Source organism: Astyanax mexicanus, chromosome 13 (genome assembly GCF_023375975.1).
Source record: "Astyanax mexicanus isolate ESR-SI-001 chromosome 13, AstMex3_surface, whole genome shotgun sequence".
Classification (NCBI taxonomy): domain Eukaryota; kingdom Metazoa; phylum Chordata; class Actinopteri; order Characiformes; family Acestrorhamphidae; genus Astyanax; species Astyanax mexicanus.
The window spans coordinates 38,305,360-38,365,036 of record NC_064420.1 but is presented as its reverse complement, the minus strand read 5'-3'; the positions used below and the strand labels follow the sequence as shown (position 1 = coordinate 38,365,036).

At 36.8% G+C, this 59,677-nt stretch overlaps 1 protein-coding gene, 1 long non-coding RNA gene and 1 other non-coding gene across 3 annotated transcripts; all 3 read left to right on the top strand.

Moving 5' to 3' along the window:
* Positions 1-31,170: 31,170 nt before the first annotated feature.
* LOC111188165 (RING finger protein 223) lies at positions 31,171-44,083 on the top strand. The gene is made up of 2 exons (XM_022677246.2): positions 31,171-31,487; positions 42,101-44,083. Exon 2 carries the CDS (start codon positions 42,152-42,154, stop codon positions 42,791-42,793), a length of 642 nt encoding a protein of 213 aa, XP_022532967.1. The 5' UTR covers positions 31,171-31,487; positions 42,101-42,151; the 3' UTR covers positions 42,794-44,083.
* A 1,147-nt stretch (positions 44,084-45,230) lies between these two features.
* Positions 45,231-48,713, top strand: LOC125780677 (uncharacterized). Its single transcript, XR_007423949.1, has 2 exons — positions 45,231-48,523; positions 48,558-48,713. It is a non-coding gene; the product is annotated as an uncharacterized LOC125780677 (long non-coding RNA).
* Positions 48,714-51,655: 2,942 nt separating this feature from the next.
* Positions 51,656-58,636, top strand: LOC103031494 (uncharacterized). Its single transcript, XR_454515.4, has 4 exons — positions 51,656-51,761; positions 55,168-55,264; positions 56,855-56,936; positions 57,656-58,636. It is a non-coding gene; the product is annotated as an uncharacterized LOC103031494 (transcript).
* Positions 58,637-59,677: the final 1,041 nt, after the last annotated feature.

Here is a 59,677-nt window from a genome sequence, read left to right as displayed (position 1 = left end):
TTGTTTTACTGAGCTATTAAACACTTACTTCACAGATAAGAAGCTTTTTATTTACTGAAATTCCCACAGGTGCCTAAAACATTTACACAATACTGTATTATTGCTGTCATGCAAAAATCTTTAATTTTAGTTTCTTACTTCTCAACATAGTTTGAATCTATCAAATGTTTTTTTTACTCCAATTACTTTAACTTTAACAAATCAGGAATAGTTAAGACAGTAAAATGCAGAAAATGCAAATAGGAAAACAACATTTTATAGCTTCTATTTTAAAGCAGACAGTATGAAAAACAAAGGTCATGTGCTTTTGTCAAGATTACTATTCTGGCATTTTCTTGCTCAAAAATGTTTAAGAACGTTTATCAATGTTTTAAGAAGGTTTCAGGAAGGTTTAGAATATTTCCAGCTAGATGAATACTAACGTTATGGATATGTTTAATATAACATTTCCAGGGCGCCAAGTGGTCCAGCAGGCTAAGCGCTGCCACTATGATCGGGAGATTGCTGGCACAAATCCTGGTCATGCAGCTTGCCATCAGCTGCCGGAGCCCTGAGAGAGCACAATTTGCCTTGCTTTCTCTGGCTGGGTAAATGGCGCTCTTTCCCCTCATCACTCCAAAGTGTGATGTCGATCAGCAAAAGGCTGCGTCTGTGAGCTGATGTATCAGAACCAAGTTGCTGCGCTTTGCTCCGAACACGCTGTGATGCTACTCAGCAAAGCTGCATCAGCAGCTGTTTGAAAAGCGTTGGTGGCTGACTTCACATGTGTTGGAGGAGGCATGTGCTAGTCTTCACCCTACTGGTTTTGTGGCATCACTAATGATAGGGGATATTATGCAGCTGAATGGGTGGAACAGTTGGCCTAGTTAAATTTGGGAGAACAATTGGAGAAAAATAGAATAAATCTTAAAAAATCTAAAAAAAAAAAAAAATTAAAAAAATTAAAAACTGACACAGTGTTACCAGAAAGTTTAAATCTTGAACATCCTGAAAACTCCTGATTGAATGTTCTTAGAACACTAATTGTATAATTCAGAAAATGTTCTACTGACCTAAATTTGTTAGCTGGGAAGATCGTCATTAAACCATGATATCCATTTTTTTTTTTGCATTAATGCTGCCATCACAGAAGTTTACTGGCATCTATTTCTTCGAAAAATAGATCTGAAATACTGATTCATCTGAGTTCAATACACATTTACACTATTGTGATGGTCCATCCTAGATCCCTCCAAGCCCAGAGATGTTAACGCTACTTCTGGGCTTCTGTTTTGTACAGAAAAGCCTAAGAGATTGTGGTAGAGTCTAGTTGGGTTTTAGGATTTAGCATTATTAGCATTGCTTTCATATTCTGTGGAAGTTCTGAAGCTGTTCCGTTTAGCCTGTTTGTACATATTAGTCTGTAGGAGTCGAAGATGTTACAGTTTCTAGCTTCATTTGACTAGTGTGGGTTTTGCTTTTGAAAAAGGACACAACAGTGTTTCATGCTTTTTTCATTTCCTTATACTGAAAGCTCATTCAAATGAATGTGCCAGTGTAAACACTGCTTTCTATTCTACAAAACCTTGTAATTACTGGTGATATTAATGTAATTCATCTGGAAACTTGTTAATGTTAATGTTTCATATATTTTTTTACGCAGATTAATCACGTCACCAAGTTTGGCTGCAGTCTGGTGGCATATTAGCTTTATTTGGTGGTATTTAACAACATAAAACTCAGAAGCTAGATTGCTTTTTGTCTATGCTGATATGTGCATTGAATCTCTCTCTCTTTTCATGTCTCTTTCTCTTACTCTCTCTCTCTCTCTCTCGCTTGCTCACACACACCCACACCTGCTGGCACGATTCCCATCCAAGTCGTTGAAGGTGGAATATGGAGCTAGAATTCATTTCCTTTTCATTTATTAAAGCTTTTAATAATTTTTGTACTTCTCCTTTAATTTTTTTTTCACTAAATATAAAATTTAATTTTGCCAATTTAGCATGGTTATTTTACCTATATTAATCATAATTAATCGCAGAATTCTATTCTGATTGATATCGTTAGTAATTACCAGTTTCTTCTATTTTCTATAGCAACAAAATGTTAATTCTCAGTTACTGCACGAGCCCCGAAACTCCATGATTGCTTATCTAATATCTTTAATGTGTTTGTAGGGTAGATATAGTGCATTTACTGTCTTGTGTGACTAAACAACAGAATTATGATTCATTAATAAACAATAAGCTCAGCTTCAGGCTAGCGTCTGTACGTTCTCAGAGTAAGTCATGGCACAATGCACTGATTTAATCACAATAAAAAAAAACCCCAGAAAACTAAAGCAAGCCTGGCGCAACATTCAGACACACCCCAAAATACAGATTATGAGCTGAACCATCTGGAGCGCAGCAGACTGCAGCAACAAAAACTGCAATAATCCTTTAATTAATGTGACAACGAGATAAGAATATTACGCTCCAAAATTAATATGTGCAAAAGTTGGTATGCACTTGTTTGTTATGCTGTTTGCTGCAGTTTCAGCCTCTGCTCTTATTGGGAAAGCTTTGCACTAGGTTCAGGAAATTTGTTGTGAGGATTTGATTGCATGGTAGGCACTAGGACAAGGGGTCACAAGTCTTATCCACGAAGAGCTGAGGTGGCTGCAGGTTTTCATTCCAACCTATCAGTAGCTCACCTTGTATAGATAACCAATGGTTTAAAGACTGAGACTAGATGATTAAACATGTGGAATCGTATGGAAAAAATAGTAGATAGTGAGAATTTGGGTAAATGTTTAATTAATTTAAGATATAATTAACGAGATATCAGTCTATAATCATCTAAATAGATTAAAGATGAACTGTTGATGCACTACTCACGTTATGTAGATGTTGATAAGCTACAATATGAAATGAACCAACGGCTCCATTTAAAGTCTTAACCTCAACCCAAAGCCTAATCCTAACCATCATCCTGGGCCTAGTTCTAACCATAATCCTAACCTCAACCTTGACCAAAAGCCTAATCCCAACCATCCCACTGACTCTGATCCTTTTCCTAATCCAAAACCTTATCCTAACCCCCAGTCTGGCCCCTTAAACTGAAAAACTACTGACTTCACCACTAATCTTCAGTAAAAGTTTCGTAATGATCTACTGAATTCTCATCTGATGCTATATCCTAGATATGTTGTTATGAATGTAATGAATTGTAGGTGTTAAATTGAAAAGCGGTTAAACTAGCTGAACCTAAAGCGCACCAAATGGTCCAGTGGTCTAATGTGCTGCCACTATGTTCAGGGGATTGCTGGTTCAAATCCCGGTCTTGCAGCTTGCCATCAGCTGCCCTGAGAGAGCACAATTAGATAGTGTTCTTTCTCCTACAGGCCCCCTAGGGTGATGTTGATCAGCACAACATCAGCACAGCACAAGGCATCTGTGAGCTGATGTATCGGAACCAAGTCACTGCGCTTTCCTCTGGCATCAGCAGCAGTTCGATAATAGGTGGTGACTGACTCCACATGTGTCGCAGGAGGCATGTGCTAGTCTTCACCCTCCGTGTTTCGTGATATTACTAGTGATGGGGGATATACAGCTGAGTAGCAACTGAATGGGTGAGACAATTGGTCTAGCTAAATTAGTAGAAATTGGAAATAAGTGAAATAAAATGAAAGAAACTATAGCTAAAATCTACACATTAAAAGATGTGTCTAGATACATTTTGCATTTATACTGCATGTTCTGAAGTGTGCATTCAGGCACGTCCAGAAGAAGGAGAGTGTTTCTCCAAGGAGGCCAACAGCCCACAAGGCTCTTCTCCAGCAGAGAGAGTCGGTTTACCATAACAACAGCGCCTGAGGAGCAAAGCTCAGACAAACATGAGTGTCCTCCTGGAAGCAGATCTGTTGCCTTGACTGTGGCCTGGCACATCCCGATGCCCAGTAAAACCTGCGCATGATTAGATTTCAGCTATTCACTTAAATTCACATGGGTTTATATGGGTTTTGGTACCTCTTTAAAAAAGTATCCTTTTTAAAGGGTTTAAAAATTGTTTATATAGCAGTTTAATAATGTTAATAATTGTTAACATTATAATATTAATAATACTGTTGATGCTGACTGATGGAAAGGACAAAATAAGATCAACGATCTTTGGCAAACAGAGACCACTGTTGCCCTTTCTATAAATGTGTTGTAACAAGTAACAATTTAATAATGTTTTTTGAAGTATTTACAACCTAATTAATAACTATTAATAAAGACCAATTAACTCCTTATAAACACTTTATAAAGAGGTGATGTTTTTTTGTTCTAAATTAACAATAATCAGTGGTGGGTTTGGTTACTCAAACCATGTATTTATTTGTGTTAAAATAGATATCCAACTTCAAATATTACTCCAATAAAAGAACTAAGAGTACGCCTCTCTTAAGTAAAAGTAATAAAAGTAAAAATACCATGATTTATGGTAATATGGCTATGATGCTATGATGATCATTTTTTGTTACAAGATTCTTCATTAATCAATTTATTTTAGGTGAAAAAACTCAAGTGTCACTCTTAGTTCATCATTCTTTTAGTAGAATATAATTAATTAGTCTGTTAAAATGATCATAAACACAACACACTAAAGGCAAACAGTATTAATAAGCTAAATCCAAGTCCCTATACATTTCCCTATAAACTTTCTACAAGTTTAAGATTTGTTTGCAGCTTAGTTATAAGTTTAAGTTAAATAAAAACTCACTTTACAGATTCACAAATGAGTTTTCTTTTACTATAGTGCAATTATAGATTGCATATACTCATTATCAAAAATAGTTGCACCATTAAAAGGAATTAACCCACAGGAATGGAACGTGGTGGGTAGTCCTTCCGGACTGTAATGGAGTGACTCCATTGAATGGCAGAATGGCAGTGAGCTATCTTCAGTGACAAGTCCTACTTTTGTTTTGGAGACCTACGACCTATGCGCAACTTGTCCAGAAAGACTGGTGTCAAGGGGTGAAGTACAGTTTTGTACAATGAAAGGCCACCACTGACGACCCTATTTTAGCAGTCTACAGGTGAGCCGTCAAACGTGCAACTCGCAGCTTGATTAAGAGCGTCAGAGTGTCTTTGCTATTGTAATGACGGGAAAAGTACACCTTATGTGGCACTAAATCTCTAAATGTGCAAAAGTCAAGTACTAGTTCTCCTAATTAATCATGGTTGTGTTTTGGGCGTACAATAAACCAATCAGCACGTCACTTTTCTTTCCGTTCAAGAGTCAGATGTGCTCTGACTTTGGCGGATTGCTATTTTAGGGGCATAGGTACCTAGACATGTCTAGTGAATTAGCGAACACTGCAAGAAGTGCTATGTCAATGACCAATATTTTGTGTTGGTGTAGAATAGTGTTATTCTATTTTGTATTCTGTTTATTATTGATGTAAAAGTTTGCATAGCTGCCTATTGCCAAGCACTATGGTGTGCTATATTAAAAATATATATTATCCACATACTGCTGCCATTTTAGGAGCTTCATTTGAGGACTCAGATACTGTGCCATGGCCAGTAGCATTCTACAAACAGACCTATCCCCAGTTGAAAATGTGTGGGATGCTATTAACTAAGTGCTATTAACACTGTGGGATTATTGCAGCATGCCATTAGGAACCTCTACAACTCTACATGCATTGTTTTACACGTTGTATTACACATGCAGTACTCACTAATTCTGTATATGTAACTCAATAAATATGACTAATATCAGACTTAATTTTATATTTTATTGCCCTTGGTAAGTTTAATTTTTCTTCTGAATAGCATTGCAATCTGACACTTCTCTGATCTTCTCTGTAATTACTTACATTACTTACTTAACCCTTGTGTGGTGTTCGGGTCTGTGGGACACGTTTTCATTTTTCATCAAATAATACAAAAAAAAATTGGCATTGGCTCATTTTTTGTGAAAAACATATATCAAAACACATTTTCGATAAACACACACTGTACACCACCCCCCCCCCCCACACACACACACACACACACACATTTATATTACATACAGTATGTTTGGCCAAGGGCTAATAAACATTGCTTCATTTGTAAATTTGAAACTAAACAAATTTTCTACTCATATCTTGAGTTTAATTCATTTTCTTTTACATTTTATTAAAAAACTAATAAAAAAGAGTAGCACTTTTTAAAAGAAATGTAACATAAGAAAGGTAAAGGGCAAATATTAACCATGTAAGCTGTTTATATTCCTTGCAATTTAGGTGAAGCATGCATGTGTAAAGCATTTTAATGTAGAAATGCTTAATTTTGCTGAATTAAATACAAGTAACAAAGTAAACGAGTAACAAAAATATGAACACCACACAAGGGTAAATATTTTGCATATATATATTTTTTTACTGCATTGTTTTATATTGGAGTAAAAAGTAAGTTATTTGAATTTGACGTGTCCCAGAGTTAAAGTAAAAAAGAAAATTGGAACACTTCAGTAAAGTACAGAAAATAAAATGTATTATAAAAGCACACTATAAAAATAAAAAAAGCAGTAGTACAGCAATGAAGTACCTTTACTATGCTACTGTCCACTACTGCTAACATTTAAAACACCCGTTTGCTAATCCCTTATTATTGGTTTGCTGTTGGAATTTAATATCTCTACAAACACTAAAAAAGAAATTAAACTAACAGCTTCTTCAGTGGACTCAGTGATCGCTGGTATGATTTTGCTATTGTGCTGCTATCTGTGGCATGAAATAATAATGAAATGAAGCGGCTCTGAGCATGAGATCATGCATCATATTTCCCACTGGTGATATCTCCACTCTCAGACATACAGATATTTCTTCTCTGATGGCTACATTAAGCCTTTTATATGACATCATCTCACAGCAGCCCGCTGACATTCACAGCAGCGGTGCGCTTTATTAGTGTCGCTGTTTGTCCGGTCGGTTCTGGAGACGTTATTAATGAGGCATTATGATTTTTGTCAGCAGATTTTCATGCGGTAGTTGAATTATGATGATGGCTGGCACATATTTGTTTAGAAATCGTCTTCAGCAAACGAGGCACAAGAGCCACGGCAGCTAACAGCGTCATTTAGAACGTACTAATGACAACAGTGACAACGATGAAGATGAAGATGGTGTTGTTGTTGTGTTCCGGTCTGGCTGAGATCTAAATAATTAACACAACACACAATGAAATGACATTACAAAGCCCTTAACCTTCATCATCACACCCCTGTGTCGTCCTGTCACAACGCATTACCTCCCCCCTCTGGAGCCTTTTAAAATGACATCTGAATAAACCTGCTCCTGTGGGTATCTCTGACTGGACAATTCTAACAAATTAACTGTTTTTCTCATATCTTTGGGGTCAATTTGTCATCATTTAATGTTTAAAGTCTCTGAAAAGATGATTCACGTCATTTTTGAGCTTCACATTTAATGCAGGGTTCGTACAGTACATTGCTACAAAAATAGCAATTTTCCAGTTTGGAAAAATAAAAATACCCAGAAAGTTTTGGTCACAGAAAAGTCACAGAAATTTGCTCTATAAAAATGTATTTTAAGCTAAAACACACATCAGCTCAGATTTAATTCAGTAATCTAAACCTACACAATGGAGCTCTCAGGATTTGACATACATTTTATTATTAAATTATTGCGTGTAAACATTTTCTGATTCATTTTTGACCTACTATATTATATCAATTTTAATTATAGTTTTAGTTGATTTTATTTTGGTGTTATTGTCCACGTTTGCACTGATGTTTTAAAAATTGTATGGCCATGAGAGGCATGAAAAATTCATACAAAATGATGTACATTTATTGGTTAAAACGTGTATGAACTTTTTTAATGGCTATAATCCTAAAATAAGCATACACTTATTCCTTAGATCCTGTATACTTAAAGAAAATATGACCAGTGTTTATTTTTGGTGTACTTTAGCTGTACAAAACTCATATCAATAAAAAAATATATATCAATATTTACCACATGTGTGTTGGATAATACTGAGGTCATTATGACATGAAATTATGTTTTATTTTTTTAGTAATGTTTAATTTTTGTAAGGCCTTACCACAGATTCTGAATAATAGATATTTAATTAATAACTACTACATCTGCTTAAAAATAAGTAGATACTGAGTAATTAGCAAATACTAAATAATTAGTAAATTATGAACAATAAATAGATTCTGAAGCATTAGTGCTTATATTAAAGAATAGGTAGAGACCTATTGAGTAATCAACAGGTGTTAAATAAACAGTATATTCTTTCTAATTAGTACTTAATGAATAATAGAAAATGAGTGATCAGTAGGTATTGATTATTTTGTAGATTCTTAATGAGTATAATTGGTAGAATCTAAATAATAAACAGATTTTGAGACATTAGTACATATTAAATAATATGTGGATGCTGAGTAATCTGTATGAACTGATTATAAGTAGATTCTGATTAGTGCATAAAGAAATGTAAGATACTAAGTAATCAGCAAATACAGAATAGTCTGTTAGTAGATTCTGAATAGTTAATATTTATCAAATAATAGGTATATACTGAGTGAGTAATCAGTAGGTGCTAATGATAATTGTACATATAGCATATATTGTTATTTGAAAGGTAATTTGGCCCCAACCTGATTAAACTGTTTTAAACATTAGAAATATCAATATTTAACACAGGTTTGTGCTGAAAAGTATTGAGGACACTGTGACATTTAATTTTATAACCCTCAAAAAAAGCAAAAAAAGCTTTCCTCTGCTAAAGTAACAACACCATACATGTAGTAATGCAGGAAACACTGATATCTAAAAAATGAAACATGAAATAAACTGAGCTAACATATTTAATTTTAGTCATTTTATTAGTTGTTTAAATTGCTGTGGTCTAACTGATCCCAAGAAAAAAGGCTGTAAATCAGAGGATTTACATGAAGCATCTGACAACTGCACAACATAATACAATTAAACTGAAAATCAGAATTAAATGCCAAAAGAACTAAGTCTAAAAGAGAGTTCTTCACTTAAATCTTTAATTGTACTACTAATCTCTAAATCACTTTAATCTTATACACACATTTAATGAAATGCTTGAGTCTAAAAATAAAAAGAAGAGAGTATTAAAGTACCATAAGTATGTTAATATAAGCAGTGAAATACACTGTTCAAAGGAGTTATATGTGACTTATTCACATAATAAGAGTAACAAGAAAAAAGAAAATTTCATCCATTTGGAGGAATGTTTTATTTTATTCAATATGGCAGAGTGTATGTGTGTGTTCTGTAAGAGGAGGATATACACCAGTAGATGGTGCTGTGTTGTCTGTGATGAGCTCTGCTCTGCTTGTTTTGAATGAGTCTGTACCCTGTTAAATGCCTGGAAATCTAAGCAAGTCTGTCACAGTCTGTTACATACATACTCTATGTTTATATAGTGGTGATGTCATACAGAAACATGTATCTTGCTGTTTTGTACATAAAAATGGCCGTTATTTATATATTGGGTCAGAATTGTATGATGAATGGACCAATAGAAATGCTTCACAATAATTTCTAATCTTTTTTTAATTGACTTTAAAAATGTTGTTTTTTTATTCCTATTCTTGTAATGTTGTTATTTTGAAAGCAAAATAACAACATTTTTTTTGCATGTCATGGCTTGACATAAAAGGCTATTAACATTGATGTGTGTGTGCGTACAGGTACTAGTATATATATATATATATATATATATATATATATATATATATATATATATATATATATATATACAGTGAGTCCAAGAAGTATTTGATCCCTTGCTGATTTTCTTCGTTGGCCCACTAATAAAGACATGATCATTCTATACTTTTAATGGTAGATGTATTCTTACATGGAGAGACAGAATATTAAAAAGAAAATCCAGAAAATAAATCTAAGGAATATATATTAATTGATTTGTATTTCATGGAGTGAAATAAGTATTTGATCCCTTAGTATTCATTAGCAGTTCTGGCTTTTACAGACCAGTTAGACACTCCCAATCAACTTGTTACCTGACCTGAAGCCACCTGTTCTCACTAATCACTTGTGTGAAAAACACCTGTCCACAGAATCAGACAGATCACACAGATTTCAAGTCTCCAACATGGGTAAAACCAAAGAGCTGTCACAGGACCTCAGAGTCAGAATTGTTGACCTTCACAATGGGCCACAAAAAGATTAGTAAGGTGTTGGATGTGAAAGTAACAACTATTGGTGCAATTATCAGAAAGTTTAAAGAGTATAACATGACAATCAACAGACCTCGGCCCGGTGCTCCAAAGAAGATTTCGCCTCGTGGGGTGGCAATGATGCTGAGAACGGTCAGAAATCGTCCTGCAACCACTCGGCAGGAGTTAGCAAATGACCTGAAGGCAGCTGGGACCACAGTTTGCAAGGAAACAATTGGCAACACTTTGCGCAACAATGGATTCACATCCTGCAGTGCCCGAAAGGTACCCCTGCTGAAGAGAGCACATGTGGAGGCGCGCCTCAAGTATGCCAATGATCATTTGAAAGATGAACCAAGTTATTGGGAGAAGGTTTTGTGGTCAGACGAGACCAAAATTGAACTTTTTGGCCTCAACTCCACCCGCCATGTGTGGAGGAAGAAAAATGCTGCCTATGACCCCAAGAACACTGTGCCCACCGTCAAGCATGGAGGTGGAAGCATAATGTTTTGGAGGTGTTTCTCTGCCAAGGGTACAGGGCTACTTCACCGCATCACTGGGAAGATGGATGGAGCCATGTACCGCACAATCCTGAGGGACAACCTCCTCCCCTCTGCCAGGGATCTGAAAATGGGCCGTGGTTGGGTCTTCCAACATGATAACGACCCTAAACATACAGCAAAGGCAACAAAGGATTGGCTCAAGAAAAATCACATTAAGGTCATGGAGTGGCCCAGCCAGTCGCCAGACCTCAATCCGATCGAAAATCTATGGAGGGAGCTGAAGGTCAGAGTTGCCAAGCGACAGCCCACCAACCTTCATGATTTAGAGAGGATCTGCAAAGAAGAGTGGGCCAAAATTCCCCCTGGTGTGTGTGCTAAACTTGTGGTTAACTACAACAAATGTCTCACCGCTGTGCTTGCAAACAAAGGCTTTGCCACTAAGTATTGAGTGTGTTTGGCAAGAGGGATCAAATACTTATTTTCCTCATTGAAATACAAATTAATTAAAATATATTCTTTAAAATTATATTCTGGATTTTTGTCTTGATATTCTGTCTCTCCATGTTAGAATATATCTACCATTAAAAGTGCAGAAGGATAGTGTCTTTATTAGTGGGCAAACAAAGAAAATCAGCAAGGGATCAAATACTTCTTGGACTCACTGTATATATATATATATATTCTTAAAGGTCTCATTCCTTAGTTTTTTCACTAATTTTAAAATGTCTAGTTGTGGTCACTTTTATGAAAGAATGCTATGTGAGCTGTTTTTTGTAAAAAAAAAAAAAAAAAAGAAAAGTGCTCCGGTGATCCAGTATAATGCTGCTTTAGTCCCATGGAGGAGTGAAGGGGGGACTATATGATTTCAGCTCTTGTTCATGAATATTCACACATAGTCAAACATATTGCCTCTGATTTGCTAACAGCACTGTGATGCAGCGAGACGAACAACAGTTACACAAAACAATTTTACACAAAAAAAAAGACTAACAGTCTTTGCAATGTCATCTGTTTTTTACAACATGTGTAATGGCCTGCTAAGTGCAGTTCAGCCACTGACCCTGTCTTAGAGTCTCTGTAAAAGGTGAAATCCATCGGAGATCCTATGTAAACCTATGTAAATACACAGAGGTGGGTAGTCCAGGTCCAGAAAGTAAAAATCTGGGGTAGCAAGGGAAGGTGGGAGAGTTTAATGTGCAGCAGGTATATACAACTCAGAGAGACCTATTGTATTTCACAAACAACAAGAAAAAGGTGATTTTAGCTGAAGGAGACCTTTAACAAATATATGAGAGGGTCCGATTGCTCTTAGATTATGAGCAAATTAAAGTGAAATTACAACTTTGTTTTTTGGGAAACCAGTTTATGAATTATGAAGTACTTAGCCTTACAAACAACTTGGGAAACACAACCTTTATTTCTACTGCAGTCTGAGATTTTCCTAGATAGCAAAGCTTTTTATACTGCTGCAGAAAAATTGCAAAACTTTGTTTAAATCTGGGCCACAAATGGCTATAGACCAAACATTTCACGTAGTAAGTTGCATATAGACCATCATCTGTTGTCAATATTAAGAGTGGAATATGCAAATAGACTTTGCATGTGTTAAATGGCCTGCAATTGTTAAACAATGTAATGTGTGTAAAGTGGGAGTGGTTATGATTGCTTTATTCCACATAGTATGTTTAGAAGGAAAAGTATCACAATTTGAAGGACACGATACACAAATGTGTAGCCTTTTTTACAAGTACCTATGTGAAATAGGCCAAACCACATCAAGTAGGTCTACTCTACGTATAATTTCCTGTTTGTCACAGCACTACACGACTGTTTCATTTTGGAATGCCAGTCGTATCTTATATTCAAATATTCACTGCATGTTCTTAAGCTTGTGTTGACTCAGCTCTAAGTTTACCAGCAGAGAAAACCTCCAAAAAATGTGTGAGGTGATAAGCCTGAACAAGGGTTAAATACAGTTCATAAATTGTACTTACATTTTTTAAATTGAAAACCCCTGCAATATGATCAAGAGGAAAATGGATGATCACAAGCCATCAAACCAGGCTGAACTGATTGAATTGTTTTGCACCGGGAGTAAAGGCATAAAGTTATCCAAAAGCAGTGTGTAAGACTGGTGGAGGAGAACATGCCAAGATGCATGAAAACTGTAATTAAAAACCAGGGTTATTCCACCAAAAATTGATTTCTAAACTATTAATATGAAAACTTTATGAATATGAACTTGTTTTTTTTTTTTTTGCATTATTTGAGGTCTGAAAGTTCTACATCTTTTTTGTTATTTCAGCCATTTCTCATTTTCTACAAAAAAATGCTCTAAATGACAATATACCTTTAAATAGCAAAATCAGAGAAACTGAAGTGTTCTCTTAATTTTTTCCAGAGCTGTACTTACTGTACTTATTGTAATACCTACTCAAATATATAATCTAAATTTTAGCTGTGAGACTGTAAGAAAGGCTTCTGAATAGCCAGTGTTGCATCCTTGAAACACCTTTTTAAATATTTATATGGCTCCATGCTTTGATAAATAACAAATACGTCAAATAAATCACTTTATCTAGTATATAAAAATTAATTACGTTCTCTTCCACATTCTGAAATAAAGGGCTGCTTTGATATTACATATTGATTGATATTTGATCCAAAATAGAACACAGTGAAGCAGCAATGTCATTCAAGTGGGGCAAACATAAGGCCAACTACTCTGCTTATTTAGATGGAAGCTGTTTGTCTCATAAATTAGTTAATCATAAATAATAAAACATCCTGGATGAAAAGCAGGCCCTTGTTTCCTTTTCACAAACAAGACTGGGACTCGTGTGATAATAAAAGTGTAAATGTCAGTTACCGTTGTTGTTGTTGCTGTCTTCATGCGGCTTGTTTATGATCCCTCTGGATTTATATCAAATCTTCAGTTTTATGGCAGTTTTACCGGAACAAAGATGAAGGATGAATCAATCACTTCCTTCTTATTTCCCAGAATGCAGGTGGCAGCTGGAAAGAGATAGTAGTAACCTCACGTGGACGGAGTTTCACTGTAAACACTAATTATGTGTTAGCCTGCTGCATCAGATATTTTGATGAACTTTAGAAGCGAACATGCCAATTGTTTTTTGTAAGGAAACAACATTAATATTTAAAGAATATGACCTGCTATTTTATCCAGCTCACTACGAACGCTGGATATGACAGACACTTCATTAGATATTGGGCCCTATCGTACACCCTGCGCAAGGCTTGCAGTGCAATGCTCATTGCTATCTTACACCCTGTCAAAAGTCTGTTTTCACGCCTTGCGCCCGCTACGTTAAATAAACATCAGTTTAGGAATAAATCTATGCTGATGGCCACGTTTGTCTGGAAGTAAGGTGTTTTCAGGTGAATTTTTGGGGAGTTTCTATCTTGGCAGTGAGAAATACAGGTGCGCCACTGACTGATTAAAATCCTGGCTCGGTTCACATCTCGGTATAAAGCTCACGGTTCGGTACCTTTTGGTGCAATCCATAATCATTAGCTAAGGTGTTACTGTTATATTGGCCTCAAATGCTAATCGAACTTGATCTGTAAAACACAATTTATACAGCCTTCACTGCATTTGATATACAGTTAATTTTTGATTTTAATTTTACTACTTACTAAAATATTAACTCCACTACAAACAAGTAACATTAGCTGGAAAACATAACAACTCAAAGCTAAACTAATCTTTTTCTAATCTTGCCATCTTGCCATTTCTGGCAGAAAACCCTGAAGTAAAACGTCTAACCTGTTTCTGTTAATACAGTGAATTTTGTGTTTTAAAGTTTTTAATAGCTAAAGGTTTGGTTTTGCTGGATATTTGACAAAGTACAGAAAATACGCTGTGTAGCTGCATATCAAAGTCAAAGTGGTTTTTATTGTCATTTCAGCTATATACAGAGTACACAGTGAAATGAAACAACGTTCCTCCAAGGACCATGGTGCACATAAACACAGTGTAGACAGAACAATAGTGCAACAGTACAAAAGTGCAGACAGACAAAACAACACAATACAGACAAAGAATAATAAATAACAAGACAGTGTGCAAATTTTGCAGTGTGCAAAAAAGACCAGGTGAGGTAGTAATTACTCTATTACACAGTGTGCAATAGAGTCCAGTGAGGTAGTAGGGTTTTTAGTGCCTTCCATTTTCTGAGGTAAGTGGGGTAAGAGTGTGTGTGCATGTACAGAAAAACCATCAGTTCAGTCTCTGCAGTTAAGGAGTCTGATGGCTTGGGGGTAGAAGCTGTTGCAGAATCTGGTCGTGCTGGACCGGATGCTGCGGTACCTTCTTCCCGAAGGCAGGAGGGAGAATAGTTCGTGTGAGGGATGAGTGGGGTCATTCACAATGCTGGTTGCTTTGCGGATGCTGCGGTTGGTGTAAATGTCCGTGATGGAGGGGAGAGAGACGCCGATGATCCTCTCAGCTGTCCTCACAATACGCTGGAGGGTCTTGCGGTCAGAGACGGTGCAGGTCCCAAACCAGGCAGTGATGCAGCTGCTCAAGATGCTCTCAATGGTCCCTCTATAGAAGAGTGTGAGGATGGGTGAAGGGAGACGGGCCTTTCTCAGCTTCCGGAGGAAGTAGAGACGCTGCTGGGCTTTCTTGGCTGTAGAGCTGGTGTTCAGGGTCCAGGTGAGGTTATCTGCTAAGTGGACACCAAGGAACTTGGTGCTCTTAACAATCTCCACAGAGGACCCGTCGATGTTGAGTGGAGAGTGGGTGTGTTGTGCTCTCCTGAAGTCAACAACCATTTCCTTTGTCTTGTCCACATTCAGGTGAAGGTTGTTGACTGTACACCAGTCTGTCAGCCGCTGCACCTCCTCTCTGTATGCTGACTCGTCGCCTTTGGTGATGAGACCCAGCACGGTTGTATCATCGGCGAACTTGATAAAGCTGTTAGAACTGTGTTTTGCAGCACAGTCATGAGTCAGCAGGGTGAACAGCAGAGGACTCAGGACACTGCCCTGGGGGGCCCCCGTGTTCAGTGTGATGGTGCTGGAGGTGCTGCCCCCGAACCGGACTGACTGGGGTCTCCCCGTCAGAAAGTCCAGGATCCAGTTGCAGAGGGGGGTGTTGAGGCCGAGCGAGCTTAGCTTCCTGGTGAGGTTCTGTGGGATGATGGTGTTGAATGCTGAACTGAAGTCTATAAACAGCATTCTGACGTAAGTGTCCTTCTTCTCCAGGTGGGTGAGGGAGAGATGAAGGGTGGTGGTGATGGCATCGTCCGTGGAGCGATTGGGACGATACGCAAACTGCAGGGGGTCCAGTGAAGAGGGCAGTTGTGTCTTGATGTTCCTCATGACTAGCCTCTCGAAGCACTTCATGATGATGGGTGTAAGTGCAACGGGACGGTAGTCATTGAGGCAGGACACTGTGGACTTCTTCGGCACGGGGACGATGGTGGTGGACTTGAGGCACGTTGGGACAGTGGCGCTGCACAGGGAGATGTTGAAGATGTCCGTGAGAACATCTGTCAGCTGGTCTGCGCACTCCCTGAACACTCTGCCGGGGATGTTGTCTGGTCCTGCAGCTTTTTGTGGGTTGACTCTGCGCAGAGTGTTCCTCACATCCACTGCAGTTAGGCACAACACCTGCTCGTCCGGCTTGGGCATGGTCTTTCTCGCCATCGTGTTGTTTTGTGCCTCAAACCGTGCATAAAAGTTGTTTAGGGCATCAGGGAGGGAGGCATCACGTTCACAGGACGGTGGCATTGTCCTGTAGTTGGTGATTGCCTGGATGCCCTGCCACATGCGCCGCGCGTCACCCGTGTCCTTGAAGTGGCTGTGGATTCTCTGGGCGTGTGCACGCTTTGCCACTCTGATAGCTCTTGACAGGTCGGCTCTCGCTTTCCTCAGGGCCACCTTGTCACCCACTCTGAAGGCGGAGTCGCGGGTCCTCAGCAGCGCACGTACCTCAGCAGTCATCCAGGGCTTCTGGTTTGGGCGTGTGGTGATGGTCTTGGAGACAGTGACATCATCAATACACTTGCTGATGTAGCCAGTGACTGATGCTGCATACTCCTCCAAATCAACAGAATCGCCTTCAGTAGCAGCCTCCCTAAACATAAGTATATTTTTTAAGTAATGAGGGTCTAAGCTACTGAAAACCAGTAATGTTAGTATAAATCTGTACTGCAATAGGAGTGAATAGTTTCATAAACTTGGCTTTATTTGTCTTACTTTATTTATAGGTCAGTTGCTTTAAAACATTTTAATGTTGGCATAGTATTTAAAAAAATATATTTTAATGGAAGTTGATGTAAAAAGATTTTATTCCAATTTTATTCAATTTTAGAGCATTTCTATTGGTCCACTCTTCAAGAACATTTGACTTAATGGTTTTAAATGAAAGATAATTGTGTCAGTAGAGTTATAGTGTTTTTGCAGGACAGGAACAATGCATGGTCACGTGTGAGCAATGCTCAATTACCATATTGCTTTATTGGCACTGAGATAAAAATAGTTGCTAATATTCTAGGATAAAGTCCATGCACTTACACGTGCCTCCTTTTCTGCACATCTGCAATAAAGATATGATTTCTTCCTTAATGTCCTGTTAGAGTTACTGTTAGTGCTTATTTTACTGTAGATTGAATTAGTTTTTCATTGTTGAACTGGAATTGTTCATTGTTCTGGAACTAGACAATCCTTGGAGTATATGCTATAAAAATAAAATCATCCACTAGGATTTTATGCCAGTTCCCAAGTTGCAAAGATCCCCTATCGTTCATATTAATTTCAAAACTGTTTCACATTTAAGAACAGTACACTCACCATCAAAAACTTTGTAGATAACACCCACAAGGAATCAACCAACGTTCCAGACTGTGATGGAGTGACTCAGAATGACAGTTGGTCATCTTGGGTGATGAGTCCCACTTTATATTAGTGAAGACAACTAACAAATCCATGTGCAAAGGACAACTTACTCTTGTCACACATTGGTTGCAATTTTTATTAACTTCGGTCTACCCAATTTACACGGCCAATCACCCACTCATTAAGACTCCCCCTATCACTAGTGATGCCCCAACACCAGGAGGGTGAAGAGTAGCACATGCCTCCTCCGATACATGTGAACTCAGCAATCGCCTCTTTTCGAACATTGCCGAGTGCTTGGAGGAAAGCGCAGCGACTCGGTTCTGATACATCAGCTCACAGACGCCTCGTTCTGTGTGACATCATCCTTTTGGAGTGATGTGGGGAGAGCACGCCATCTATCCACCCAGAGAGAGCAGAGAGATGGCAAGCTACATGAACAGGATTCGAACTAGACATCCCTTGATCCCCCGGTCTATAAGCACTTTGAGATCCAAAATATTACATAAATTCCATCCTACAACCAGTGACCCTAACTCTTCAGAATGCCCAATCCAGTGCGCTATTCCAACAGGACAATGCTCATCCTTATACCGCTGTTGTATCAAGAGCTTACCTTGAAGATAGACACAAATTACCATGTATAAAAAAACAATTATAAGCTATGGGTCAATAAACATTGATTCTCTGGAATATTGATACTCTGTCTAGTTTCTATGACAACACTCACATCACAGTTAGAGTTGATTCATTCAACCTTTCCTATCTTACGTTTGTTCCACCAACAAAAATATATGTCTTTACCATCTTTGCATCCGTTAATAGTTAAGTTACAGTTACTGGATTTTCTGGTATGTTCGCTTCTTAAGAATCCTTGTGACAGTCTACAGTTGGATAGGCAGTATCAGATATTCAGTTGGTTTATGATCCCGGATCAGAAACATTAGACTCAAGGCATTTTGAATTACAGCAGAATTTTTCATACCAGTTCTTGTAGAAAACTTGAACAGAATGGTTCCATTTTCTACTGTTCTTTCATAACAATGTCGAAACTCTCCCCTGTGTTGTTAAATTTGAGGGTGAGGCCAGACTTGCACACTGATTTGGTTTAATAGACTCTCCTTCTTTCTTCAGACCAAACATGTCTCAGACTGCCTTCATTGAGTTTACAGCACAGTCTACAGGATGTGCAGTTTATCCAGAGGATGCAATATTTTAACAATAAAAGTGCCATGCAAGTATTTTATTCAGGGTCTGTACGTTCGTGAAAAACCTGGAAAAGTCATGGAATTTAAAATAGCAATTTTTAGGTCTGAATAAAAATAAAAATACCCGGAAAGTTTTGGAAAAGTCATGGAAATTAGGTCTACAAAACTTTGTGTTTCAGTTTATCAATGAAGATAATTCAGCAATTTATCTTTACACAATGGAGCTCTCAGGATCTGACACACCTTTTATTATTAAAGAATTTTAATTGTAGCTTTAGGTGATTGTTGGTTTTATTGTCCATGTCTGCACTGATGTTTTAAAAATCAAAAGGTCATGAAAAAAAACATGGAAATGTATTGGTTAAAACGTGTATGAACCCAGTTTATTACCAAACAATTTACTTTTCCATCAAATTATAGTACTTAAACTTAGATCTGTGTGCTCTGTTTGCTACTGAGATGAACTAAGGCTACTTCTATGAACTGATGCTGCAACTGTGATAGTTAAAAGAAGCTAAAATAATGTTTTAAACAATATTTGGACTTGGCCCAGAGCAGATAATACATTTGGTTGTTTAGTTGAAACCGACAATTACTACCGACAAATACTACAGAATACTGCCGAAATATTTTGCAGGAGGTCTGTTCCAACCAGGCTGTCAATCACTGAATTCCTAAGCATAACTGTGCTTTATAATGATATACCAGAATAAATTAGATTTTGGTGGAAAATAAGAAATGTGGCAATAATAGCACAGGAACAAACTGTTAGACACTAGAGAAAAATGAGATGGAAATGCAGAAAAGTTTGTCCATGCTTATATACAGTCACTGATTCACACCTGGCCTAATATGTGATTGACATTTAATATAATGCAAACTTCATCATATCACAGGAAATAAGCCAAAACAGAACAATAGTTGCGCATCATTTATGTCGAATTATAGCTTTTGTCATAGTAATAGTAAAATAATAGTAAAAGGAAATTGCAATATTAGAAAGAAGATACAGAACAATCACACATCAAACTGCGCGAGTGTGCATTATTGCACTTCTTGCAATTTACGAGTAATCAGCTGCAGGCTGATGGTTACAAGACGTTTATAGTCATCTAGAGTCAAACATTCACTAGTGTCAGGTGAAACCTGCTTCTTCCTTTCTAGAAGTAAAGTGAGCTATATCTGACTTCCTTCTGGACTAGCTAGCTTGCAAAAAAACAGCCCATTTTAGTGCAGCCTCTGAACAAGCTCCTCCCACTTTTAAGATACTGTTGGAAGTTTTTTTTTTGTCTTACCAATTAGTTTTAAGCTAATGGTTAAAGGAAAAATCATAAAAAGCATCTTTCAAAAAACTTTTTCTGTTTCAAAGTTTGTTTTTTGTCCTGCCCACCAGCAGAAATCGAGTTTCTGATTGGTTCTACTGATACGTTTTACTCTCTGTTGCCCCGCTCCTGGATTGTTCAGTAGAAACTGAAATAACCTGTTTTTCTGGCTTCACAACTGAGTAATAGTTTAACTTGCAAGCATAATAAACATATTCTAACACTCAGCAGGTCCTGCCAACTGTCAAATTTGACACCAGTTCCTCTGGTTTCTTCTTCCTCCAGTTCAGTCTTTTTCAATCCTGGAACTGAAGGCTTACTGTCCTGTACTTCTCACTGTTTTTACATCTAATTCTGCTTATCAGCTCGTTAAATGCTCATTATTGCATCAAAGTGGGTGTGTTAAAGATGGAAAAGCACTAAAAGGTGCAGGGTGTTCAGTTTATGATCCCACCTTTCCCAAGTATCTCCTGTGTAAGTATCTGTATAACTATCTTGTTATAGTGTTCCTTTGTCTTTATGTGCTTTGCTTTATGCATCTCCATGACTCGGTGTTCCTTTATTCCTTTATTGCTCTTTGTTCCTTTTAATACAGTAAAAACGTTAAACTTGCACCTACATTACATCTACTCAGAGTATCTTTGTGTAACTTTGCCATATAACAAATAGCAGGAGTTCTGTAGTTATATCCTCATTAACAGTTTAATGAGGAGCTAAGTACACAAAACACCTATAAAGACCATAATCTTCCTACAACACTCAGTATTTATTGTATCAGCTCTACTGAGCATATAGGAGCACTTTGTAGTTCTATATTTGCATAATCCTTCAGTTACTACATAGTCCTTCAGTTACTCTGCATCATTTATTATAATTATTTCACCCAGTTCCACAGAAAGAGCAGCTATTGTTTGGGTGCTACTGTACTGGCATGGTGGTGGTCAGAGAGTTACTCTGCATTTACACTGCTTCGTCGCATCAGCCCCCTCCAATGGAAAATGCTTTTTTACAATCTATTATTATTTCCTATAATAATATATTATATTTAATATAAATATGTATTTATATATATATATATATAACATGTTTGATTAAGCTTCATTACATTGTCTACTGAGCAGCATATAGGCTAACAAAAGCTAACTTTTCCAATTAAATTATATATTAATAATTTAAAAACCCACCAGAGACCCCAACAATCTTGGTAATCTTTCTCCACGCTGTATTATGCTGATCAGAGTCCCTGTAACTCAGCAGGGATTTAAGATAAAGGAAGAAGCCTGAAACTCCATGATTCCATGATTCTCTGGAACGCGTGAAAGCAAAACTAAAATGTTTTCGTACACTGCACTGAGGGCGCGTATCAGGCAAACACCTGCTCTCTGATTGCATAGACGCATTGCGTTGGACGGATTCATTTGCATAAAGTTCACCTCGGCTCAAATTTTCATCGCATCGGACCCCTGATGCACCGCGCGACTGCTACTGACAGAGCCAATGCTTCCCATTGGAAATAAATGGGATGCGTCGCTGTGCGTTGTCGCGACGAAGCAGTGTAATCAGTGGAAGCAGTGGATCAGACACAGCAGTGCTGCTTGAGTTTTTAAACACTGTGTGCATTTATTGTCCACTCTACCTAGCTGCTGCACTTTGAAGATCCAGAGTTAGAGACAGAAGCTCTGAATCTGTTGCTTAAGTTTCTCATTATTTATCATCCTCTAGTCCCACATCAGTTGGTGCTGGTTATTTCTGGTTGGTGGACTGTTCTCAGTCCAGCAGTGACACTGAGATGTTTAAAAACTCCAGCAGCACTGCTGGGTCTGATCTACTCATGCCAGTGTCACTGCAGTGCTGAGAATGACCCACCACCAAATGATGATACTTGCTCTCTCAGTGGTGATGCTGTGGGGTCCTGATGCTTTCAAAAACACAGGGGAAGGAGAATACATTACAAATAGATTAAACATAGTGAACATGCTCAGACATTATGGGGACAATGCAATAAAAGTAATAACAATACACCAGTGGCAAGTTGGTACGTTTTATTGTAAGTATATGCCCAACATGTGGCAGAACAAATAACAAGTTAATGCAGTTCCCTTCCAGCACTGCTGTGAGTTGAAATTTAAATTGCAAAACAGGAACTGAAGACCAAGGCCCAATAAACAAAGAGAACTTTCTTTATTTTCTACCCTTTTTAAGGCTTTCACCAAAGGGCAATTTATGCATGGCTGTTTGTCACAGTATTGCACACAGTAAAGTGAATATATGTAAATGAATTGTCTTTCGGAATAAAACATAATCAGCAGCCGACTTTGGCAGCAAAAGCCCTGTATAACTCCTTTAAGCTCTTCAGCTAATTATTGTTAGCCGTGCAGCTTAAGTTTCTTAAGCACCTCCATCAGTGAGAACAGAAAGTGCTTTTTTTGTGTTGTTTTCAGGAAACTCCCACTCAATACTTCTATAATTTCCCTTCTCGACTGAAGCCTTTTGGACTACTAAACAACTTCACAACGCAAACCCATTCTCCTCATTCTGTTTTGGGATAACATGAGCAATTTATTTACACCCCACAGCGTCTGCACACCTCCACCATCTAATGCTATGAAAGAGCTTATCTTCAGTCTCTGTTCTACATAAATCAACAGATGCTGCTTTTCATAGAACACGAAGGTCATGGTGATGATAAACAGACTGGAGACAAAAATGGCTCTGAACTGCCGTTGAGTGTTTATCAGACATTATATTGCTGCTGACAGAGTCTTCAACAGTAGAACTGAGTGTCACCTTCATGCTTCAGAGATATCTTACCTTCAGAGAAAAAGACGGATGGAACAGATGGATATTTAAGAAATATCCATATATATCATTTCATGATTTGTTCGTTAATTATGTGGTGGACTCTAGTATGAATGAATGACCTGTTAGCCATTGTTTGTGAAAAAGTGTTCCGGTGCTTCTGTTTCAGGCTGTTTTAGTTTGATGGAAGAGTGGGCGGGGAAGAACGATGAGATTTTGACTCTTACTTATGAATATTCATAACATGCAACCATCTCACCTCTGATTGGCTAACTGCAGTGGGCAGTTGCATACCAAGGTGCTAATTTACAAGTTGACGACAACTTGCATGTCCTGATTGACTTGTTTTTTGTAAGAGGGGCACTTAACTGGGCACTTTATACTGTCTTTTTACATGTATGAGAACTCTATTCCTTACTGTGGCTGATTCTATTCTCTACTGGAAAGGCCATCCTTTAGAACATTGTCTATTAGGTGTAGCATAGAAGACACTTCATAATGGGACTCTTTTCTGCTGGAAGGTCATAAGGGCACCCATTGAGGACACAATATCAATATTTATTGATCTATAAATATTCATAATTTATTGCAAGAAGTGGCACCCTAGGGGCCCTTTGTCATTTTTTTCCACAAGAAGTGCATCCAGTGGGGCACTTTGTCTCATTTTTGCCATGGCGTCACCAAGGGTTTTAGAGACCATGCCCATTTGGAACCCAACCAGCCTACAGTATGTTCCACACATGTGAGCCCCTTATGTGTATGTTTGCTGAGAAGATACAAAATGGTCCTTAATGTCCTTAATGAATATGTTTAAAAAGTTTCTTAAAATGTACTTTCTCTGCTCAGACGTGTATTTTGTACTGAATTCACTTTTTAATGGACTGTTTAAAACACACAGTATGAACAGACAAGCAACTCTGGCCCAAATAACTTCCACATTTAATGCAGGAAACCCACAGCCCAGCATTGTTTAGCCTCCATGGTACATGGAAAGATCAAGGGGCATGATACTTCGTTCCTGTCGCATGGCATTTGATATGTCAGAGTTATGTGTTATGTGCAAATGATCAACTGTGATACATATATTCTCATCAGGCACCTTATTAATAAGGGTACACTTTTGCTCTCAAAACAGCCTTACTTATTCATAGCTGAAATTCCACTAGATGTTGAGAATATTCCTGAGATTCTGGTCCATGTTGACATGACTGCATCATGGAATTCCTGCACATTTTTTTACAGGTACACCTTCATTGTTCTACCACATGCTAAAGCTTCTCTATTGGATACTGGAAAGGACACTGAAGAACACTAGACTCTGGACTTGCCATGTTCATGAAACCAGTTGTGATATGGTGGAACCTTACGCTGGACGTAGCCATTAGAAGATGGGTAAATTGTGATGATAAAGGGATGCACTCAATATGGTCAGCAACAATATTTGAACAAACTATGGCCTTCAAGTGATGACTAATTGGATATAACAGGCCAAAGTGTGCCAAGAAAACATTCCCCTGATCGTTAGACCCCTTTTACCAACCTGAACTGTCCACACAAGGCATGTTGGGTCCATTGATTAATGTTGGGTCAATGGATTAATCATTGTGCCTCAGCAAAAAATAAAAAAAATGTCAGACCTGTGCAGATTTGGTGAGATTTCTGCTCACTGCAGCCTCAGCTTTCTGTTCTTGGCTGACAGAAGTGGAATCTGATGTAGTCTTTTGCAGTTGTAGGCTGGATATTTCTGGTTGGTTACCACAATAAAAGCCTTTTTTCAAGGTTAGGAAATATTTTGAACGATTTAAGCAGGACTGGTATGTTTATTTACTTCAAAGGAAGACATTTCAGCTATTAATGGAAAATAATATGGTTTAGTGTTTAGTGGCTCTTTAAAATTAAGAAATTGAGCTTTGACATCAGTGACTTCACAACCTTTACACTGTAGTGCATGATCTGCACTGTAGTGCAAATAATAATATTAATTTTACTCTAGAATATTGTTTGCATGCTTAACTGAAGTAAAGCCTAAGCTGTCCACCCTGTCGTGGACATCAAGATATTTAAAATAATAAAAATAAAATGTATCTTTGAAACAGAATGGAAAAAGTCGGAAACTATAGATCAACCATGTTTACATAAAATAGCTTTTTTGCTGAATTTGTCCATCCTGTGAAACAGAGCAACAGTCTAAAATTATATTACTAAATATTGCTTAGTGGCTCTAAAAAGTGGAGAGTGAGTGTAGTAACGAAGATGTGAGTATAATATTCTGACTAGACTGAGTATAATAGACATTTAATGTTTTAATTTTAACTGGCTTATGTTTGCTACAGTTCTATAATTTAGAACTGAATCAGCGTCACATTAGAAATTTATTAGTGAAAAGAGATGAATTATTGAGCTACTAAATAGTTATTAAACAAATAGTTAATAAACAAATGTTGTTGAATATGTGTGTGAAGTGTGTATTGCTAAATCTTGAGGACTGACTTGGTTGTAGAGATATTTGTCCTCTATTTAGTCTCATCAGTGTCCTCTGACTGACCATGTGAGCTTTCATGTGTGAGATCATGCATGACTCTCAGAGTATCGGCGAGGCATACTTCACATTCTTGTAAAATTAGACTCTGGGGGCAGTGGGGGGTAACCTGAAACTGAGTGGTCTGTCATTAGACTAAAAGACTGGATTATATTGGATTAACCGATTATGACCTGCTTGGCCCACTTAGTTGCGTATTTACAGTCAGTGTGTTTACATACTGAACTGGCTGATTCAGTTTTAATGGAGGAGTGGAGCGACTGAGGCTGTGTTTTATGGCTGTTGATCAGAGGTTGAGGGGGAGAGGTGTGGTGTGCTAGTCTTTGTAGTCTGGCTTATCACTGGTCTCTCTCTCTCTCTCTCTCTGTCTCTCTCTCTCTCTCTCTGTTTTGCACGTGCAGTGTCTAGCTTCCTCATTTGACTAACTGACAGTGCTGGCAGTTTACCATCCTCCCTATTCCTCATCGCTGTGTAATCACTCAATCACAGACTTTATTCTGTGAGTAAAGCGGCCTAGTAATATTCAATATGACATGTCTTTTGTGTCTGCAGTATAGTTGATTAAATTTCATACAAACACTGCATAATAATAAATTTTTCACGATTTGGAGGAATAAAGAGTTAACCTTCACTGTAAAGTACTTTTTATACATTTCATACATCAGAGTTTTCATTGCTCTGTGTGGTGTTTTTTTATGTCTGCAGTTTTTTTTATGAATGTATGCACTTGAAGTATTCATCAAACTACTTTTTAAAGTAAAAATATTAAGCTATTTAAACGTGTCAGGGAATTTGCTGTCCATCCCATCATGTTTGGATAACCACCCATTTGAAGGGACACTAAAGCCCCTGATTTTTCTTGACTGCACCCTCAGCTTAAATTTGAAAAGCTAGGGGGTAGTTTGAGAGGGGCTAGGCACTGGGTGATGTATAGGTTTAGAGGCGGGGCAGTAGGGAGAGAGCTGATTGGCTGAGCTGCAGCAGCAGCAGTGTGCCTCTGATAGAGGTGAGACCGAAATGGTTGGACGTCAGCTTTGGGGGCGGTATTATTGATTGACTCGTTTGCATATTGTGACGTGTCTGCGTACCAAAGTACACGGAAACACCATCCACGCCTATAGCACAATTGAACATGTAAGGACACTGCAGAGGCAGAAATAAATAAATAAAAAAAACGTTTTTTAAAGCTTAGGAAATTTGCTGGACTGGTATTTATTATTATTTCAGCTATTAATGGAAAATAATATGGTTTAGGTTTTAGTGGCTCCTTAAGATTAGGAAAGTAAGCTTTGGCATCAGTGACTTCACAATCTTTACACTATAGTGCACGATCAGCAAATAAAAATATTCATTTCACTTAATATTTCTCTAGAATATTGTTTTTATACTTAACTTAAGGTAAAGCCTAAGCTATCCACCCTATCATAGTAAATTATTAAGGTATTTAAAATAATAAAAAAATAAAAATGTATCTTTGAAACAGAACAGGGTCACCATGAACCATCTTCAAAATGTCTGCAACTCTATATCAACTACAGTATGTTTTCGGAAAATAGCACTTTTTGCTGAATTTGTCCATCCTGTGTTTAATTCCCTGTATTACTGTTCACTGTGTCATTTTGGATTAACTACCCTTTTAAAAAAGTTACTGTTCACAATAGTGACATCACAACCTTCACAATGTTTTATTTTTCAATGGATTAAAGTTTTTTCATGCTTGTTCAGCATATTCAGTTTATTTAACTTTCAAAATGTTTTCTATTATGGTCTCCATATTTAGCTAAAGTTAAGCTTAAGCTGTTCACCCTCTCGTGGTAAAATATCAAGGCAAATAAAATAAATATCTTTAAAGCATCTAAAATAAATAACATTTTTATTAAATTGCAATTTTAGTAAAATTGTCCACCCTGTCATGTAGGTCACTGCTGAAATAATGCCAACTCTGTCATCCACCTCCATCGTGGCTCCTCACATCCCTTCATCGCTCAGTAAATGTCATGGCTAATATGATACTGCAGTATTTGTGCTGGAGTTACTCAGTAACCGGTGCTGAGCAGCGGTTGATATCAGCACTCACTGGCATTCTTAATGCTTCCAGCTCAGTCTGCCTTATTCCCTGCCTGGAATAAGGGAGTTCCAGCCTGTGATGACGGACTTCAAGGACGAGGACATTTATTTCTGGTTTACAGAACGTCTTAGAAGTGATCCGCTCATGGAATATTGTGGAGGGATTGTGAAATAATAAGATATTTTGTGCCACATACGATTGTAAAGAGTGTTCTAGAACAAGCGAACAAAGAAAGTAAATATAGATTACACAAAACAGACACAGTGCTGATTTAAACATGATGTTTATTGGTGTGTTATGGCATGTTAGGGTGTTTTTATTCATTAGATCTTGCCGCTGATTGGACTGGCTTTATATAGACTTTATATAGTGGACAATTACGTTCATAGCCACACAATTTAAAGGTTTTAGGACAAAGACTTAAGTAACTGGAAGTGGAAATGTAATGTTCTCTAGCTCTATGTTTCTCAAGAAACCCTATTAGCCCTGTTTAACCAACATAGAACAGGTCTCTTTCCAGTTCGTTGAAAAAAACTTGGTGGCCAAAAATAGCTTTTTTCACCCAAAATTAGCTGTTTCAGAACCCAAAAACTTTGTTCCCTAGATTTTTTTTCACCCAAAAGTAGTTGTTCCAGAACCCAAAAATTTTGTTCCCAAAAATATATTTTTTCACCCAAAAATAGCTGTTCCAGAACCCAAAAACTTTGTTCCCAAAAATATATTTTTTTCACCCAAAATAGCTGTTCCAGAACCCAAAAACATTGTTCCTAAAAATATATTTTTTCACCCAAAAATAGTTGTTCCAGAACCCAAAAACATTGTTTCCAAAAAATAGATTTTTTTTCACCCAAAAATAGCTGTTCCAGAAGCCCAAAAACTTTGTTTTCTAGAATTTTTTTCACCCAAAAGTAACTGTTCCAGAACCCAAAAACATTGTTCCCAAAATATATTTTTTCACCCAAAAATAGCTGTTCCAGAAGCCTAAAAACTTTGTTCCCGAAAATATATTTTTTTCACCCAAAATAGCTGTTCCAGAACCCAAAAACATTGTTCCTAAAAATATATTTTTTCACCCAAAAATAGTTGTTCCAGAACCCAAAAACATTGTTTCCAAAAAATAGATTTTTTTTCACCCAAAAATAGCTGTTCCAGAAGCCCAAAAACTTTGTTTTCTAGAATTTTTTTCACCCAAAAGTAACTGTTCCAGAACCCAAAAACATTGTTCCCAAAATATATTTTTTCACCCAAAAATAGCTGTTCCAGAAGCCTAAAAACTTTGTTCCCGAAAATATATTTTTTTCACCCAAAATAGCTGTTCCAGAACCCAAAAACATTGTTCCCAAAAATATATTTTTTCACCCACAAATAGCTGTTCCAGAACCCAAAAACATTGTTCCCAAAAATATATTTTTTCACCCAAAAATAGCTGTTCGAGAAACCCAAAAACTTTGTTTTCTAGAAATTTTTCACCCAAAAATAGCTGTTCCAGAACCCAAACACTTTGTTCCCAAAAATAGTTTTTTTTCGCTCAAAAATATCTGTTCCAGACCCCAAAACTTTGTTCCCAAGACATTTTTTCACCCAAAAGTAGCTATTCCAGAAACAAAAAACGTTGTTCCCAATAACGTTTTACCCATAAATAGATTTATGTTAACCCAAAAACTTCTGTTCCAGAAACAAAAAACGTTGTTTCCAATACATTTTTACCCAAAAATTGATTTTTTTCACTAAAAAATAGCTGTTCCAGAACGCAAAACTTTGTTCCCAAGACATTTTTTCACCCAAAAGTAGCTGTTCCAGAACCCAAAAACATAGTTCCCAAAAATAGCTTTTTCACCCAAAAATGTTTTCCACCCAAAAATATCTGTTCCAGAACTCAAAAACTTTGTTCCCTAGAAAATGTTTGAGGAAATATAAAACAACAATATGCATCCTCAAAGTGTGTTAAGTGTACAGAAACATCTGGAAAGAACCCTTTGTTTGGAGCCCTTTCTACAGGAACCTTTTCAATAGATTGCTCTCTGGTAAAACTTCAAAACAATGTAAAGACTCTAATTCGACACTGACACTGAACTTGAAGGCACTTTAAACACAGACTTGCAAAGGAACTAGAAACTAGTTAAGACAGATGCAGCTGGTTACAATCATTTCCACCCACTGCACTGTCCACTGTGGGTGGTAATGGTAATGGTATTTTTTTAGCTCTTCACAGAAATGACTGTGTAAAAAAGTTTTTTAAGGATCTTAAAGAGCTTCTTTTGTATTTTTGCTCCAAAGAATCATTTTGTGGAACCCTTATTTAAAAGTATGAAGTATTAATGTCTTCCCTAACATTACCCCATTAACTTTCATACTTTTGCATGTGGCTAAGCCTGCTGTAGGGTGGAATAATTTACACTCATAAAGAATAATGAATAAACTTTCTAAATAGTTCCAGGCTTGAGTATATGGACACAAATGTAAATCTTCTAAGATATCTTTCCAAAGAATCCTCCTGGTTTATTTAAAAAAAATGTAGATAAACATGTTCTGTCAGGTTAAATGCAAAAACATATGCTAGCCTGTTGGATGTTGCATGTTGGTATGCACCAACCGTTCATGTGGCTTTTACTTTGGATAGGCAAACTTCCTTTGTCTCCTTGGTGTTTGCTCAGGCAACGCTCTCAGCTCTTGTCTTGTCAGTTCACGTTTGCATACTGAGCTGACGGCAGCATTTATGCAGTCAAAGAGAAAGGGAACGACATTTAGAGATTCAATTTAGACGCTTCAATTTGTCTGGTTATGAATTAGAAAAGACACATTTTCTCTAATTAAAAAAAGAAACTAATTAAAAAACATATTACCTGATATTACAAACTGACCAAGAAAAAGAAAGAGGAAAGGAAAGAATACTATATCATACTACACAATACTGTTCTACTTCTAAATTGCCATAGAACTTTCATATTAGTGAAGGTTCTTCAAACAAGACACATTCACTCACATCAAGCACGTTCAGAAACTTTTTTGGTTTATAAAAAAATGGTTAATAATAGTTCTACTTCTATATTGCTTTAGATTTATATTTCATAAAGGTTCTATAAATGTTAAATATTATTATGGTCCTTCACATTGATTCACATCAAACACACAACTGGTTTGTCATGTCCTACTATACCCTCACATCAAAAAAAAAAAGAAAAAAAAAAGCATTTTGTAGCACATTTCCTTAAAAGTGTATGTGGAGGTTTTAGAAAGAAACCCTCAATTTGCTGTAGAAACTTTACACTTTTGATGATTCAAGAACCATCACAAAATGATCCACCACAACGAAATAGAACGTTTGGTTTACTGAAGTGTGTAGACTCCTTATACATACCTAACTTTTCTTTGCATTGTGTAAAGGTTCTTAGAAGAACCCATAACTTCCTAGAAAACCTTATGATTAATGGTTCTTTGGTAATTGAGTTTTTGGTAAATTGAGATTTTGGTTAACATGATAGAAAAGTTTGCCTGGTTATGAATCAGAAAAGAAACATTTACTCTAATTAAAAAAAAACAATCAAATTAAAAAAAAAAAAAGAACCAAGAAAAAGAAAGGAAAAGTGAGGGATATAGATAGACATGAGAGAGGGATTGGAAATGTTAGACTCTAAAATTCCCCTGTCCTTCATCCCAACCCTCCACTTCAACCCCTCCCACCCACCCCACACACACTCCCTCAGGCTACGTTATTGTTCCTGCCTATCAGTGTCATTTCCACAGGCAGCGCTGGCTGAAAAGGCAGAGAGGAAAGTGAGGCAGGTGAGAGAGGAGTCGAGTCGAGTCGAGGGAGAGAGAGAGGGAGGGAGGACAGGAACTTAAAGAGCAGAAAACGACCAAGCCTGAGGAACCCTGACTGCACTGCTACACCTGTAGATCCACACAGGGCTTCAGATCCTCAGAGTATGCCATCCCCTCCCGCTAGAGGATAAACCAGGTGGAGGTGGAGGACTGAACACCTGAGCACGCTGCACATAGGTGAGTCAAGCAGCTACCTGTAACATACTGCTCTAAAACTTTAGAACTCTGGGAGTGTGTGGGACGGATGTGTGGTACAGCTGAGATGGAGAAATAGAAAAGGAAAGTGAGAAGAGATGAGGAGAGAAGAAAAACCTGAACTGAACAAGAAACGTTGACTTTACAACTTTTGCAGTAAGACTAGTCTGACATGTTGGACGACCGTTGGACGTCCGTTAGAGACCAAACAGAACAGACCAAACATACAAGAATTACCTCTCTAACACAGCTCATAACGTTCCATGGCCTGAGGTTAAATTAACCCCTTCAAACCTTTCTCATCTTCTAACTTAAATGTTAAGTCACTTCTCTCAGAAACATGGCTTGGATGTATGTTGTGGTTCTGTGCATGTTTTTTTTTTAATCTTTTTATTGTTTAAAGACCTTTCACATCATAATATGGTTAAAATTTTATTTTATTTTATGAACATTCTGGCGAAGGTTCTTAAATTAACCATGATTGTTCAAATAACTTTTATTTTCCATAATGTTCCATAACCCTGTTCTACTTACAAATTGCAGTAGAACCTTTATATTGGTGAAACACATTTTTTATGGTTTATAAGGAAATCAAAAGTGGTTTATAAAAGTTCTACTTCTTAATTGATTGATATATGTATATTTTGTAAAGCTTTTTAAAATGTTAAATATTATTATGGTTCTTCACATGCATTCACATCAAACACACTCAAACAAATGGTTTGTTAGGGAACTAAGAGTGGTCCTTCTGTACCTTCAACCCTAAAAAACATATACATATTTTGTGGCACATTTCCTTAAATCTGTATGTAGAGGTTTTAGGAAAACCCTTAACTTGCTGTAGGAACTGTAGGAACACTTTTAATGCCCAAAGAATAGAACTTTTGGGTTACTGAAGTGTTTAGGCTCCTTATACATACTCAACTTTTCTTCACATTGTGTAAAGCTTCTTGGAAGAACACATAACGTTCTAGAGGAACCTTCTAATGGATTGTTCTTTGGCAGATTATTTTTTTTGTAAATTAAGCTTTTTGTTAACATGATATAAAAGTAACTTCTGAATGGCTCTAGAACCTTTATATTAGATGAAGGTTCTTTATACAATAAAAACTAGGGTCTGAAACAGCTCAAACTTTTTTTTTTGGGGGGGGGGGGGTGTTAGAAAACTAAAAAAAACTAAAAGTGCATCTTCTATAAACAGTATTTACTCAGAAGGACTCTATTATGGCACCTTTTCTTAATTTTAGTGTGTGTTCAGGTTCTGGAAAGATACATGATGCATGGCTAGGTAAATGTGTCAGTGAATGATCCTTGGGTAATTTTTTTTTTAATTGTTCAAAGTACCTCCACATAATGTAAAGGTGGATGTTGATATAGTGTGTAGAGTGTTTGATTCTTCACAGGTTCTTGACACTTACTCATCATTCCACTAAATGATGTGACTGTTTGAAAAAGAACCCCTAACATGCTAAGGGAAGCTTTTAAAGAGCCTTTAGAAACTTTATAAAAGGCGAAGGTTCAAACATTTTAGTGGATGGTTCTTGGGTAATACACTTTTTTAATGTTCTGAGAACCTGACAGAACATTTGCATGACTTGAGGGTTCTTAATACATTTTCAAAAAGGTTCTTCACACCTACTCATCACTTATAAAACTTTTAAAACCTTTAAAATCTCTATATTAGGTAAAGGTTCAGTGGTGAACCTTTCAATGAATGATTTTTGGGTTATCCATCTTTTAATGTTCAGAGAACCTTCACGTTATGTCATCTCTTCTTCTCATAGTGTAAAAAGCTTCTAGGAGAACCCCTTAACTTGCAATTGGAACTTTTTGATAGATGATCCTGATTTATTGAGTCAATGCTTGTAAATGGATCTCTTAAATGGAAGGGTTCTACTTCTAAATTGCTCTAGGACCTTTTTATTAGGCTTTTTTAGGGTTTTTTCAACATTAACCATTAAGATTCTTGTAGAGGTTCTAAGAAGAACCCTTACATTGCTGTAGAAACCTTTTGATGGATCTTTAAATTTTATGAAGGTTCTCTTCACAATGGTTTTTAAAGAATTTTTACCCTATAAATTTTGTTCGGGTGGGGTGTTTGCTGAGGATCCCACCAAATTAGCTCCGTTTCCCACATTTCCTTTCAGCCTAGCATCTCAATCAAGCAGATCATTTATACAGTACAGTACATTTCAGTTAAGGTTTGTTCAGGGGATCATTAGAGCGTGTTGTGCTGAATTAGGTCATGTGCTGGTATTGTTTCACTCGGAGCACGGGTCAGGTATTGGAGGAGCTCCAGGGCGGTTGGGTTAATGTGTAGCACACATGGCCGAGCTCCACGCCGCTCAGACCCGGGCAGGGTAGTGCTGAGTGTGTGGGAGCTGCAGGTGCTGTTAGAGGATCTGTTCCCAAACCCGCAGGCTCTGTCTGTCATTGTGCTGCCCGGGCACCGGCCTGCTATCCAGGAATGCCAAGGGGAGAGTAATAAGACTGAGAACAAACAGGAGCATTGTGCACTGCAGGCCCAGGGAGAGGAGCACACAGCCAGACAGACAGACATAAGGACACACACATGTGTTTGTTTTCATACAGTGTCAGGATGGGAAGTTAAATACATATATGTTTAGATATAAATATAATTATCAATATATGAGTTCCATATATGTTAATTTTCTTTATTTTGTTTTTGCTATTTTCGACTTAATTTGAATCTGGCAGTTGTTCATAATATTTCAGTTTCCTGATGAATGGACCACGTTAAATCTAATTTTACATCGTCTTCCTTTTAAAGTTGGCTTGAAAGAGGGTACTTCCTTCTCTTAGGAAATTGCTTTATTGGAGATACAAGGTTTTTGCACAACAGCCTTGATATATAACTACATATGTTGTAAACGCAATATTAAAAGTTTGACAGGAACCTGGAAATACGATGTGTATCACAATACAGGAGTTATGATTCAATATTTTCTAATATACTGGTATACTGTAATCAAGGCAATATATCACATTTTTTATTTATTTTAGAAATCTTTTCGAACTGGCTATTACATACAAAGCACCATAATATGCATAAAATATGCTTAAAAGAAAAATAAGCTCACTTTCTATCTAATCACAGCAGTTGTATCTGATAAGATGCAAGGTTTTTGCGTGACAGTGACAATATATAACTACTTCTGTGTAAAACTACAATACTGTGTACTGGCGAGATATTTAAAAAAAATGACATTTTAATCAAAGCAATATGTCATGGTTTTATGTCATGGAGTCAGATTTGAGAAAAAAAACTGTCATAGTATAAAATACACTATCATATGCAAAAATAAAATTAAAGAAACAATCAAAATAGATGAATCTGATTGTTAATCTCTTCCTGAGACAAGTCTTTGCACGTAATATTAATTGATACTGTGTTTCAGAGAATCGATACAGTATTTTAAAACAAAAATATTCTAATAAATGGCATCAGTGTATCTCTCTGACTGTCCCTGTAAAGCCATATATATTTATTTTACAAACAGAGTTGTCTAATACTTTTGCTTTTGCTGGTTACCTGGCCATTCGTGATGCTGCTTAGGGTGCTGATACAAGAGCTACTGCAAACATAGAGATACCAAAACAGGAAACTCAGCTTTTAGCTTCTCATTCATGCATTAGTATACCAAAGAAATGCATAATTCAAACTGAAGAGAGCTGGAAAGATAGCATATTTACTATGAAATAAGACTGTACCACAATACGTACATACAATATGTTTTAAAAGTATTTTGGACTAGAGGTCTGCACTCCCGCGGGAGTCCCGCGGGACCCGCGGGACCCGTCAGAATATGTTGCGGCGCGGGACAAAACTGAATTGTTATTGGCGGGAGCGGTAATTTAATCAATACAGGCCATGCGGGAGCGGGACCACATTAACATGTGGTCCCGCTCCCGCAAATTGATAAATAGTTAAGAAAATTATAATAATCACGCTATGATTCCCATGCAAGCAACAAAAAAACACAAGAAAAATCTCTCGGAGGATGGACACACACACACACATTTTCAGCATCTCCAGCAGGCGTGTGCAGAGGAGGGGGGGGGGGGGGGGGTGTGTAATTTAAAGGACGACATTTACTATACTGGTGCAAAATAATAATAATAATAATAATAATAATAACAATAACAATAATAACAATAACAATAACATTGTTATTGTTATTATTGTTATTGTTATTATTATTATTATTATTATTATTATTAATAATAATAATACAAATATTAATTAAACTAATTGAATTTAATTTTATATATTTTTACATTTATTATTTTATATAATATAGATCCACTTCTAATCCACTTCTAGGATTCTTGATGCACCTGATGGCATGTGTTTGGACTGCGAACTGAATTGCTGTTTTAATAAATACATATGTAAATTTGAAGCACTAAATGTAATTAATTCAATTCATATTAGGACTGCGGGACGGGAGCGGCGGGAATGTGTATGTGGCGGGCGGGAGCGGGATTAAAAGAAGTGATTTTTTTGCGGGAGCGGGCGGGAGCGGGACAAAAAGACGCGGGAGCGGGCGGGAGCGGGTTTAAAAAAACAGTCCCGCGCAGACCTCTATTTTGGACAGTGCAATTTCACTTCTAGAATGCTTTAAACACAACTGCAAAGGAAGTAAATAGTAAAATTTAATAGGAACCTATCAATAGGAACAGGGACCACCATGCCCCAATAGGGTTAAGTAATGCAGCCCTACTGTAAGTTCTGTTCATCTGATGGGGCCGTGATGGTGGTCTACCAAACCTTACACAGTTGTGAGGAGTTCTATTCCTTCTGTATCTATATTTATTTATTTATTTATTTATTTATTTATATATTGTTTCTTTTTAATCACTTATATGACTTATATGGCAACCCCCTTTGATCTGGAAGTGTGTTGATTGTACTGTATCAAATTTCCTCCAAAATATCACAGGTGTCTGCTGCTCTGACGTTTGTCCTGTACACTTATATTTAAATATACGTGTCTGCTTATTTAAGTCAGACCTTGTTTGCTGATCCTAACATAGCAGGATCCAATATAGCAGTCCTAAATAAGCCAGCAAAACAAACACAACCACACACACAGATCCTCTCTACAGGCCTGTGTGAATAGGCCATCTGCTCTCAGACAAACACACACTCACACATTTAGACACACATATGCGCACACACACACACACACACACACACACACTTATAATATGTACATATAGGTTCAGAAAATGGATCAGTGCAAACAATATAGATGCCTTTTAATAGAATAAACACAGACACTGTACAGAGCAGAACAATATGATCAGAGAACACGCTTTCCCACAGTTCAAAGCAGGACTTAGCTTTTAAAACCGTATTCAAATCTACTATTATACCATTTCACAGACCTGTGTGTTCTATAGTGTTCACAGTGCTTTCATTTAGTTTGTTTTCAAGACATACCACATGACCTTTACTGCTACCTGCACTAATGGTATAGTACAGACTGTAGTCGAGACTTAGACTGATCTCATAACCATAAACAGCACTCTTGACTTGGACGCGACGTGTTCTGGTCTTGGTCTTGATTTAGACTTGGCTTGAACAGTCTTTACTTCAGCATTCAAGCATCTTGCATTTAAATCTCTTTATTACAGTCCATTGTAATATAATGAAAAAAAATTAATCTGGTTTCGATCTCTTGATTTTAGTCTTGATTTGAACTTAACTACTGAAAGTCTTGGTCTTGACTTGGACTCAACATAGGTTTGAGTCCAGGTCTAAGTTTTGGTATCAATTCTGACTTGGCTCTAACAATTTTAAAGGAGAACTCCGGTGTAAAATGGACTTTTGGTGTTGTAAAACATGATAAAAAAAGTACTTACCTTTCATGAATAGCACACCTCCGTTCTCCCACAGCGCCCCGAGATCCAGAAATTTTAGCATTTGTCCAAACACCCTTTAGACTGGATGACACAGGACATAATTTGCCCCGCTAAATTGCTTTTTACACCGCTATTTAGGCTTAAAGTAGCTCCACACTTCACTGTTAGAATCCAGAGAGCCCTGACATTTAAAACAAGACATTAATCACTTGAAAAGTGCACAAAAAGCTTAATAAAAACCACTGTTTACAGCCCATAATGCTTCTTTGTAGCTCTGGGTGCCGCCATCACTGTAATGATAATGACAGACATATATACATAGAATCCGCATAGCTGCTTTGAGCTGGATAACAGTGGGGAAAAAAAGGGCAAAATATGCCCCGTGTCACCCAGTCTGAAAGGGTTTTGGACAAACTGTTAAAATTTCTTGATCTCGGAACGCTGTGAGAGCTATTCATCAAAGGGTAGTACTTTTTATCATTTTTTACTACACCAAAAGTCCATTTTACACCGGAGTTCTCCTTGAACTACCAACCTGTACAGCTACAAGCACCTGAAGCTTATCATTACAGCCTATTTCTTTGTATAACGAAAAAAATTCTTTATATAGTTCCAGTCTTGTTTTGATCTCCACTTAGCCTCTTTGATCTGGACTGAGACTTGGCTCTACCTGTCAGTCCTGTCACTGTCTGTCTGCCTGCCACAGACTCTAGACACTAATGCTTCAGAAACAAATTCTATTTCCCATAATACACCTGCATTCGGATCACATGACTTGGTGATCCAGGTCACCATTTCACTGATTATGCACACCTGGACTCAGCAATATAAATAGTTCTCACTCTAATTCTCTCCTTGCCCGATATTTAATCTATTTTACATAGCTCTTCTGCCCAGCGTTTCTTTTGTGTTCTGACCTTTTTGTTGCCAACCCTTTTTTTCTACTCTTTAGCTTAGCCCTTTGTTTGTTAGCTCCTTTTAGCTCCTTTAGCTCTATTTTGTGTTTTAACTATCCCTTTGCCTGTATTGACTACAACACTACCCTGTACAGCTACCAGCATTTAAAGGTTTTATATGGTCCCAGCCACTCCTGGTCTTGGTCTTGACTCGCACTTAGCTCTATCAGTCTTGACAATGACATTATCCTCTATAGCTACCTACACTTTAAGCGACTGTCTGTAAGGTTTGGGGATTTGGATATTTAGAGACCCTTCTGTTTTTAGAATGTATACAGCTCTGGAAAAAAAATAAGAGACCCCTTAAAATGATGAGTTTCTTAGATTTTACCAAATTAAAAACCTCTGAAATATAATCAAGAGGACAATGGATGAGCACAAGCCACCAAACCAAGCTGAACTGCTTGCAATATTTGCACCAGGTGTGGAATAAAGTTATCCAAAAGCAGTGTGTAAGACTGGTGGAGGAGAACATGCCAAAATGCATGAAAACTGTGATTAAAAAACAGGATAATGCCACCAAATATTGATTTCTGAACTCTTAAAAACTTTATGAATATGAACTCTGAATCTTTTTTTTCAGCCATTTTTTTGGAATTTGGGAGAAATGATGTCTGTAGTTTATAGAATAAAACAACAATGTTCATTTTACTCAAACATATACCTATAAATATCAAAATCAGAGAAACTGATTCAGAAACTGAAGTGGTCTCTTAATTTTTCCAGAGGTGTATATTAGACATTGTACAGATAGTCAGGACATTGATACCAATAATCACCATATTTTGCCCCCCATATCAGGATTTCTATTGATGCTTTCGTTTAAAAGAGAAAATCTTAGGGACAGCTGCTTTAAAGGTCATCATTACGGCCTATCTCTGCAGCAGCAGGTCTTACACTGCGGGGCTTTGAGAGTGTGTAAGCGTGATCAGAAGGTTTCTGAAGGGCACTCATGCTGACAGCACCTCACAAGCAGTGACAACAAAGCCGCCTGTGTGTGAGCAGCACACTGTTAATGAGGGAGACCCACAGAACCAGCACACATGCTACAGCATGATGACCAAGGTGCTGAAATGAGTCAGCAGAAAGCGGCGTAATGCGAGACTGATGACACAAGGGGGATGCTTAATGCACCAGTGGTTTCTGGTTTGTGGAAACATCACTGTGTCAAGTGAAAGCAGTTGTAGTGGTGGAGTCAGTATCAAAATAGCGTGTCCTTTGTTTCCACATCATAGTTATTTAAATTGCATACAAACACTGTACAACAATATGTTTTTAAAGACTTTAAATGAACAATTATTTCAAATATAGAGGAATAACCTTTACTTAAAAGTACTTTTTGTACATTTTATGCAGTTTTCTTAGATGTAGAACACAGGCTTTTTGCCACTTCTGCAGTGTTGCTTGGTTAAGTAGATTTATTATTAAAGTTTAAATTATTCTAAAGTTAGAATTTAGGCCTTTCAATTATTAATTAATCTATTTTTATTTTAAAAAAAGCTACCTCACTTTGTTTATTTTTAATGAACTGAAGACACTTGCTTCATATTCAGCAATCACGCAATAATACACAAGAGGGAGTCCTATAACCTGTAATATTGGCACTGGTTTAGTTTGTATTTGGTTTGTAAGCGCTGCATCATTGCTAGGTTACCTGTACGTGGCGGAGTAATACATGGAGAGCTTTGGTTACACTGCATTATGCTGATAATGGCATTCATAAAATATCAACAAGGTTACCATGAACAATTTAACATATTTGCAGCTTTAGATCAGCCCTGTTTCCATCAAATTTCATTGTTTTGCTTATTGTAAGTTGTCCACCCTGTTGTGCAGATTGCTGTGACAGTAAATAGAAGTGAAAATGAAAAGAACATATGCTGGAAAATTATAATTTCTGTGTAGCCTTAGGTCTTATAGATATGATAAGTGGTCACAGTTTGCTAATAATAATCTAGCTCTGCAGCAGAACATCAGATATACAGTATAATGAAAGAAGAAGCAGAATAACTGTGTACCGTTGCTATAGCCACTTGGCCGGCCATGTCAATACTGCTATAGTGTAAATCCTCAGAGTGCAGAAACGTACACAGAGTCATAAATGCAGAACACAGCACCTTTAACCTCAGATATCGACTGGCTTCCCAGCATCCAAAGGAACATGTGGGTAATGTTTATTGAATATCTTGAATAACAGTGCCTGCGATACCATGCAAAGTATATTTACTCAAGACTGCAGTCAACATGAAGAGAATGATGCTGAATTAAAGTTTAAATACATGACTGCACTGTAAAAATATAGTGCAGTTAAATTAAAAATGCTTTTGTTTTTATAATGCTTCTATTCATTATATTATAGTCTTCAGGTCATTTGCTATCAAATTATTGATGGTCGTATCATATTCAACTACTGTAAACTGTAAATGTGGACATATAAAAAAAAAAATCATTTTGCATTTCAGAGCTCGGAAAGCTAAGGCCCAACAGTGGCATCTTAGCAGATGTGGGAATTGAACCCACAACCCTGTGCTGTGATTCATGACCCAGTGCTCCAATCCCCAAACCAATTACAATATATTACTTATCTTCAGGATTAATATAGGATTAAATGCCCCGCTCAAGGACTCAACAATAGCAGCTTATTAGATATGGGTATTGAACCCACAACCCTGTGATTAATAGCCCTGTGCTTTAAATCCCTGAGCCACTTACATTAAATTACTTATCATTGGGATTAAGAGAGGATTAGGTGCCCTGCTTCAGTGCTCAGCAGTGGCATCGTAGCAGATGTGAGAATTGACCCACATCCCTGTGATCAATAATCCGGTGCTGTAAACACAAAGCCAATTACAGTATATTGCTTACAGTAGGGGGTCAGTTTAGCAGACGTTGGTATTGAACCCACAACCCTGCGATCATTAACCACGCACTCTTAGCACTGAGTCAATTACAGTGTATTATTTATCATTTGATAGTTGCATCGGTTTATTATTAAAAATATACAGGTTTGAATGTTAAGAACCATTTAAAAAAGGTTAAAAATATATCTTTTACAGTATGCTTAGGGAAACATTTATTTTTCTATTGCAAACCCTTTGTATTGTCTTTATTTTAAAGCATTTGAATTGCAGGATTCATAAAAAAAAAATCCGGGACTCACCCATTAATTAATAAGTAGTATAAGTAGCTAGGGGTGGGCGATATGGCCCCAAAATAATATCACGATATTTCATGATATTTTCACAATAACGATACTCTTGGCAATATTACAAAACACTGAATACATTTTTTTTTTTCAAAAATACACTATACACGGCAAGAAAAAAAAAAACATATATATATATATATATATATATATATATATATATATTATTACACACAATAATATACTGCACACCCCTAAGAGAGATATTTAAAATTAAAATCAGATTTACAGTAACAGAGGTCAGTGATCCAGAATTATTAGTCATGATTCTAATAATAATAATGCACTCCAAATATCGCCATATATCCAGGATTAAAGTATAATAAATGATACTGGACAGATATATAGTCTCTAGTAGATATATAATGGGAAATGGGGTGGGTGATATGGCACAATATTTTAGGGTATAATATTGTTCACGATATTTAAAAAGTTTGAAGATATTATCGTGTACGATATGATATGGCACACCCCTATAAGTAGCTATTAAGTAATAGCCTCATACTAAATTATACTAATCATTATCTGTCTTTTTCTCTTTTCAGCCAGTTGAACTTCAGAAAACTGCAAACAAGAGGTTGCACCAGCCAACCAAGATGGACTCTGGCCCGACGGTGTGGCACACCCAGGTGGCTCCTCTGGAGATGGACGTGGAGAAGGGCCCTGAGCTGCAGTGCTCCATTTGCTTCAACACTTACGACAATGTCTTCAAAACACCCAAGCAGCTAGACTGCACCCACACCTTCTGCCTGGAGTGTCTGTCTCGCCTCATGGCCATCTCCATGGACCCTCAGGAGACAAAGATCTCCTGCCCATTCTGCCGGCGCCCCACGCCCATCCCCAAGAACGGCCCCCCAGCCCTCACCACCAGCCAGGAGGTGCTGTGCCGCCTACCCAGCCACCAGCAGCATGAGGAGCCTGTGTGGTTAGACGGTGAGAAACTGTGCTACAAGCAGCCGTTAGATACCGGAAAGGCAGCCTTCTGCATCTGCGTTGACATCGGAGCAAATGGGCAGGCTGGGGTCCCTCCTGTCCAAACTCGCTCGAGACCAGGCCTTCTGGAACGTCTGACGGACTGGAGGAAGCTGCTGCTCTTCATCGTCATCATGGTTCTGCTGGTGGTGATCGTGCTTTGGCCCTTGCAGTGTATTGTAACAACTGGCTCCATGCGGTGTGTACCTCGGGCTCCACGGCCCTCGCCCAGCACGGTGGCCCCTTTCACAGTGAATGATCCATGATGGAACCAAAGGAACATCACATCAAGGACATTCTGATGGTGACCAACACACTAAAACTGCTTGAAATCATAGACAAGTATAAACTGAGGGTATTACCAAGAAAAAAGTGTTGGTGCTAAGTTCTAAAAGCATCTAAAAGAAGGTATTTGAGGTATTTTCTGGAGATCCTAAGCTGTGATGAAACAATATGGTGGTAGACCATGTCACGTTTGTGGTTGTTGTATTGTACTGGCTACTGATACACAACAACTTTCCCATCATGAGACACTCTATAGCAGAGGACCTACCAAATATTGTAAACTGGATTTATAGTCCAGATCTGAAGACTACTTCTCTATACAAATCCAGTGGAGAGGTCCAATGGTTTTTCTGGGGTCTTGTTAGTCCATAGAAACATGAGGATCATATTCATCATCTTGAGAAAGCTTCTCAAGAACAGACAGGGCTTAAACCAACTGGAACAAGCTACCAGGATGCACTGCCACCTCCACAGCACACTGGACTTGACTGGATTGAGTTGATTGATTGTATAGAACAGATACAATAATTTTTAGTGTCCCAAAGTCTAGGTGAGATGCATTTCTTGGCTGCTAAGTCATAGACCCCTGTTCCGAAGTGAAGGACCCATCAGATAGGAGCTGACATTACGAGCAATTTTGAGGGTGCAACTGATGTATCCTTCCTGATCCTCAATGTAACCCACAATTATTTGCACTTCTACAGCATGAAGGGAAAAAACTGCAGTGGCAAGCACTGGGTGCAAGGCAGAAAACTCACTAGGCATGGCCAGACAGACTAATAAAGGACCTTCCACCCTACCTAAGAAGGACACTGAGAAGGTGGCCTAAGAATCATTCAAACCTAAGATGTACACACCAATGACGACCAAAAATTTTGCACTTTTCAAAAGTATTCACGCTCCTTTCTTAATGAATCATACTTGACATCATCTTGATTTTTAAACAAATGAATATACCAAGGTTTTCTGGTAGCTGAGCAATGATTTCTGGACATTTTTAGAAATATAGTAGCTACAGTATTCAGCAGGTGGCTCTTGCCTACGCCAACATCTATTAAAAAGTTATATTAACTTTTTAATTGCTACTCTATGAATGTCTTACCATGCAGTTATTTTTGTTTGTTTTATAAAACATTGCGATGATCCCCTTTTTTACGGTATGTACGTATGTACTTGTGTGTGTATATATATATAGTGTATTTGGCTGCTCTGTGTACGATGGAACACATTATATTTTGTTTACAAAAAATAAAAGCTGAGTAAACACTAAACCTGTATGGAAGTCTTGAATTTTGTTTACTAAATCTCTAAATCCTGTTAATAATGCACAAGATAATCAGAGGTTATCTAGATTGAACAAACTGAACAAATATGTCAATTTTACGTCTTTTACAACATTTTCTTTTAGGTTAAACTTCAGATCATGCAGTAAGACCCAAAACAAGTGTTCTCCAGCTGAAACCTAAGCTCGATTCAGCAACAGGCTGAGAACAGGAGTGAACACCCATGTAAACCAATCTGCAGCCTCTGAATGACACTGCAAAAACCCAAGTGTTTGTGGAGATTAACCACCTGCCCCCTTCCTCCTGGGCATTTCTGCTGTCTATGAGACACCAATTTAAGTAGTTCATTGCTAAGCCCAATTGTGGGAATGAGGTTAAATGTCAAAGAACGCTGAAACTATATCCGTCCTTCTTGTATGCAGCCTCCAATACGGTACGTCCATGAGGAAATTTAGGTACCCTCACCATATCCTGGTCCAAAACTTGGCAGCATGCACAAGGAAGTTCATAGAAAAATGGTGGTCAGATTTACCAGAAGCTTTATAGAGGGAAGATGATCATAATGCAGGGGGCAAGTCTTTACAACAATAAAGCTTTAAGTGAAGTGTTTTTTCGGGTGTAACTGTACCTGAGGTGATACGGACAAGCGAAAAGGTACAACAGCGATCAGCGGTACAAAAATCGATTCAGTTCTTGATTGCAGATTTTCGAATCATGTTTTCAGTGGTGATTAAAAAATTTAAAAAATAGTAACACTTTACTGATTTCAAATTAACAGCATGCATTAATGCTTTAACGTTGACAGACTAAAGCGCTGCCACATACCTGTCAAGTTTTGGACTTAAAAATAAGGGAAATCTGTCACCTGCTTCGAGTCGCCCACCAACCCAACCGAGGTTCAGAATCCCTTATATTTTAAGACAGGTTTACAATAAATCTAAAATAACCACCTGGGAACATTTTACAAACTACAATTAGATTATCAGAATCTGACAGGTCTATCTTTGTTGACACTGAAATGTTGTGGACATTCCTACATATGTAATTCTTATAATACAGTAAAACCCTTTTCTAGACATTTACATGAAATCATCAGCTTTTACAAAAATGACATGGACCAGATGTATTGCCCCACTAAACATTAGACGTCTTATGGACGTGCAGATCATGTCTATATTGCGTCGGTCGGTCCAAGACCAATTCTGTACGTCTACACGACGTGCAAACTAGGTCCGCTATTTGGACGTCTAACTATGACCCCACTTGGACGTCAATATGCAGTTAAACATTTGAACGTCGGACTAGGTCACTTTTTTGGACGTCATGGGGACGTCTAATACAGGTGCAGGAAATTAACATTATTTAAGAATATATTTATTTTTAAATGTATGTCAAAATTGTTGTTATCAATATTGTTAATCACTATGAATATAGATTATTTATGATTAAGCATCATTTATTTCTAATTATTTATTTGAGTATTATATTTTTTATCTATTTAATTAATTAACGAATGTAGGTATTTATTTACGTATGTTTTTATTTTTATTTGGAAATGCAATTTATGTGGAAAATTGTTAAGTTGATTTCAACCAGTCAACACCACTCTGATTTGCTGAGACCGCACGTCATCATAAACTCCACTCTGATATGCCTAGGCAAAACACCCTAAACATTTTTTGGCTGCTGCAGTAGCTCAGCTCAGCTCAGCTCAGCTCATTCAGTTCAGCTCCGCTCCGGACCGGACTCAGCTGCCAAGCTATAAGGTAAGACGATATGTATAATAAGTTAATGTATTTGTAGTGTTAGTTGTTTTAGCTCTGTGGTCTTAACCTGAACCTGCTGGCGTTGCCTCTCTTCCCAGGCAGTTAGCTAACTAGCTAGCTAGCTAACGATAGCTAAACAGTGGCCATAGTTAAAATGGAATTGGAATTACTTTTGAGAACGACCGTAATGCAAATAATATTTACTGTAACCGAAGCTTTAACGTAGAAGCATTGTCCGGTCATTAAGTCAATGCACTAACCAGAGCTAGGCTGATAAGCCAATCTAAGCTAAATCAAAGAACCGTCTTTGGCTAAATTCGCTAAGCTAGCGTTAAGTTATATAAGTTTGTGGCACCCACAATTAACCTAGGCAACTGGGGGCAATATCAAGTGCATTTTGAATAGCCTGAAGAAGTAAGTTTATGTTAATATTACATAAATAAGGCAATTTAAAATAGTTTGTTGTGGGAAAACATTTATTAAAATAGCTTAATATGATGTGTGAGAATTAAAACGGCACGATAATTCTGGTCAGGTGTTAAATGTGTATTCCCGCCTTTAGCTTAGCGTTAGCTAAGCCATAGCATGAAGAAGTAAGTTTATGTTAATATTACATAAATAAGGCAATTTAAAATAGTTTGTTGTGGGAAAAAAATATTAAAATAGCTTAATATGATGTGTGAGAATTAAAACGGCACGATAATTCTCGTCAGGTGTTAAATGTGTATTCCCGCCTTTAGCTTAGCGTTAGCTTATCGTTAGCTTAGCATTAGCTAAGCCATAGCATGAAGAAGTAAGTTTATGTGAATATTACATAAATAAGGCAATTTAAAATAGTTTGTTGTGGGAAAAAAAATATTAAAATAGCTTAATATGATGTGTGAGAATTAAAACGGCACGATAATTCTCGTCAGGTGTTAAATGTGTATTCCCGCCTTTAGCTTAGCGTTAGCTTATCGTTAGCTTAGCATTAGCTAAGCCATAGCATGAAGAAGTAAGTTTATGTGAATATTACATAAATAAGGCAATTTAAAATAGTTTGTTGTGGGAAAAAATTAATTAAAATAGCTTAATATGATGTGTGAGAATTAAAACGGCACGATAATTCTCGTCAGGTGTTAAATGTGTATTCCCGCCGTTAGCTTAGCGTTAGCTAAGCCATAGTGTGAAGAAGTAAGTTTATGTGAATATTACATAAATAAGGCAATTTAAAATAGTTTGTTGTGGGACAAAAATAAATGGCCATCTTCAACATTTTCTGAGATTTCTAATTTGTCTTTTTCTACTTGTGCAGATGGAGTCATGAAATGTGACGGGACAGCCACCGAGGACTTCATACTTCGGAGCATCTCAAACATGCACCACAAAGACGTGGAGGACACACCGCTGTCTCTCAGGACCTAGAATCTTAATGAAAGTATAATGATGTTAAGGGAAGGTGTAGTGGAAAGGTGTGATAGTGTTGAGGGAAGGTGTAATGTTAAAGGTGTGATAGTGTTGAGGGAAGGGGTAATGTTAAAGGTATAATATTGTTAAGGGAAGGTGTAATGCAGGGGTCTCAAACTCATTTTTGCCGAGGGCCACATTGACATATTGGCTGTCCTCTGAGGGCCAGATGTAACTTACAAATATAAGAAAATGTAACCAGATGTAATATAAAATGAATGTAATTACTCCTTAATGTTAAATAACTCTCAATATACTATTTATCCAATCAAATATTACAGTTGCATGGAAAAATGTTTGCTTGTTGCTGTATTAACATAAATCCTTTTAATTTGTCATGTTATGAAATCCAAAAACTCCATCAATCAAGAACCAAACTATTCAAGTGAATAGAAATTACATCAAGTACAAGTTATATTAACTTTGATCAAAACGTTTGATACTGAAATAAGGCTTAATAAATATAAAATCAAAAATTGTGAGCTGTGACAGATTTAGCATTTCCTCAGATTTAGCAGTTCCTCATCCAACCACTAGTCGGAGCTGCAGCTGCAGCACCACAAGCCCGCAGTCTTTGCTTAGTCAGAGCTACAGCCCAGCCACGGGCTACAGGACTCAGCTGAGCCTGTCTGGAGCGTTTTGAAATTTTTTAAGTTCTTCTGTGTATGAAATAAAATAACCCCACTAACCGGATAATACAGCTCTCTACAGTTCATCTTTCAGCCCAAGCAGCTAACAGCAGCAGTTTAGAGCAGCGTCACGGAGGCACTGCTGGGATTACATTATAAACAGGTCAGTTAGCGCTGCTAACCTCAGGATGTTTATAACTACGGAGTTTAGTGAACACACCACGGCAGCAAGGTTAGACTGTTGAAGGCTACTGAAGACTACTAAAGCAAGCAACGCAGCGTAAGCAAAAAAAAAACAAAAACCACACACACACACACCAAAATACAAGTTAAGATAAAATATGAAAACGAACATAATAAAGCATAAATTATTAAATTGAATTGCGGGCCAGATGTATGTTTATTTTGTTAACCCGTGAGGGGCCGTATGAAACCGCGTGGGCCGGTACTTTGAGACCCCTGGTGTAATGTAAAGGTGTAATAGTGTTGAGGGAAGGTATAATATTGTTAAGGGAAGGTGTAATGTTAAAGGTGTAATAGTTTTGAGGGAAGGTGTAATAGTTTTGAGGGAAGGTGTAATGTTAAAGGTGTAATAGTGTTAAGGGAAGGTGTAATGTAAAGGTGTAATAGTGTTGAGGGAAGGTATAATATTGTTAAGGGAAGGTGTAATGTAAAGCTGTAATAGTTTTAAGGGAAGGTAAATGTTTAGTGAAATTGTTATGGTGTGAATCTAAGGTGTATGTTATGTTGATGTAAAATAAAGGCATTAACCCCAAATGAGATTTACTCATTATTTTTATTATTATATTAATGTTTCCCCAAACAGAAAGGGTCAATTTAAAATCAACAGTGGTAAGATGGGGGTAATTAATTTATCCCTTGCTTTTACTGGTTCTTTGCAGGTTGACATGCTTTGGAAAAAGTGAGAGGGTTGAAATGCAATTTATTTGTAAAGCATATTGTGTATAACTAACGTGCATAACTAGTTCCAGAAGGTTGTGAACCTGTTCCAGTAATTGTTTGGCTTAGCTTTGTATGCGTTTCCAGTGATCTGCTGAAGCTGGAACAATGGAACAGTTGCCACCGTCTGAAATGGCACTACAGTTATGTAGGGAGCCTCAAAGTAGCTGGTCTATAAAAACGAATACATGTAAATTTCACGTAGAAAAGACGTCCACAACGACTTAATTTAAACTAGAATTAGCCCTTATCCGGAGGTCTGGGGGACGTCAATACTGGACGTGCAGAAGACGTCAGAAAAAAGACGTCGTCTGGCGTCACAGTCTGCACCTTCAGGAGACCAAAATTGGACGTGCAAAAATGACCTAGAAAAGACGTCGTTTCAACGTCTCTTTGTTTAGTGGGGCATAAGTAAATATTAGTCCAAAGGGGCCTAAACAATTAATAATTTAATTAATACTTCTTTCTATTGATCACTCCAGTCCTGTCAGTCAGTTAATTTCAGCCCTCTTCACATTTTCTCTCTCTCCAGATCAACCATCACTTCTGCCCCTTCTAAATAATAAATTACACCACAACACACAATAGCCCTGAACTAATAAAATAAATACAGTTTCGTTCATTATAGCTTACAGTAGGCCTGCAATCCTAAATTAATAAACACAGTTTGAAAATGAAATAGTTATTGGCTGATCAGGGCAGGTAGAACATCTAATTTTAAAGTTAAGCTAACTGAGTCACAAGCTGTATTTTCTTAAGCACACAGTCGGTTTGATCCGACTGTTTCAGAAACAGCGTCATCATAGTTTACATGTTTAGCTCCGTTACCTCGCTGTTTATCCAGATGTGCTTTACCGTCAGCTGCTCCGACTAGCTCTCACAGCGAGGGGGGCGGGGCTTTCCTACATTGCGCTCCGCGAAACCAGGAACCTGATTGGCTGTTTCACCTGAAAGGCGGGACTTTCTCCTTGAACCAGCACTACCATTGGTTAAGAGACACACAGTGACCAGTGCCCTGTCGCCTCAATAGTAAAGTTTTTTTTTTTTTTAATATAATACGGGAAATTTACGGGAAAATACTAATACGGGAGGACGGCGGGAAAGAGGAGTAAAATACGGTAGTTTCCCGGCCAAAACGGGAGACTTGACAGGTATGCGCTGCCACTATGAGCGGGAGGTCACAGGTTCGAATTGGCCCTGCTCCCTCTGTGTGGGTAGATGGCACTCTCTCCTCACATCACTCCTAGGGTGCTGTCCGCAGCACAGGGCGCCTGTGAGCTGATGTATCAGAACCGAGCCGCTGCGCTTTCCTCCAAGCGCGCTGGCTGCTCAGCAATGCTGCATCAGCAGCAGCTCAAAAAGAAGCGGTGGCTGACTTCACATGTATCGGAGAAAGCATGTGCTAGTCTTCACCCTCCTGGCATGTTGGGGCATTACTAGTTATGGGAGAGTCCTTATAAGTGGGTTGGGTAATTGGCCGTGTAAATTGGGGAGAAAATTTGAAATAAAATTATTTAAAAAAAAACGTTGACAGCCTAGTTTTAAGCAAACCTGGAAAGAAAGAAAATGATTCGTTATCTATTATACACCATTGTTCTGTATATTACAACAATAAAACCATCTGTGAAACCATATGTTCAGACTGCAGACAAATCAGATTGGAGTCTCAAATTGATGAGGTTGTTTGTTGTTGCGTTGTGAGTAACACAAAAGACATTGGAATTTGATATGACCATCCAGAGACTCCAGATCAAATCTATTCAAATTTGATTGTAATCAAATTTCTAACCCAAATCTCCAAATTTGTTTAGGATGCAAATTGAAACTATAAATATATATCTAGATACAATCCAGATATGCCAAAAATCAAATTTGGGCTAGCAGTCTGAGCATAGCATGAATGCCCAGACTCAAAGCTGCCACCTGTCCCGGCTTTCCCAGGACTGTCCTTCTTTTTCATATTTGGTCCCTGAAAAAAAACACATTTTATGTCCCGGTTTTCACAAGGTTAGACTAACTGACTATTTAGACTTTTTCTGCCTGCATTAAATCGGTCTTTTTTTCCACTGAGGTACACTATTGTGCCTCATTGGTGCTGGGGGATCATGTGACTTTACTATCCAATCGGTAAAGGTGGCACATCAGATTCTACATTACCACATTTAAAACAACTCTATAGACATTTACCGTGTATAACCTTAAGAGATAGAAGTGAAGATAAGAAAACACACATAAGCCTGAAACACATTATAGGCATCTCCTTACCTAGTTTCCCATCTGGTGTGCTCTCCCTCCTTAACCTTTTTGCCAAGAGGGATCAAAAGCAAAGCTCACTTAATTCCTTCTCATAATTAATGTATTTGAAATATTCATAGCTTTGAACAACCCTACTTCTCAAAGCCACCCTACAACCCTACAAAACCTGTAAAGAGGCGTTTTTCCAACTTAAACTTACTTAAATCATCGTTATTCTGCTAATTCTGTTGCCTTTTTATTGTGAAAGTTTGGCACTAGGTACCTTGAACTGGGCCCTTTTTAGTATCTGTTTACTCATGTGATGAATGACAATAAAGTCTCCTTGAATCCTTAACCAGGTACAAACTGGTGATGCAGGTTTTTTTTTGTTTGTTTGTTTTTTTTTGTTTGTTTTTTGTTTTACGAATCCTTTACTGTTACTGTGAGCAGGGCACAGGGGACTTTTATTCTTTCAGCGAGGCTTAACCATACAGGAAGCGCATCCTCTGAGGCAGCGCCGGCATTGCCACGCCCATGCAGTTTCAGCCAATCACAGCAGAGCAGAACAGCTGAACGCAACACACCTTTCTAATTAGTAAGACGCGAAAAACTCGGCGTGCTCTGCAGCAGGTGAGCAGAAAAGCTGATTTATTTTCATATTTTCAGCTGAAAATATTGGTTTTATGTCACCAGTACCATAATATAATATCGTTAAATGGGTAAATAAATTATAATTTCAACCATAGACCTGCTCTGTTGTTTGTGAACTGTATTAATATCTTATTAAACTAGTGTAGATAGACAGGTAGAACCTGCTAACGCTAGCTTAGCTAACTAATAAATAAAGATCCACTCTTTTAATATCAGAAATAAGTAGAATCACCAGCTTTAGATAACAGGTTAATAAATGCAGGGGAGCTCTGTGGAAAATAATTAATACAGTGTTTTAATCATACAAACCTCTGAAGCTCAGATAGTAATTAGCTAGTAAACAATGGATAGCTGACCTAACTTTAACGTTACCTGTTACTCAGGAAAACTAGTTAGTTAGCTATGGGTCTCATGTACTGAATAACAAAAGCTAAGATACTAGTTACCTAGTTATTTATATATTGAGACAGTTCTTCTCATCCTTTCAACAAAGCAACTATTCATGCTTGTCTGCTTTATGCTGACCACAATGTTGCTTAGTATATTTGGGCCATTCCACCAAAAGGGTGCCATTTCTGTCCCATAAATTGTATTATTAAGCATACCGTCGTGTACATAGACATACTTGCAAATTGACTCCATATCCCATCTATGCTTTAATATATATATATTTTTGATAAAGTTCACATTTTAGTTGGGTCCCTGGGTTTTTACTCATTCCTATTACTGTAATACATTACCCCATCTGAACAATCTAGAACATTCCAGATTGAATCAAGTCACATCTACAACAGGAAGTGACATTGGAAGACCAAAATTAAGTTCCTTTATTTGTTTTTCTGTATATGTGATCTTATTGTAACTATGACTGAGGAGGTCAATCTCAACACTCATTCTTGTTACCTAAAGTTATATTTATTATGTCTTGTTTTGGGAAAATCAGTAGAATGTGCTCAGTGTTCTCATGCTGTTAGCATAGCCATCATTCATGTTTTTTTCTGATTCAATGCTAAAAATAACCTTGAGACAAAATCAAAGGAATTATTTGACTTTTTTTAAACCATCTTTGGCTTAGAAACCTTAAATAATTAAGTAAATTTGCCTGAATTTGACCAGTACATGTTTTGAATAGTTAAATATGTGTTATTAGACTCAGAGTTGAAAAAAAGGGGAAAAATGTTTAATTTGGAAGTTACAACAAGCAAATGGCACCCATTTGGTGCAATGGCCTATCTACGTAAATATATTACTTTATGCCTATAGATGTGATGAGTAGTTCTAGATGCCTGTATGACAGTCTGGTAATCATATAGAGCTAGTTACCAGCTTGAGAGGAATACAGCAACTGTCCTATATCTTTATTAGTTAATGAGAGCATTCTCTACAAATTATTACTTTTTTAGTTTTCATAGTTTTTTGTCACATTGTGGTTTTATGTGCTGTAATGCATCCAATTAAATACATCCTCTGTAATAAATTAATCAAAATTAATTGCTTTTAAATGCATTCTTTATCAAAGTATTTTAAACTCCAGTTCAGTTGAATTTTAGGAGTAAAAGTTACATGTTACAGAAATCATGGGGCCCTTAGTAGTGAATGTTCTCATTAAATAGTGGAGATATGTTATAGGGGTGTGCGATATTGACCAAGAACAATATCTCTAATTTCTGTAATTTTGCCCACAGCAATAATAAACAATGTTTTAATTACACAAATCAAATGTGTATAGAAGTCATATATTGTACTAGGCTGCACTTCTTAAAGGATAATGGTAATTGCTAATAAATATATTTATGGAAACAATATATTTTTTTTTATTTACTTAAAGCAAACCAAAACATTAAAATCACTAGTGCAAATAAAATAGAGCAAACAGTGCATGTATGTGTAAATCATGTAACCTACTTGTTTTTCTTAAGGTTTAATTAATAAATATTTAAATAAAAGTTTTAGTCTTAGATTGTGTGTTAGAGAAATTGTATTTATCATAATGGTGTCACTTAAAAATTTGCATAAAAATAAGTTTTGTTAAAGTGTAATTAAACAAAAGTAACTTTTTCTTTAACAATCCTCCTCCGTGACCCAGAAACTGATTTTGTAATGAAAGAAGCTGCTTAAAATCCTCCTCAAAGAGGCTTCCAATAAGCAACAGATAAGTTTCCCACCCACAAAATGTTTTATAGATTTTGGAGTGACATCACTGTGCCACGCCCACAAAGCACCTGGACACACATTTATCAAATTTTGTTTATCAAATTAATTACTTATTAATTCATTAATTTTTTTGTGTGTGTAGCAATAATAAAACTTTATAAAAACGTGATTGTAGAACACATCATTATTATGAACAAATTAAAACGAGATAAAATGAAATAAAATAGCTTCCCCTTTTATTTGGTAAATGTTTTACATCATTTCAGAAATGTAGTATTTTCTCTGCAATGAACAGGAGGTGAAAGAGCCACAATTAACAGGATGACCATACCTGACTGTTTGCAGCAGCTGTGATTGGCTGAGCAGTGATAGGAGAGATAAAAATGAGCATTGTGATTGGCTCAGTTTATCAGTAGTCAACATTCTATTAAAAGGGATCAGCTGTCCCATTTCCCCGATTACTCAGTTACTGCTATTTCTCTCCATTTCTCCTCCTCTCCTCTATTTTTCTGGGGTAAGAGAAGAGGAGTACCAAAAGCACATGTTCACTATGTGTAACTTACCAAAGCATTATGGTTAAAGTAATGTTAGTGTTAGAATTTAAAGTAATATACCTGGAGAAACAGAAGTAAAGTGAGGAATTAGCACCTCTGGACGAGCTAAGCAAGGTTGCCAGAGTCACTGTTTTGAATCAATTATCACGTTAACACATTTTTGTTTGCTTTCCCTTATAATAGTGTTGGTTTTTCCTCTTCGAAATGTAGCTAATGTTGACATTATATTCAGGAGATGTTTGGAATTAGCCAGACTAGAGCATACATTCACAGGCAGTACAGCAGAAACAGGTTAATGTGTCACTTTTAAAACTGTATGCAGTCTATTTTCTGCTGCTCTTTAGGACTATAGCAGACATTTAATGATCACACTAATTATTTATTTGTTGTAATCAAAATTGGTTTAATTCTGGAATTTAACTTTTTATAGCTCCATTGTTTTTTACAGCTAAAATGTGTAACATATTAGTAAACTCTTGGTTAAATGGAAGGAAATTTTACAATACACGTAAAATCTGCTGTGCTAAAAACTCGTACAGAAAGTTAATACACCATATGATTAGGAATACATCTCTTTAAATAAAGGTGATGTTATGTAATTTTTTTTTAGTATAGAAAGCCAACTGTGGTAATCACATTCTGTTCATTGTAACACAATTTGTGTGCTAATTTTGCAGGTGCATCACGATTGGCCGTGCCCAAAAAGAAGTGAATGCAGTGCGTGTGGTGTTTCCTCATGTCAGGATGTTGCTGTGCTGGTGTCCGGTGTCACAGGTAGGCTTCATTTTGTTGTGTAAGCAGTTGTTTTATCTTCTTTAATCATTAACTTAGATTATATAGACAATTAGTTCAAAACCTGCACATATTTTCTCATTTTCTTAATGCATTATTTTTAAGCAGGGCATAGATGGTACAGACAAACTGAACCACTGGAGACAAAAAAGAAAACATTGAACTTAGAAACAAACTCACGCACGCCATGATTGCAAAACAGTAAGTTTAATCAGCAAATAGAAAAAAATATATATTACCACATATACTGGTTACATATATACCTACCTCTACAATTCCATGTACTATATATTTCATACCATATTACTTAGAAACAGAACTGAGAAACAGATGGACAACAATGTGTAACTGTAGTAATAATAAATAGTAAATGATATATAGTATATACAGTATAAACACTACTGATGATGATCTACCACTCTAAATATTACCTTCTCTGTGGCCATCTTGGATGTTAGAAATGTGACAACGAACAGCAAAAATATGTAGCTACAAATAAGAGTTTAAATGTAAAATATATAAGATGTATATACTTATGTGGGAAGAAAATACTGTTGCTGTTCATAGTTTGGAATCAGTTATAATTAAATTTTTATGCTTCATTATTATTATTTTTTTTTTAAATACTGAGTACTTCTGAAATTGCCCTTAATTTTTATATTAATTATTTAAAAAATGAACACTGATGGCAATCATAGATTTTGTTTAATCAAATTTACTTTTTTGACTTATGGATTTGATCTGTTTACTTTGAAAATCTGCACACCAATCTCGCCCAACTAAATGGATAAAAGTTGGGGCAAGATGGGCAGATTTTGGGAGGAGAGTGAGACATTAGTAAAAATATAAATAAATATTTTATTTCTGATTAATATATTCTTGCACTTTAACCTGTTTTCCTATTATGAAGTGAAACACATTTCAAGATTAGCATATTTCAGTGTGATTTAATCTGCAGCAACTCCAGAACGCTGCTCTGAGGGTCCTGCTGTCTTGTAGGGTGATCATATTACAACTGCTCTCGGCTTATTACACTGGTTATCTGTTAGTTTTAGAACAAATTTTACAGTAGTAGTAATGTTTTTAAAATGTTCTCACGGTCTTTGCTCCCCTTTGTAATGTGATTGTTGGGTATATTCCAGCAAGGGCTCTCAGGTCTTTCCATAGTACTGTGCTGATAGTTCTAAAATCTCGACTGAGAGTTGGAAAGGCTGCTTTTGACCATTATGGCCCAAATCTTTGGAACACTCTTCCTGGGGAAGTTTGAGCCATTTCATGTTTGAGCACTTAAAAAAAAGAGCTTCAAAACTGTTTTATTTAAATGAGCTAATTTGTAGGCTTATTTTTTATTTTTAGGTCACCTGTCTCTGATCCTTACTAAACAATTTTAATTTGTAACTTTGCTAATTTATGTCTGTATTTTTATAATGACTGCAAATGTTTTATTGATTGTATTAATTAATGACCTGAATGTTTACCTTTTTATGCTTATATGTGGGCTGTAAAGCATTTTGGGCTCCACGTTTGTATGAAAAAGTGAACAATTCTTTTCTGTTTCTAAATGTTTTATAGCCTGAAGTATCAGTTCCTGAGAGTCTATGCCAACAAAAGAATAGAAGATCTCCACAAACTTCTCCTGGGAACGTTGCTACAGGTGAGTTTTAGATAATTCTGCTGTGTTTTTTTTTTTTTTTTTTTTTTTACTGTGTCAGTGTGGATTGTTATGCAGATTGCCGTCACAATGTACATATGAGCATAGGTGAGAAAAAGGTGTAAGGTGTTCATTTCTTCTAGTGGGAATTGCAGGATTAAACCAATTGGCCAGTGTTCATATGCTAAAGCAGCTTTTAGAAACTTTTTTTATATAATGCTTTTATTAACGCCACTCCTATCTCTAGTAATGTCTTCAACACTAGGAGAGTGGAGATTAGCGCATGCCTTCTCCAATACATGAGAAGTCAGACTTAGCATATTTTTCAACTGCCACTGATTTAGCATCAATGAGTAGCCAGTGCACTCAGGCAAGTGCAGTGACACAGCTTTGATACATCAGCTAACAGGAGCCTGTGCTTACCAACATCACACTAGGAGTGATGACTAGGAGAGAGCACCATCTACTGTACCCACCCAGAGAGAGCATCTGGTGACAAATGTGCAGACAAAAATTAGCTAAACAACTCAGGTTGAAATCGATATATATACATTTATATAAAAAAAAAAAGCATCATAAATATAAATTATTGTTTTTGTCTTAGGTCGTGGAAGCTTAAATAGATATTGTTTTGGTTTGGTATTGTCACATATGCAAAGTCTGCATTAGTAATAATAATGTTTAGACATTTTAAGTGGGTTGTTTTTTGTTTTCCTGTCTAGATATTTAAAGAACATGAAGAGGACATGAAACCCCAAATCAAAAGACTTTAAAGACTTACAGCATTGCCATTTTCCTGCAGAGGCTGACTATTGCTACTACTACACACAACTATAATATCAGTGTTGCTCCCAGGACCTGTGACTGCACAAATTCCTCTGGAGTGATGTTGGACAAACTCTGCCATTTGCAAAATTCAAAGTTGAAGAACAGGAAACAAGTGCAGACTGCAACAAATGATCAACTGAAAAACATCCTGTGCAGCAACACCGTGCTAAACTTACCTGTAAGATGGTAATGCTTAGAGTCAGGTATTCATTCTGATGCTTTGTAAGTGCAATAACATTAATGGAATTAGGAAAGAAAAGTACCACACATTACTTAGAACAGCTTTATTATTTAAATAAAGTACATAAGACATTATTTTACATAAGACATGAGACACTTTGTGAAGAAAAATGTTCACAAAACAGTACAGTGCACATGCAAATGAAGAAAAACAGCAAATTTTACATGTGTACTGTACTGAATGTTTTAGTTTATATATCTTTGAGCACTTAAAGAAAGAGCCTTAAAAATGTTATTTAAATTAGCATTTTTGAAGGGTTGTTTTAATTTTTGTTCACTTGTCTCTGATCCTTTCTTAACAATTGTAATTTTGCTTTTTATTTGTAAATGTATTTTATTTTCTAATGAATGCAAATGTTTTAATTGTTTACTATTTACATGTCTGTTATTTATGTACGTTTTTTCGTGTTTTATTTACATGCACACTGTACCGACTGCCCAGTTTATTTACATGTGCATCGTACTGGTTTCTCAACAGAAATGCTGTGTATGTAAATCATGTTCAAAATAAAGCTGTTGCAAATAATGTGCTTCCTCTTTTCTAATTCTATTGTTTTATATATAGAATATAACAGAACAAATGTCTGACTTTACATATCAACAGTACAGTGCACATGTAAATAAACCACAGAAAAACCTGCAAATAAAAAAAACTGGATGAAAACTTGTAAATAAACTGTAGAAAAACTTGTGCCTGTGCCGTTTGGATGAAAGAATCCTAAGGAATTTAAAAGGAGAAAGAAATTGGAGAAATTGTTTAACACAAACACATAACTTCAAAGTATGTACTACTATCTACTGCTGTCAAATGTTTTTGGTTTGATATATGTAAATAAATATTTTGGGAATGTAACCTACCTTTTATTACACTTTGTCTTTATAGCCTGTTAAAAAAAAGACAGAAGAAAGATAATTTCATTAAACCTGTATTTTGTACTAATTTAAATACATATACATTTTCATATTTATTGAATTTGTTTTTGCACATAAAAGCAATTACTAGTGCATCTGAAAAACTTAAATATCATAATTTTGCTATCAACTTTATTTTAACAAAATCAATCTTTTATATACATGTAAAGTGACACATTCCAACCCTTTTATTTTACATTGTTTAAAACCCATGAAAACCAGAATTACCAAATCCTAACCAAAATCCAATTTACTAGAATACTTGATTTAAAACAGTATCAGAATAAAAAAAAAACAAAGTGTTAAACGTGTCACTTTAAACATAATCAATACAAAAGATGACAGTTAACTGAACAATATTACACACAAATTTTTATGATATTAATGATATTCTATATTTTTAAGACACACTAGTACACAACACTCTGTTCTTATACACAAATACAACATTGAGTTTAGCGCCAAAGAATCTACAACAGTAACAGAAGCTGTTTCTGAGGGTATACATTTTTTTTTTTAAGATTCCTACAACCTTCAATGTTCTCACTATAGGCTGAAGGAATTTGCATAAATAATAAAATATTTAATCATACTTTTATTTATCCCTAGATCTACACCTGGAACTCTATCTTAGTCGGCTTCAAAATTTACCATTGATTGGATCAAGGTTTGGTCTCTTTCTAAAAATATCTTAAATAACAATACAATAGATCCCTTCATAAATGTGATCCCTGTAACAGTATTATTTGTGGAGAACAAGTGAG

Excerpts from the sequence above, each read along its gene's own strand:
- LOC111188165 (XM_022677246.2), top strand. The coding sequence starts at position 42,152 with ATGGACTCTGGCCCGACGGTGTGGCACACCCAGGTGGCTCCTCTGGAG.